Here is a 72089-nt window from a genome sequence, read left to right on the forward strand (position 1 = left end):
AAATTTGATGAATTTAGGGAGTTTCCATGAATTGAAGGAGTTTTCATGAGTTCAGGGAAGCAAAAAATATTAAAATAATAAAAACAAGGGTGTATGGGACCGTGGAAGGCATGGCCGTCCGTCTAGGGGCCGCTCCCACGATTTTCCCTAATTTTATAATATTTTTTAGGTATTTTTGATGATTTGAAGGGATTTTTCCTAATTTGAGAGAAATACCATGAAATCAAGGAATTTGATGAATTCAAGGAAAACTAATAATAAAATAATAAAACAAAGGGGCGTGTGGGACCGGCTAGGGGATGGCCGGCCGGCCAAGGCCCGGTCCCACAAGTTTTCATAATTTATTTTATTTTATTATTATTATTTGATGATTTGTGCAAAATACCATGAAATCAAGGAGTTTTTCATGAAATTAGAGAAATAATAATAAAAATAATAAAATAATAAGGAACCGTGGGTGTGGGGCCGGTTGGGACTAAGGCATGACCGGTTGGCCAATGGTCAAGCCCCACACTCCTTTCCTTAATTTTATATTATTTTTTATGGATTTATGGAAGTACCATGAAACCGAGGAGTTTCCTCGAGACGAAGGAGATTTGATAAAATGAGAGAATTTTCATCAAATCATGGAAAATAATAAAAATGCATTAAAAATATAAAACTGGCGTGGGATTGACCACGACACGGTCGGTCGGTCGTGTGTCCGTGCTCCCAGCACCCTGGTCAATATTTTTAATTATTTATTATTTTCCTCCCTATTTTGCATAGGTTCATCGTTTCGTTGTATTTTGAAATACTCGTTCGTGCGGTGACTGTTAGTGTATCGTCGTTGAATACACTTTCACCATTTGAATCGGGGCTTACTTAAAGGTAGCTCAGACGCCAGGTTGTTGATTATTTATTACTAATTGTGGAATTCAGTGGAGAATAATTCACAAAACTGAGTAATAAGATGTTTATTATTAATTCATCGGATCAGCTGAGGATTCGACTACGAATTCATAATAATAAAGTAAGCATTACCATTCCATGAGATCGTAGATTCGACCATAGAATCGGAGTAATTAAGATTTATCTATTACCATTTATGAGACCAGTTGTGGATTCGACCATACAATCGGAGTAATGAGATAATACAGTTATTGTTATTCTATGAGATCAAGCTGTGGATTCGATCATAGAATCAGAACAATTGTTTATTGCCATTCCATGGGACCAGTCATGGATTCGACCATGGAATAGGAGCAATTAGGAATAATTAACTTTGTAGCTCTATACTAGCAGAGAAAGCTGTCTAGGAGCATTAATTATCCCGATATGACCTTGTCGGTAAGTCATATCCTTTATATAGTCAGGGTAAACTCGTTGTTTGTTCCTGAAGACGGTATCGCTCTATACTAGCAGAGCAAGCTGTCTAGGAGCCGTCCATCTCGTGATACTATATAGAAATAATTACTGAAAGTATTCAGTATTCATGAGATATGTTGTTGTCCAGTCGTGAGACTACATATCTACATGTACTCTGAGAGAAAGTACTCTCGGTTGAGAATTCGATGAGAGACCCCTGTCTCGATACTCAAGTCTGATTGCTGAACCAGAGCTTCGTATGATTATGAGTTTATGAATTTAGCCTTTGTCGAAAATACACCATCTTCATTAAGTCCCCTGCTTACGAATTTATGATAATGTTGATGCTGATGATTCAATCATTATTCAGAGACTTATTTATATTGCTGGAATTGTAGACACAATGATTCCATGAAGTGTGACAGTTGATGGAATCAAGGAGTGGGGAAGTGGATATCGTGTTTGAAACCAGTTGCTCAACGTGTGGAGACTTGGTCGATTTTCCACCCACTACCTCGTGAATTCCTTCAACTGATTGCACGACTTGCTCACATTCCATCATGTGTTTGAACACACATGCCGTAGACCGCCAGACCAAAACCCTAAGTGATATCCCCCAAGTGACACGATTGACGTCTCGTGGTTTGTTAGTCAATTGATGACTTCGTGGTTTGATGGGACGATGAGTCCATGTAGTCGTTGAGTTGAACATGATGTTCTGAAACTCTTGAATTGAACATGTCATGAGACAGGGGTGTGGTTCTTATGATGGAGTGAGAAAGTATTGCTCATTCGATGGATCGTTGAATATTGATTGTTGAACCAATATTGAGCGAATATTCCTCATCTGAGCAAGTGTTGCTCATGTGATGGATTGTTGAATATTTGATCGTCTGAGCATGTGTTGCTCGTCTGATGGATTATTGGCAGCGTACCAAAAATATTAATTAGAATACTGGTCGTTGAACCGAGCATAATTAATAAAATTAATGACCATGAGGTCGTCGTAAAATTATTAAGGTTGGAATCTGGAATGATGATCCTTGGATTCAGAAACCCTAATTTGATCAATTGATGATCAATTCATGGTTCGTCAGAATTTTAACCATGGGATGAAGGAGGGAGCGACTACATGGGACCGTGGATCAACCATGTAGAGTCCGTATGCTCACGTGAGCAAATACAAAGAACTTCTGAAGAGTTGACGACTTGTTGGTGGAAGAATGATTAAATGTTGGCTTAATCATTTATTCAAAAATGATCATCTGAGCCTTAGGTGAGAAAACCTAATTAATTATGACGAGTCGAGGGACCGACCATGGAGTCATGAAACCGGACCTGGGTTGTCACGTGACCGCTTGAAGATCACTTCATGAAAATCCAAAGTGTTTGGAAGAGTTTTGGACCTAATACGAGCAATTGTGCAAATTAGGTCAAAACTGTGAAAATTGATGGGACCGGCTTCCGTGAGACAAAGAGCCAATCTTGGTCGGTAAAGATAGCGTGCTCGTGTCCCCAAGGCGTCCGCGTCTCAGTCCTGAGATTTTTAATATTTTATGGGGTGCAATTGAGCACCCATTCGAGATAATATGCCAAAATTAGGGTTTCGACGAAACTGAGGAAAACACCATGAGATGATGAAAAATAATTATAAAATAAGGGATGAGGAGGCGTGGGACCGTCGTGGTCAAGGCATGGTCGGCCGGTCGTGACCACGGTCCCGTGTGCGTTTTCCTTAATTTTATAATATTTTGATGATTTTATGAAAAATTCATGAATTTTTAGAAATTTGATGAATTTAGGGAGTTTCCATGAATTGAAGGAGTTTTCATGAGTTCAGGGAAGCAAAAAATATTAAAATAATAAAAAAAAGGGTGTATGGGACCGTGGAAGGCATGGCCGTCCGTCTAGGGGCCGCTCCCACGAGTTTCCCTAATTTTATAATATTTTTTAGGTATTTTTGATGATTTGAAGGAATTTTTCCTAATTTGAGAGAAATACCATGAAATCAAGTAATTTGATGAATTCAAGGAAAACTAATAACAAAATAATAAAACAAAGGGGCGTGTGGGACCGGCTAGGGGATGGCCGGCCGGCCAAGGCCCGGTCCCACAAGTTTTCATAATTTATTTTATTTTATTATTATTATTTGATGATTTGTGCAAAATACCATGAAATCAAGGAGTTTTTCATGAAATTAGAGAAATAATAATAAAAATAATAAAATAATAAGGAACCGTGGGTGTGGGGCCGGTTGGGACTAAGGCATGGCCGGTTGGCCAATGGTCAAGCCCCACACTCCTTTCCTTAATTTTTATATTATTTTTTATGGATTTATGGAAGTACCATGAAACCGAGGAGTTTCCTCGAGACGAAGGAGATTTGATAAAATGAGAGAATTTTCATCAAATCATGGAAAATAATAAAAATGCATTAAAAATATAAAACTGGCGTGGGATTGACCACGACACGGTGGTCGGTCGTGTGTCCGTGCTCCCAGCACCCTGGTCAATATTTTTAATTATTTATTATTTTCCTCCCTATTTTGCATAGGTTCATCGTTTCGTTGTATTTTGAAATACTCGTTCGTGCGGTGACTGTTAGTGTATCGTCGTTGAATACAATTTCACCATTTGAATCGGGGCTTACTTATAGGTAGCTCAGACGCCCGGTTGTTGATTATTTATTACTAATTGTGGAATTCAGTGGAGAATAATTCACAAAACTGAGTAATAAGATGTTTATTATTAATTCATCGGATCAGCTGAGGATTCGACTACGAATTCATAATAATAAAGTGAGCATTACCATTCCATGAGATCGTAGATTCGACCATAGAATCGGAGTAATTAAGATTTATCTATTACCATTTATGAGACCAGTTGTGGATTCGACCATAAAATCGGAGTAATGAGATAATATAGTTATTGTTATTCTATGAGATCAAGATGTGGATTCGATCATAGAATCAAAACAATTGTTTATTGCCATTCCATGGGACCAGTCATGGATTCGACCATGGAATAGAAGCAATTAGGAATAATTAACTTTGTGGCTCTATACTAGCAGAGCAAGCTGTCTAGGAGCATTAATTATCCCGATATGACCTTGTCGGTAAGTCATATCCTTTATATAGTCAGGGTAAACTCGTTGTTTGTTCCTGAAGACGGTATCGCTCTATACTAGCAGAGCAAGCTGTCTAGGAGCCGTCCATCTCGTGATACTATATAGAAATAATTACTGAAAGTATTCAGTATTCATGAGATATGTTGTTGTCCAGTCGTGAGACTACATATCTACATGTACTCTGAGAGAAAGTACTCTCGGTTGAGAATTCGATGAGAGACCCCTGTCTCGATACTCAAGTCTGATTGCTGAACCAGAGCTTCGTATGATTATGAGTTTACGAATTTAGCCTTTGTCGAAAATACACCATCTTCATTAAGTCCCCTACTTACGAATTTATGATAATGTTGATGCTGATGATTCAATCATTATTCAGAGACTTATTTATATTGCTGGAGTTGTAGACACAATGATTCCATGAAGTGTGACAGTTGATGGAATCAAGGAGTGGGGAAGTGGATATCGTGTTTGAAACCAGTTGCTCAACGTGTGGAGACTTGGTCGATTTTCCACCCACTACCTCGTGAATTCCTTCAACTGATTGCACGAATTGCTCACATTCCATCATGTGTTTGAACACACATGTCGTAGACCGCCAGACCAAAACCGTAAGTGATATCCCCCAAGTGACACGATTGACGTCTCGTGGTTTGTTAGTCAATTGATGACTTCGTGGTTTGATGGGACGATGAGTCCATGTAGTCGTTGAGTTGAACATGATGTTCTGAAACTCATGAATTGAACATGTCATGAGACAGGGGTGTAGTTCTTATGATGGAGTGAGAAAGTATTGCTCATTCGATGGATCGTTGAATATTGATTGTTGAACCAATATTGAGCGAATATTCCTCATCTGAGCAAGTGTTGCTCATGTGATGGATTGTTGAATATTTGATCGTCTGAGCATGTGTTGCTCGTCTGATGGATTATTGGCAGCGTACCAAAAATATTAATTAGAATACTGGTCTTTGAACCGAGAATAATTAATAAAATTAATGACCATGAGGTCGTCGTAAAATTATTAAGGTTGGAATCTGGAATGATGATCCTTGGATTCAGAAACCCTAATTTGATCAATTGATGATCAATTCATGGTTCGTCAGAATTTTAACCATGGGATGAAGGAGGGAGCGACTACATGGGACCGTGGATCAACCATGTAGTGTCCATATGCTCACGTGAGCAAATACAAAGAACTTCTGAAGAGTTGACGACTTGTTGGTGGAAGAATGATTAAATGTTGGCTTAATCATTTATTCAAAAATGATCATCTGAGCCTTAGGTGAGAAAACCTAATTAATTATGACGAGGCGAGGGACCGACCATGGAGTCATGAAACCGGACCTGGGTTGTCACGTGACCGCTTGAAGATCACTTCATGAAAATCCAAAGTGTTTGGAAGAGTTTTGGACCTAATACGAGCAATTGTGCAAATTAGGTCAAAACTGTGAAAATTGATGGGACCGGCTTCCGTGAGCCAAAGAGCCAATCTTGGTCGGTAAAGATAGCGTGCTCGTGTCCCCAAGGCGTCCGTGTCTCAGTCCTGAGAATTTTGATATTTTCTGGGGTGCAATTGAGCACCCATTCGAGATAATATGCCAAAATTAGGGTTTCGACGAAACTGAGGAAAACACCATGAGATGATGAAAAATAATTATAAAATAAGGGATGAGGAGGCGTGGGACCGTCGTGGTCAAGGCATGGTCGGCCGGTCGTGACCACGGTCCTGTGTGCGTTTTCCTTAATTTTATAATATTTTGATGATTTTATGAAAAATTCATGAATTTTTAGAAATTTGATGAATTTAGGGAGTTTCCATGAATTGAAGGAGTTTTCATGAGTTCAGGGAAGCAAAAAATATTAAAATAATAATAAAAAAGGGTGTATGGGACCGTGGAAGGCATGGCCGTCCGTCTAGGGGCCGCTCCCACGAGTTTCCCTAATTCTATAATATTTTTTAGGTATTTTTGATGATTTGAGGGAATTTTTCCTAATTTGAGAGAAATACCATGAAATCAAGGAATTTGATGAATTCAAGGATAACTAATAATAAAATAATAAAACAAAGGGGCGTGTGGGACCGGCTAGGGGATGGCCGGCCGGCCAAGGCCCGGTCCCACAAGTTTTCATAATTTATTTTATTTTATTATTATTATTTGATGATTTGTGCAAAATACCATGAAATCAAGGAGTTTTTCATGAAATTAGAGAAATAATAATAAAATAATAAGGAACCGTGGGTGTGGGGCCGGTTGGGACTAAGGCATGGCCGGTTGGCCAATGGTCAAGCCCCACACTCCTTTCCTTAATTTTATATTATTTTTTATGGATTTATGGAAGTACCATGAAACCGAGGAGTTTCCTCGAGACGAAGGAGATTTGATAAAATGAGAGAATTTTCATCAAATCATGGAAAATAATAAAAATGCATTAAAAATATAAAACTGGCATGGGATTGACCACGACACGGTCGGTCGGTCGTGTGTCCGTGCTCCCAGCACCCTGGTCAATATTTTTAATTATTTATTATTTTCCTCCCTATTTTGCATAGGTTCATCGTTTCGTTGTATTTTGAAATACTCGTTCGTGCGGTGACTGTTAGTGTATCGTCGTTGAATACACTTTCACCATTTGAATCGGGGCTTACTTAGAGGTATCTCAGACGCCCGGTTGTTGATTATTTATTACTAATTGTGGAATTCAGTGGAGAATAATTCACAAAACTGAGTAATAAGATGTTTATTATTAATTCATCGGATCAGCTGAGGATTCGACTACGAATTCATAATAATAAAGTGAGCATTACCATTCCATGAGATCGTAGATTCGACCATAGAATCGGAGTAATTAAGATTTATCTATTACCATTTATGAGACCAGTTGTGGATTCGACCATAAAATCGGAGTAATGAGATAATATAGTTATTGCTATTCTATGAGATCAAGCTGTGGATTCGATCATAGAATCAAAACAATTGTTTATTTCCATTCCATGGGACCAGTCATGGATTCGACTATGGAATAGGAGCAATTAGGAATAATTAACTTTATGGCTCTATACTAGCAGAGCAAGCTGTCTAGGAGCATTAATTATCCCGATATGACCTTGTCGGTAAGTCATATCCTTTATATAGTCAGGGTAAACTCGTTGTTTGTTCCTGAAGACGTTATCGCTCTATACTAGCAGAGCAAGCTGTCTAGGAGCCGTCCATCTCGTGATACTATATAGAAATAATTACTGAAAGTATTCAGTATTCATGAGATATGCCGTTGTCCAGTCGTGAGACTACATATCTACATGTACTCTGAGAGAAAGTATTCTCGGTTGAGAATTCGATGAGAGACCCCTGTCTCGATACTCAAGTCTGATTGCTGAACCAGAGCTTCGTATGATTATGAGTTTACGAATTTAGCCTTTGTCGAAAATACACCATCTTCATTAAGTCCCCTGCTTACGAATTTATGATAATGTTGATGCTGATGATTCAATCATTATTCAGAGACTTATTTATATTGCTGGAATTGTAGACACAATGATTCCATGAAGTGTGACAGTTGATGGAATCAAGGAGTGGGGAAGTGGATATCGTGTTTGAAACCAGTTGCTCAACGTGTGGAGACTTGGTCGATTTTCCACCCACTACCTCGTGAATTCCTTCAACTGATTGCACGACTTGCTCACATTCCATCATGTGTTTGAACACACATGCCGTAGACCGCCAGACCAAAACCCTAAGTGATATCCCCCAAGTGACACGATTGACGTCTCGTGGTTTGTTAGTCAATTGATGACTTCGTGGTTTGATGGGACGATGAGTCCATGTAGTCGTTGAGTTGAACATGATGTTCTGAAACTCATGAATTGAACATGTCATGAGACAGGGGTGTAGTTCTTATGATGGAGTGAGAAAGTATTGCTCATTCGATGGATCGTTGAATATTAATTGTTGAACCAATATTGAGCGAATATTCCTCATCTGAGCAAGTGTTGCTCATGTGATGGATTGTTGAATATTTGATCGTCTGAGCATGTGTTGCTCGTCTGATGGATTATTGGCAGCGTACCAAAAATATTAATTAGAATACTGGTCGTTGAACCGAGCATAATTAATAAAATTAATGACCATGAGGTCGTCGTAAAATTATTAAGGTTGGAATCTGGAATGATGATCCTTGGATTCAGAAACCCTAATTTGATCAATTGATGATCAATTCATGGTTCGTCAGAATTTTAACCATGGGATGAAGGAGGGAGCGACTACATGGGACCGTGGATCAACCATGTAGTGTCCATATGCTCACGTGAGCAAATACAAAGAACTTCTGAAGAGTTGACGACTTGTTGGTGGAAGAATGATTAAATGTTGGCTTAATCATTTATTCAAAAATGATCATCTGAGCCTTAGGTGAGAAAACCTAATTAATTATGACGAGGCGAGGGACCGACCATGGAGTCATGAAACCGGACCTGGGTTGTCACGTGACCGCTTGAAGATCACTTCATGAAAATCCAAAGTGTTTGGAAGAGTTTTGGACCTAATACGAGCAATTGTGCAAATTAGGTCAAAACTGTGAAAATTGATGGGACCGGCTTCCGTGAGCCAAAGAGCCAATCTTGGTCGGTAAAGATAGCGTGCTCGTGTCCCCAAGGCGTATTCAGTATTCATGAGATATGCCGTTGTCCAGTCGTGAGACTACATATCTACATGTACTCTGGGAGAAAGTACTCTCGGTTGAGAATTCGATGAGAGACCCGTGTCTCGATCCTCAAGTCTGATTGTTGAACCAGAGCTTCGTATGATTATGAGTTTACGAATTTAGCCTTTGTCGAAAATACACCATCTACATTAAGTCCCCTGCTTACTGGGGAAGGCTGTGTTCCTCAGTCAGCATTAAATGGTGATTTTCCGGCCATACATGATAATACCAGTAATTGAACTTAGTCGTAAGTTGAGACATGAGCAAACCACGACTTGATGAAGGCTTCAATGTCATGATTGGAGCGTCGTCTGATGAAAATAAATTGGTGTTGAACCGCTGGTTTGGACGACGAGTCCGTGGTCGGTTAAGATTCGCGGGTCGGGCCCAATAAGGAAATCCTTAGAAAATTAGGTTTTGGAAATAAAAATTGATATAAAAGGGATTAATCCCTCTTTTTTTTATTCCTCCTTCACACGACCAGCACCTTGATCAACTCTTCATCTTCATCACGCCAGCAGCAGGAAGTTTTTGCCGGAGCTCCGATCGCCGCCGACCGTCGCCGCCACCGTCCAGCCAGTTTCCGACCGGCGCCGACCAGGTGAGCGAATTTTTTTTTTTTGCTGTTGTTTACATGAATTTCATGAAGTTATCATGTTGAGATCATATACATGTGTATACAATTGGTGTGAGTTTTATGAAAAACCCTAGTTTTTGTAAACGTATGTTCGTTCGATCGTTAGTTTTGTAAACTAACTATAATCCCTGATTTAGGAGAGATTTTTTTTTTAGTATATGAACCTAGGTTCAGTGATAAAACTTAGTTTATGAGATTTCATGTGTACCAAGGTTTTATCATAAAAGAAGTGAATTTTCATGAAATTGGAAAAATCCTTCGTTTTAAAGACAAATAATGATGACACGAAGGAACATATGTATGATGAACTTGTGTCCAGTGATAAAATTTTGCTTATGAGCTTTCATGTGAATACAAAACTTTATCATATGTATGAGATGTGAGCTTTCACAATATTTTTTGAAATAAACCTTCGTTTTAAAGACAAATAATGACGACACGAAGGAAAAATAGTTTATATATATATATATGCAGCCGTGACATATATTTTGCAAAATATGATGATATATTTTATTTGCATGAGTTTGTTTTCGTTAGATAAAATCCTTGAGAATTTATGTAAGCAATGTTGCATTAATTGTTGTTTTTTCGAAAAATCAGAATCGTGGGTTTTGAGGAACCTTCGAAGATAGACAATATATTTATGATGAAACATTTTATTGTTATGAACTTCATAGGTCATTTGTGTGAATGTTCACATTATGAAAATTGTGTCTGTGATTTCAAGAAAAATCAGTTTCTGAAATTAAATAAAGTTTCGTTCGTTTTTGCAGTTTTCGAAGAGACGAACGATTTTGGGGTGTTAACTCTAGCATTATTATCACTATTGTTAGTGGAAGTATAACAAGTAAGAGTTAAGAGTTACCATTTTTGCTTGTATTTCCTTGATTTATATCTGAACGGCATACTGAAGTAGAATGTAGTGTGAACCTTTTCAGCTACTTAGCAAAGATGTCCAATTCCCAAGCTGACGACGCCTCGAGGGAAGAGATGTGAGTTGATGATGGTATCTCCAGAGATGAGACATGCATGGATGAAACTTCCGTTGGGGGAGACGAAGACGAAATCCCTGGGATTAAGAATGTCCCGAACATAGATGATGCATTCTTTGAAAAAGATATTCAAGAGAAGATTTAGAAGTACCTGGGTTAACAAAATTCCAATGTTTCTTGATATTCCGTCTAAGTCTGTTTATGTGAATCTTTAGATCAGAGACACGATTGTTGACATGTAAGAAGTTTGAATTGGAAGTCTTGGATTCACAGTCCTTTTTGAGAGAATTTGAGGAACCTGACCTTTTCTTCTTTCTGTTCCTTTTTCTCTTTTCAGACTGATTTAACAGATCCGTTAGACTTTTGCCATTCTTTTTCCTTCCTTTGTAGAAATCCTTCGAAGGAACATGGTAAGGATCAACTTTATCACACTTCATCCCTTGATAGCGAGAGTCCTTGATTCTTCCAATTTGTGATACAGGTTTAACAACTTCTTTAGACATCCACGCAAGAATGTTACGAAGTTTTTCATTCCTTTTCCGAATACGACATCTTTTCTCAGAGTGTCCTTTGTTCCCGCAGAAATAACAGTGAAGGATTTATATTCAGTGGTTCTCTTACTAGCAGACTTTGTTGGAGTAGAATCCTTGTTCTTGCAAGCTGACACAGGTCTTTCACATGAAGTATTATTAACGGCTCTAACAAAGTTGATCTTACCTGTGCTTGGAATGTTTGTACCTTTATAGCCCAGACCACGTGTATCACGATGTTCTTTACATTCTCCAAGCATAGATGATAGATTTGTAGAGCTAATATTGAATCTCTTCAGATTTTACTTTCTCAAGCGCAGCCGCAAGTTCAGTTTTCAAGGATTTTTCTTTGGTAAGAAACTGATGTTCTTTGTCCTTGAACCATTTACGCTGAGATTCATATCTTGCTTCAGTTTCGTCAAGCCTTTCTTTTAACACACCGAGGTTACGAAGAAGATTATCGCACTTAGTTTTTTTTTTGAGCGTACCTCTTCTTCATGATCTTTAACGGTAGATTGTAATAGTTTGTATCCACCATCATAACCCTTGAAGAGTTTTCTCAATTTTCTGTTTTCTTGACAGAGAGGACCCATGAATTTTCTCAGGGAAGCAGTTGTCTTGGTTTCTTTTAATTCACGATTAAACAACATGATGTATTGAGAAACTTCCTCATCAATACTGTGTTCTTCTTCTGAATCACTGTCATCTAAAAGATCATCCAACTGTTCATCAAGAGATTTTTTCCAGTTGAATGCAGATTCGGCAGAAGGAGACGAGAAGGAGTTTTTCTCAAAGGTTTCAGATCTCTAAAGATTATCTAAATAACCCTGACCTGATGTTGCGTTATAAGAGATAGTACTCTTGTCCATAGAGTCAGATCGCTACAAACACAGACTGATGAGGTCTTAAACGTGTTTGCCTGCTCTGATACCAATTGAAAAAGCGGGGGTCTAACAACACCACCCAATATTTCGATTAGCAATCTGTATGGACTAACTCCGAAATACTTTGCTAGAGAATCAACTAGACAGTCAGACTCAATCTAGATAAAAGTATCTCAAGGAGTTAATATCTCTCTCTTGATTTGAATTTTACTCAAGCTAAAAACAATAGTGAGTCTTTATCAAATACAAGGAATACTTGGACGGTACCAATGACCAATGTCCAAGGATCAATCAACAACCAAAGGTTGGATTTCCAATTGATGATCACGAACACACAACCTGTATTATTTCAATTTTATAAAATATAATGCGAAAAAGAAATAACACAGACACCAGAAATTTTGTTAACGAGGAAACCTCAAATGCAGAAAAACCACGGGACTCTAGTCCAGATTGAATACACATTGTATTAAGCCGCTACAGACACTAGCCTACTGCAAACTAACTTCGGACTGGACTATAGTTGAACCCCAATCAGTCTCCCACCGATCCAAGGTACATTTGTACTCCTACGCCTCTGATCCCAGCAGGATACTGCTCACTTGATTCCCTTAGCTGATCTCACCCACAACCAAGAGTTGTTGTAACCCAAAATCACAGACTTGATAATAAACAGATCTGTCTCACACAAAAAATTCTATAAGAGGATAAATCTTTCTCCCACAGATAAACCCTAAGTTTTGTTCCGTTTTTAGATATAAAATCAAGGTAACAGGAACCAATTGATAATCCGGTCTTATATTCTCGAAGAACATCCTAGATTAATCAATCACCTCTCTACAATCCTTCCTGACTACACAAGCGGATTGTCGAGGAATCACAAACAGTGAGACGAAGATATTTGTGACTTCTTTATCTTGCCTATCGGAGAACTCTCACGATCTCAAGTCAATCAATCGATTGTACTCGTACGATAGAAGATGCAAGATCAAATCACACAACTATGATAAAGTAGTATCGGTCTGGCTTCATAATCCCAATGAAGTCTTTATGTCGTTAACCTGATTTTAGAGAAGAAAATCAAAGGTTAATGGAGATCGACTCTAGCGGGCGCACTAGTAGCACACAGACGTGTGGGGATTAGTTTTGCACAATGCTAGATGTCTCCTTTATATAGCCTTCAAATCAGGGTTTTGCCTTAGTTACAAAGCAATCTGTATTCACCGTTAGATGAAAACCTGATTTAGATTCAAGCTAATATTTCTCAACCGTTAGATCGAAAAATTATCTTGTCACACACACTCGGGTAGACGTTTACTGGGTTCGTGAAAACCATGCCCAAACGTGTACGTGTATGTTGGTTCAACATAATAACCCAAAGAGGTTAACCATATGAGCATTTCATATTAACCTTGTTCTTCTTCACCATAACTAGTTCAATTGCCTCAAATGAACTAGTTAAAGAGTTGTTCAATTGCTATGAGATCTTATGTAACTACACAAGACACAATTGAAACAAAGATGATTCGATTCGATTGAATCGGCTCATGAACATTATAGCCACGGTTTGCATAAAGCATTCCTTAGTAATTTAATGTTTCATGTTCAAAGCACATCTTTAGATCATAACCTCTTAAGTTCACAAACAATTTCGCGGACATAAGTTAATCGGTTGATTTTTCCAAACTCAGCAGAAATTCTCGGAAAGAGAACTTCCGCCAGTTCGCGGACTTAGCACACAAACGAGTTTTGGAAAATCCCAGCAGAAATTCTCGGTCGAGAACTTCCGTCAGTTCGCGGACTTGGCAAGCCAATTCCACAATGCTCTCGATTTCTCTTGATCAACAAAGTTCGAAAACTTCGGTTCAAGGAATACATAGTTATGTAATATAAACTCTCATTTCAATCATTGAGACATTCTCAGAGGACGCTATGTAGGTGTTATTCAGAGACCGATTCACGTCAAAGCAATTCTCAAAGTGATTGAAACTTTTCATGACTTTCGTCACTAGGTGAAGAAAAACTTGATCAAAGCGAAACGCTTTAACAACACACGATTTCGAGATAAAAGATAAGCAATGAATGCTCAGCTCAAATGTCAAATGTGTATGATCTAGTCTATATAGCATACGACTTTTGTCTCATAAGAAGTAGGAGATAGAAGAGATATACTTTTGAGTGATAGATAAGTTCAAGTCTTCACATACCTTTTTGTTGATGAAGTTCCACGGTTTCTTGTATAGATCTTCGTCGTTGGATGATGAATCGCCATGAAGTCCTTGAGCTCAACTACACTTTTCTATCCTAGTCCGAGACTTAGCTATGTAGGCTATAAGTTAAGACTTATAGTTTTGATCACTAACATTGACAAACATGCTTGAGATAGCAACGCATGCGAGGTTGACCGAGCTATGCTCTAACACTCTGTATATTTGAAACCTGTTTATCACAACGCTCAGGTTTGACTGATCCAAAGATGGTTGGAATAACCGAGTTTGTTGTGCTTACAGTCTTTCCTTTGAACCCTAAACCTTGTGTGTTTCCGAAAGCCTTTTGACCAAATAACATTGCTGAAATTTTTTCTGAGCTTCCTGACAACCTTTGCAGGTCACACTTGAGAGAATTGATCTCTTTTTCTTTTAGTAATAGGGTTCTGGTGAATTCATCATTAAGACAGTCATTCTCAAGAGATTTCACCTGTAGTGATGACTCAAGTTTATTCAACCATTATTTTAGTTGAATATCTTCCTGGTGAATTTCTTCAATCTTATCCAGAAATTCTAGGATCTCAGTCTCATATTCGCATTCCAAACTGGGGTTTGAATCACAAGAAACTTCTGCCTAAAAGGCTGAACTTTCCGTACACACTGCAGTAGTATGTAACTCATTGTGACACTGAGATTTTTCTTGACTTGAATCATCAGAAGCAATAGAGAGAGAAGAAAATCTCTTGCATCTTTTGCTTTTCATTACCATATCCTTGATCTTTTTCGTTATCAGTGATTTATTACAATCAACATGACTGGAACAACATTCATCAGCCCATGAAAAATTAGAGGCTTTACTTGGAACTATTACAGCATTGAATGCAGAAGTTCTGACTGCACTCTGATTAATATCAAGTAATTTAATCTTTCCCACAAGAGTACTTCTGGAAAGAATATCAAGGTTATTTTCCTCAACGATGGCATGATTCTTAGAATCGTATCTAGATGGCAACGACATGAGAATTTTCATCACAATGTCCTTTTCAGGAATAGTCTTACCCAATGCAAAGGATGCATTAACAATTTTAGACACTTTGTGATTAAGCTCATCAAATGAATCTTCATCTACCATACGAAGGTTTACCTAATCGGAATTAAGGTTTTGAATCCTAGCTTCCTTCTCACTGGTATTTCCTTCAAATACAATTTCTAAGATATCCCACGCATCTTTAGACCGAGTGCACGTAGTCACATGGTGTTGAAGATCTGGGGTAATAGCATGTATGATGGCATTCAAATCGTTGGAGTTTTGCTTTGCAGAAAGTATCTCGACAACATTGTATTCACCAATGTTCTTTGGAATGGTTGCATTCCCTATTTCCATAACGGGAGCATCATAGCCATTAACTACATAAACCCATGATTAAAAATCATGCGCTTGAAGAAAGGCACGCATAGCAATTTTCCACCACAAGTAATTAGAGCCATCGAAGACTGGTGGTACGTTTATAGAGATAACACCTTTGTCCATATCAGATCGCTACAAACACAGAATTATGAGGTCTTTAATGTGTTTGCCTGCTATGATACCAATTGAAAATGCGAGGGTCTAACAACCACACCCAACAATTCGTTTGGCAATCTACTCTAATACACTTTCTAGAGAATCAACTAGACAATCAGACTCAATCTAGAATAAATTATATCAAAGAGTTTAATATCTCTAACTCTTAATTCAATCCGCAATCAGCAAATAGAAATCCGCGAGCCCGATTGAATAAGATGAGTAACTTGAGCGGTACCAAAGCCCAATGTTCAAGTGTCAATCAATGTAAATCAACAACCCAAGGTTGGATATTCTAATTGATTGATCTTAACGCACAATCTGTGATATTTCAATTATATAACAAAATATAATGCGGAAAAGAAATAACACAGACACCAGAATTTTCTTAACGAGGAAACCGCAAACGCAGAAAAACCCCGGGACCTAGTCCAGATTGAACACCACACTTTATTAACCCGCTATAGACACTAGCCTACTACCAATTAACTTCGGACTGAACTGTAGTTGAACCCTAATCAATATCACACTGATTCAAGGTACAATTGCGCTCTTTACGTCTCTGATCCCAGCAGGATACTACGCACTTGATTCCCTTAGCTGATATCACCCACAACTAAGAGTTTCTACGACCCAAAGTCGAAGACTTGATAGACAAATTTGTCTCACACATAAAAGTCTATAGGATTGAATAAATCCGTCTCCCACGGAAATACCCAAGAGTTTTTGTTCTGTCTTTTGATAAATCCAGGTGAACAGGAACCAATTGATAACCCAGACTTATATTCCCGAATAACATCCTATAATTATCAATCACCTCACAATAAACTTAATCGACTAGCGAAATAAGTTATTGCAGAATGACAAACGATGAGACTAAGTTTGTGATTACTTTTCTATCTTGCCTATCGGAGATATAAAATCTCGAGCCAATTATTTCAATTGCACTCAACACGATAGAAACAGCAAGATCAGATCACGCAACTACAAAGATAATAGTTGGGTCTGGCTTCACAATCCCAATGAAGTCTTCAAGTCATTAACCTACAGGGTCTCGAGAAGAAACCTAAGGTTAAAGGAGAATCGATTATAGTTATGCAACTAGTAACACACAGGAGGTGTGGTGATTAGTTTTCCCAGTTGCTAGAGTTCTCCTTTATATAGTTTTCAAATCAGGGTTTGCAATCCAAGTTACCTTGGTAACAAAGCATTCAATAATCATCGTTAGATAAAAAAACTGATTCAACCAAGCTAATATCTTTCAACCGTTAGATCGAACTTAGATTGTTACACACAAATGAAATGTACCCTCATTCAGGTTTATGTAACCGTACCTAAACGTGTACACCAGGTTGGTTCACAAATAGTTAAACGAGGTTATCCATATGATTACTCTCATATCAACCTTATTCATCTTAACCATAACTAGTTCAAATGACTCAAATGAGACTAGTTAAAGAGTTTTTCAATTGTTTAGAAAACACAATTGAAACCAAATCGGTTTGATTCACTTGAATCAATCATGGACATTATAGACACGGTTTGCAAAGATTGCATTCCTTATGATTTAAATGTTTAAGTCCATGAACTGGTCGATTTGACAAAGTAACCAGCTTAAGTATGAGTACGGGTATGCGTACTTAAGCAACCGTATTTTGAGTTTGTTAAGTTTCCAAACTCAACAAAAAATTTCGGTTCGAAAACTTCCGCGAGTATACATACGGGTACGCGTACTTAAGGTGACTAGTTTAGGAGTTTGTAATTCCCAAACTCAACAGATATTCTCGGTTCGAAAACTTCCGCCAGTATGCGTACGGGTACGCATACTTATCTTGTCTCCTTCACCAATTTCGTATACACACATATGCATACTCTTGGTTTTTGGTTTATGGATTTATATACTAATGTACGAACATACTATATATGATTATATCCAAAGATGGATACTTCATCAACTCTTTATTTCAATCATTGAAACATTCTTCTATAGTGACAATAGCCGTTTTCACACACTATTAGCATCAAAGCAATTTTCAAGATATTGAAATAATCATTTTCGAAACATTCCAAGCCTACATCAAATGATTGTATCACACAAACCATGTAATATGTTACTCGGCAATTTTCTCATGATATAAGATGAACTTGGTCGAAGCGAAAGCTTACCAACACATATTCCGAGAAATATGTAAGCGAGATATACTCAACTTGAAATCTCAAATGTGTATAGAAAAAACTATATCTTAACACAACTTATGTCTCGATATAGGAGATAGTAGAAATAGACTTTCTAAGTGATAGATGAGTTCAAGTCTCCACATACCTTTTGTCGAAGAAGTTCCACAAGCTCCCCTTAGTAGTTCTTCATCTTCAAGAGATGAACACCGAGAGATCTAAGCTCAACTATGCTATCTATGTCCTAGTCTGAGACATCTATAAATAGGCTAGAAATCAGGACTTATAGTTTTGATCACTAACATTGACAACCAAACTTGGCATAGAAACGCTTGGTGGGTTTAACCGATCTATGCTCTAACAATCTCCCCCTTTGTCTTAGTGACAACTTAATACATATGGAGCTAAACGAGATACAAAATAACTCATTCTTCATACGCTTGATTCCAAGTTTTAACAGCACAATAACCTGCATATATTCAATAAATAAATGTCGTTGTTGACATTTGAATAAAAAAATCTTTTACTCCCCATAAAGGCAAGCTATGTAAATATTCAATCCAAATATCTTTGTTATTCCCTTTTTGTATTATGAAATACTACACAACATGATGATATGTTTCTCCCCCTTAGTCTATGCTTTACTCTTTCGTTACAAATCACTTGTTTACTCCATATATTTCTCCCCCTTTTTGTCACAAAAATGACAAAGGTTCGAGCAAATAAAGGACAAACCGAAAGGATCTTACAAATCTATAAGACTTGTACAACCTATAAGAGTTAAGCACGAAGGTTTCACATACCAATTTAGATAACCAATTGTTTGTGGGTGAAAACGGTTTATGCTGTTTTCGGTAATTTCGTGTGTGTGGATGAGAAACGAGTCTAAACCCAAAACAATGTAGCACGGGAAATACTTTTGATTCGAGAGATCAATCTGTACAATCCTGGCCTAAACCAAGAAATGGCTGTTCCAGGCTTGCTTCGGTCACAAAGTGAAGGAGAAGGGTTGGTCTTAGGGAGGAAAGCGAAGAAAGTGTTGAGACCAGAATAGTTGATTCTGGAAGCGTAGGGTGTTTTGTGACTTGTATCAGAAAGTTGAACTGGCTATCTGGATGAAAAGATATCAGATGATTTCTGGATGTTGTATTGTTCTCCTGACCAAAACTTGTTGTTTGGTGGAAATAGGTGAGACCTATTTATACAAGTCGTAACAAAACTTCCCTGGTCTCGTAGGAAGTGGAAACATTTGAGTGGTGGAAGAAAAGAGTAACGTGTAACCGTAAGGCGTTATGCTTCCATGATGAGGGAAGTGAATTCGTGTAACCGTCAGTCATTATGCTTCCATGATGAAGGAAATGAATTGGTTACACCGTTACTTTTACCACCACTAATTGCCCTACTTCATGACACTTTCTTGTAACGGGCGCATTTCACGTCGCATGTTGTAAACCACCAGACCAATACCCTGATGAGTATTCCCCAGTTTGTGACATGTTTTGATATCTCGAGTCTTTTTGTGGAAAACGTGTAGCAGGTTGCTATGTGTGGCATGGTGGCATGCCAGTGGTCGTGGCATAGAGACGTGCTAGTAGCTGTGGCATAGTGGCATGCCAGTAGCCGTGGCATAGCGACGTGCTAGTAGCTATGGCATGGTGGCATGCCAGTAGCCGTGGCATAGCGACGTGCTAGTAGTTGTGGCATGGTGGCGCGCCAGTATCCGTGGCATAGTGGCGTGCCAGTATCCGTGGCATAGCGTCGTGCTAGTGGTTGTGGCATGGTAGCATGCCAATAGTTGTGGCATAGCGTGATCACAAGATATTCAAGTTGATTGTGTGCAGGTGTTTATTGAAGATCTAAGAAGATTTGAAGACAAAGAAGATTTGTTATTTGATTTCATAATCTTTGGTGTACACAAAACTTGATTGGCTGGGGATCCAACTATAATCGGTTTATTTTTGTGATAACCTTGATTGATTAGTTCAGTAGATCAACATCAATACGTTTCTTTGTGATTAAGAGTATTGATTGCATAGTCTAAACAATTAGTTTGGTAGTTGTTAAATAGATTTATCTAAGAACCTGACAAAGGAGTTTATTGGGATAAACGGAAGAGCCTTTTGCCAAACTCATATTACTTATTTGAAAAGAGTTGTTACCGAATAGATTTGTTGTTCCTTTACTGTTTGGAATACGAACCAAAGGAATTGTTCCAAGTGCGTGACTAATTGCAAGTTGGGGGCGCAGGGATACAGACGGAACTAGGTGAACTATAGGTTTAGTTGCTTGGTCTCAACTATACGAAGTTGGTTTAGATTTTATATAGCGGCTTAATCCTGAGAGTATTCAATTCGGGACAAGGTCCCGGGGTTTATCTGCATTTGCGGTTTCCTCGTTAACAAAATCTTGATGTGTCTTTTACTTTTCTATTTCGGCAATTATAATTGTTTTTATTATAATTAGAAGTAAAATACACAAACGTTAATTCCTAATTACTTGATAGCAATCCTATTGTGTTTAGTTAAGTCTGAACCTATTATCAAGTAATCATACTTCGTTATTGTATTGTCTCGATCTTGTATCTGTAGTCAATCACACAAGTTATATTGTTGTCGTACTGTCTCGATCTCGTATCCATAGACGATCACACGAAGTGTGAACCGATTAGTTTTATTGTCTCGACTCAGTCCATAGACAATCACTTTCGGAGAAAGGACTTATAGGTGGAAAATTTTTAGATTGAGGTATATTTGGGTACCCTCGTCTTTTCAGGAGCGGATTCCCTGGATGGAAACAACCGCTTGCCTGATACAACACGGTTGAGAGCTGCAAATATGTCTTGACGTTGCACCTTGGAGAAATACAGAATCTCGCATAAATGCTCCATCATAGACTGTACGGTTTTGTGGATGGAGTCCCCAGAAATCATGCAGCTCCTGACGGGAAGAGGGTCTCTGTCAACTCCTTCGATCATAATTGAAGTTCTCTTGCATATACCTTCTCCTTGAAAATGCGTTTCAATTTGTTGCAGTCACTGGTTGGGTGATTTACGAACCTATGGTAATGACAATATTTGGGATTTGTCATTTCTCTCTCGGTTGGTGGACGTCTGAGATGAGGTAACTTAATGGCGTCATCCAGAATCCACGTTTCCAGGAGTTCAATTACTTCTTCAATCGGAAACGGGAAGGTTAGAGCAGCCTCTCCAGTTTCTTGTTGCTGTGCAGGCGTCTTAGCCGCATCTTTCCGGGCCTGATGTGTTGGTGCCGCACGTTTGGGTTGTTGTTCTGCTTCTGGAGCTTTCCTATTTCCTCCCTCACTCACCACACTTACAGAGGGTTAAGTGTTGTTTTGTTTGTTGATGAGACGTCTGTTCCCGCGAGTCTCACGTGCATCTTCATTCCTGGCGGGCCTGGTTTTTTCCAGCAAGGCTGGTGCTGTTGTGGCCGACCGCTTAACAGCTTCATGAAGTTCATAGAATGTCTGGAAACACATATTCTCCAGTAAAGCGTGACAGACAGGTACCATGTTGTTAGAGCATTTCTAGGTCAAACTCGCATGCATTGCGATCTCAAGCATGTTTGTCAACGTTAGTGATCAAAACTATAAGTCTTGATTTCTAGTCTACTATAGCTAAGTCTTGGACTAGGATAGAAAGTGTAGTTGAGCTCAAGAACTCCATGGCGATCATCATACAAGATGAAGGACTGCTCAAGGAACTGGTGGATCTTCATCGACTAAAAGGTATGTGGAGACTTGAACTTATCTATCACTCAAAATTCTATCTACTCTATCTCCTATTTTGAGACAAAAGTCGTTTTTCTATATAGACTTTGATTATATACATTTGCTATTTCGAGTCGAGTTTATCTCGCCTATCTATTTCTCGAAATATGTGTTGGTAATCTTTTGCTTTGTCCAAGTTCATCTTTACCTAGTGACGAAGGTCATGACACGTTTCAACCACCTTGAAAATTGCTTACTTTGACGAAATGTCCTATAAGAATGTTTCAACGGTTGAAATGAGAGTTTAGATTAAATAACCAATGATGGATATAAGCATTTTGTGGAAACACATATATGTATAAGTCCTTTTTCCTTGAACCGAAGTTTGCGAACTTTGTTGATCAAGAGAACCGGAACAAGAGCCGTGAGCTCAGTCCGCGAACCCAGTCCGCGAACTGGCGGAAGTTCTCGGCCCAAGAAAATCTGTTGGAGTTTGAGAACTCCTTCCGGGAACTTAAGTCCGTGAACTAAGTCTTGCGAACTTAAGATGGTTATATCTAAAGACGATTGTTTGTGAACTTATTTATATTATCTAAGGAATGCTAAATGCAAACCGTGGTTATATAGTTCATGAACCGATTCGAGTGAATCAAATCGTTTTTGGTTCAATTGTGTCTTGTGTAGTTACATAAGATTTCCTTGCAATTGAACAACTCTCTAACTAGTTCATTTGAGTCATTTGAACTAGTTATGGTGAAGAAGAACATGGTTGATATGAAAGTGCTCATATGGCTAACCAATTGGTCAACTATTGTTGAACCAACAAATGTTCATGTTTGGGTACAGTTACATAAACCCAAAATAGTACATTTCATTTGTGTATAACAAGCTAAGTTTTCGATCCAACGGTTGAAAGATATTAGCTTGAATCTATTTAGGTTTTCATCTAACGGTGAATATTGAATGCTTTGATACCAAGCTAACATTGATTGCAAACCCTGATTTGAAAGACTATATAAGGGAGAACTCTTGCAACTGGGAAACCTAATCCCCACACCTCCTGTGTGATACTAGTTGTATTATCTAGAGTCGATTCTCCTTTAACCTTTGGTTTCTTCTTAAAAACCAGTTAACAACTTAAAGACTTGATTGGGATTGTGAAGCCAGACCGATACTACTTTCTCGTAGTTGTGTGATCTAATCTTGCTGATTCTATCGTTTTGAGTACAATCGTAACGATTGGATTGAGATCTTTATCTCCGATAGGCAAGATAGAAAAGTAGTCACAAACATCTTCGTCTCATCGTTTGTGATTCCATAATATCTTCTTTCGCCGCGTTGATTAAGATTATTGTGAGGTGATTGATAATACTAGGTTGTTCTTCGGGAATATAAGTCCGGGATATCAATTGGTTCCTATTCACCTTGATTTATCAAAAGACGTAACAAAACTTGTAGGTTTATCTGTGGGAGACAGATTTATCTATTCTGTAGACTTTACTATGTGATACAGATTTGTTTATCGAAGTCTTCGACTTTGGGTCGTAGTAACTCTTAGTTGTGGGTGAGATCAGCTAAGGGAATAAAGTGCGTAGTATCCTGCTGGGATCAGAGACGTAAGGAGCGCAACTGTACCTTAGATCAGTGTGAGATTGATTGGGGTTCAACTACAGTCCAGACCGAAGTTAGTTTTTAGTAGGCTAGTGTCTGTAGCGGCTTAATACAATGTGGTGTTCAATCTGGACTAGGTCCCGGGGTTTTTCTGCATTTGCGGTTTCCTCGTTAACAAAATTTCTGGTGTCTGTGTTATTTCTATTTCGCATTATATTTTTATGTAATTGAAATATCACAGGTTGTGCGTTTGAATCAATCAATTGGAAATCCGACCTTTGGTTATTGATTGAAATTGATTGATCCTTGAACATTGGTCTTTGGTACCGTTCAAGTGATTTCTCTTGTATTCAATTAGACTCGCAGATTTATATTTGCTTGAGAAAGAATTGAATCGAGAAAGAGAGATAAAACTCTTTGATATACTTTTTGTAGATTGAATCTTGTTGATTCTCTTAAAAGTATATTGGAGTTTGTCCATACAGATTGCTAAGCGAAATATTGGGTGTGGTTGTTGTACCCCCGCTTTTTCAATTGGTATCAGAGCAGGCAAACACGTTCAAGACCTCACAAGTCTGTGTTTGTAGCGATCTGACTCTATGGACAGTAAAGTCTCTAGAAACGCTTCACCAGGATTAAAAACCAATCGTAGAAGAAATTCTAATAAACTGGTTATTCTCCAGAAAAAGTTGGATGAACAAATCCGGATCAACTCTGATCTCATAGCAGAAATTGCAATGCTTAAGGATTTGAAATCTGTCAAAATCCCTTTAATGGATCTGAATAACTCCAGTTGTTCTTCTCTGAAGAAGAGTCGTAAGTCAGATAATAAACAACGTTCGCATGTTGTGAAAACTGATATGACTCAGAACTTTTCTGATAAATTTAAAGGTGTTGGCCCATGTCTGTTTTGTGATTCCTCTAATCACTTTCAACATACTTGTATGTCCTTTCAAAAGAGCCTGAAAGTTTCAATTAATCTTCACACGAAGACTAAAAAACTTAGTGCTTCTCTAAAAGGACGTACAAAACTATCAGGAAACCCTAAACAGGAAAGTACTAATAGTATGGGAGCTTTTGCTTTAACATCAACATCACCCTTTCAATGGTTTCTTGACAGTGGATGTAGCAGACATATGACAGGTGATCTCACATGGTTTGTTTCTTCAAACGACTATGAAGGAGGACCAGTAACATTTGGAGATGGGAGTTTTTGCTACATAAGCAAGAAGGGGACGATCAAACTACCCGGCGTACCTGAAAACCATGATGTAGTATACGTCAAAGGTATGACTGCAAATCTTCTTTCTATTAGTCAAATTTGTGACAAAGTCCATCGAGTTGTCTTCAATGCAAATGGATGTGACATTGTAGACAAAACTGGGAAAGTAATTTTTCAGGGAATTCGTGGTAAAAACAACTGTTATCTTCTGGATACTCAGTTCAGCAATTGTTGCAATTTGACTAAGGTGGAATTCACACATCTTTGGCATGAGAGTTTTGGTCACATCAACTATCGTCATCTAACTAAGATCATCAATAAAGAACTTGTTAGAGGCGTTCCCAAAATCAATGTAAAGATTGAAGGTGTATGTGGTGCCTGTCAAAAGGGTAAACAAATGAAAGTTCACCATAAATCATCTCGAGATATTCTCACTAAAGATCCACTTGATTTAATTTATATGGATATCTTCGGACCTATTCAACAACCCACGGTTGCTGGTAAGAAGTATGCTTTGGTTATGGTAGATGATTACACCAGATTCACTTGGGTTGCATTTTTATCTCATAAAAATGAAACCCTTGATGAATTCAAGATTATTGTTAATAGAATCCAGAACGAACAAGGTCGCAAACTAAAGAAAAATAGGAGTGACCGTGGAACTGAATTCAAGGACATTAAGGTGTTTGAATTTTGTGACGAACTGGGAATTATTCAACAATATTCTCCACCCATTACTCCTCCAGCTAATGGAGTTGCAGAAATAAAAAACAGGAACATTCAGGAAATGGCCAGGGTAATGCTCCATAACAAAAACTTACCTTTAAGGTTTTGGGGAGAAGTTGTCTTTACAACATGTTATTTGATCAACCGTGTCTACCTACGGTCTAAAACCCTAAACACCCCTTATGAGTTGTGGTACGGTAGAAAACCCAACTTGCACTATCTCAGAGTGTTTGGAAGTAAGTGATACATTCTAAAAGATCGAGAACATAGAGGGAAATTTGATGCCGAAAGTGATGAAGGTATCTTCCTTGGCTGTGCTTCTGATAGTCGTGGTTTTCGAGTGTTTAATATCAGAACCCAGGTCATGATGGAATCTGCTAATGTTATTATCGATGATATTCATCATGATAATCCTCCTGCTGAATTTCCTCCAAACGAGACAATTGAGAAAGTAAAAAAAATACCAAAATCAGTTGAAATTATCCCAACAGTTGTTGATCCTGATATTTCTACTGACGAGGAGAAGAACACTGATCAGGCCACTCCTGACGAACAAGAACGTGTCCCTCCACGACACCTATGGGTTCAAAGGAATCATGATCCCAACAGTATTATCGGGGGAAGATATTCTACAACTAAGACTAGAGAACAACTTCAAAATATTTGCAATTTTGGTTGTTATCTTTCACAAGTGGAACCAAGAAATATTGATGAAGCTATGAGCGATCCCTTTTGGGTGAATGCAATGCATGAAGAGTTAAATCAATTTCAAAGACAAGACGTATGGGAACTCGTACCTTGTCCCTCCAATGTTAATATTGTTGGCACAAAATGGATATTCAAGAACAAGTCTGATGAATTTCGCACAATTGTCAGAAATAAAGACAGACTTGTCGCTCAAGGATATTCACAAATTGAAGGTATCGACTTTGACAAAACCTTTGCTCCTGTGGCACGCCTTGAATCCATTAGACTTTTATTATCTCATGCTTGTTTCCTCAAGGTTATGCTTTTCCAAATGGATATAAAATCCACATTTCTAAACAGAATTCTAAAGGAGGAAGTCTATGTTGCTCAACCTAAAGGATTTGAAAACCTTGATTTCCCAGATCATGTTCTTAAGCTCAAAAAGGCATTATATGGGTTAAAACAAGCACCTAGAGCCTAGTTTGAAAAACTTACCACTTCTCTTATTAGGAAAGGTTTTTCAAGAGGCGGAGCTGATAAAACCTTGTTTACCAAATGGAGTGGAAAAGATATTGTCATTGCTCAAGTCTATGTAGATGATATATCTATGGTTCAACTTCTGAGAAGCTTGCAAAAGATTTCCAAGTTTCACTTGCTAAAGAATTTGAAATGAGCAATGTTGGTGAAAGTTCTTTTTAGGATTACAAATTCAACAACATAAGGATGGAATTTACTTGTCTCAAGAAAAATATGCAAAGGATCTTGTTTCAAGATTCGGTCTGGATAAGTCAACTCCAAAACTGACACCTATGCCCACTACTAGTAAACTGCATAGGGTCGTCTTGGAAATGCCATCTCCGGTGACGATAAAAGGCGTGCAACGGTTGAAAGGAAATTTGGCAGCGTTAGGACGATTCATTTCACGATCGTCGGACAAATGTAAAGACTTCTTTGGGACGCTAAGAAAAGGAGAAAAGTTCAAATGGAGCGAGGAGTGTGAGGAAGCATTCCAAAAGATTAAACAACATCTCGCGAGTCTACTTGCATTGCAAAGACCCGATCCTGATGAAGTGCATACCCTATATCTCGGGGCAACTAGCTATGCTATAAGTGCAGTTTTAGTCAAAAATGTCGGAGCAGAAGAAAAACCCGTGTACTTCATAAGCAAAACCATGAACCCGGCGGAGAAGAACTACACCAGAATCGAACAATTGATACTCGCCCTAGTGTTTGCAACACAAAAACTGTGGACGTACTTCCAAACTCACAAGATTCGAGTGCTTACGAAGTCTTCTATAGAATCAGTACTTGATAATGCAGCAAGGTCGGGACGGATCTCTAAATGGATTGCTCAAATTAAGCAATTCTATATCTTCTACGAGATGAGAATGGCAGTGAAGGAACAGGCGGTGGCTGATTTTCTGGCAGATTTTCCCTTAGACGATGATGGTGAATCGAGGATATTCCGGGCATGGAAGAAGACCGAGAAGATCCATCTGATCTCCTTGAGACATGTAACTCGACACGATGGGGAGTGTTCGTAGATGGGTCGTCCAATAAAGACGGATCGGGATTAGGGTTAGTCTTCACTACACCAAAAGGGAAAAAGATGGTCCATTCGTTTAGGCTGGAGTTCAAGGCAACAAACAGTCACCGAGTACGAGGCCGTAATGCATGCCTTATGGTTGATCGTAGAAATGGGGATTCATGAGATTAACTAGTGACTCTCAGTTAGTGATTCGTCAGATTAGTGGACAATACACTATTCACGATCCGGTATTGCAAAAATATTGGGAGCTCGCCCAATTTTACATCAATCAGATTCCCAACATTAAGTTCCGGCACATCTGTAGAAAAGATAATCGGCACTCGGACGCATTATCCTACATCGCCTCAATGTTAACAGACTCGACTATTGAAGGCATCCGAGTCATGAGGATCCTGATGCCATCCATACCTGAAACCGTAGACACTAAAGCATACATAGTTGTAACCACGTCCGATAAGTATGAAATTGGCGATTGGAGCAAACACATTCATCAATATTTGGAGACGGGAGAACTACCAAAGGGACAACCCGAGATCAACAAAATCAAAAGCAAAGCAGTAGCATACGAATTACGAGACAGTGTCTTATATAGAAAATCCTACCTAGGACCGCTCTTGAGGTGCTTAAGAAAAGAGGAAGGGCACTCAATCTTGATTGAGCTACATTATGGCGCCGCGGGCAATCACAACTTGGGCCGAAGTCTAGCAACCCGAGCTAAGACCATGGGATACTTCTGGCCATACATGAACGAGGATCCGAAACATATGGCGTTAATTTGCGACGAGTTCCAAAAGTTTGGCAAGAAGATACAAGCACCTGCAGTGACCCTAAACTCAGTGATAGCCCTTTGACCTTCGCCAAGTGGGGGATCGAAATCGTGGGACCACTGCATGTCGGGTCGAGACAAAGAAAATATTTGATCGTGGCTACTGATTATTTCACCAAATGGGTGGAAGCTGCACCACTGAGGCACATTCGGGATAAGGACGTATTTCTTTTCATTTGGGAACACATCATCTGTCGTTTCGGCGTACCGGCATCAATCGTCTCGGACAACGGAAAACAACTACAAGGCAAGAATACCGACATGTTATTTAACACCTACAACATTCAAAAGAGCAAGGCGACGCCCCTTTACCCACAAAGTAATGGGCAAGCCGAGATCACGAACAAAACAATAGCAGACAATCTGAAAAAGAAGCTGGATGGGGAATATGGTGAATGGTTTGAGGAGCTCTATAATGTTCTGTGAGCTTACAGAACTACCCGAAGGTACGCGACCGGCTTGTCACCCTTTATGTTAACATACGGAACCGAGGACATCCTTCCAACTGAGGCAATGATACCCACCACGAGGACTGAGGCAATGATACCCACCACGAGGACTGAGGCATGGAGGCAGAACATCTCAGCAGATATAATTCTGGCCAAGCTCGATGACTTGGAAGAAACTAGAGAAATGGCTCTACAAAAAATGGAAAACTACCAAACGCGACTACAACGTGAATACAACAAATGAGTCCGACCAAGGGAGTTCCAACCAGGACAGTTGGTATTGAAGGAACTACCTAGTTATGAACGTGACAAAAAAGGCGGAAAATTGGCGGCAAGATGGGGCGGACCATACACTATTGTGGAAAAAGTGGGAGAAGGAGCGTATAAGATATTGAAACCGGATGGAACACCATAACCGCGGCCGTGGAATGCTCGACGCCTGAAGCTATATCACCCCCTGAAAGGTGTATGAGCAGGTATGATATTCTGTCATTTATTTCCTTAAAAATCCACGTGGGGTAGGGAATGTGAAAATTGCGTCTAATGGTCATTCGTACTCGGGGCGACGACAGTGTGCAAGTGCCGAGGTGACTTACACTCGAATGGACATTCGTACTCGGGGCGATGGCAGTGTGCAAGTGCCGAGGTGTCTTACACTCGAATGGACATTCGTACTCGGGGCGACGGCAATGTGCAAGTGCCGAGGTGTCTTACACTCGACGAGCTATTCGAAATCGGGGCAGTGGCAGTGTGTAAGTGCCGAGGTAGCTCAAGGGTCCTGGTGGTTGGAAACCAGTAACCGATTGTCAAGGCATGAGTACTTGACAATTGAGCATACTACATTGCTCCCATCGCAAGTGGACGAAATCACTTGCCCAGTCTAGTTGATCAATAACTACCCTGGGATGTCGAGACATAGAATCTAGGAATGACTAAATACATTACCACTAGATCAAAACGACAGTGATGAGATACCTCAATCGGGACATGGAATTGGGCCCGATGACCCTCCCTGTTGAGTGTGTTCGACAGAAATGGAATTTATGCTAACTAATTAAACATTTTAATGCAGGGAATAATTCTACCATAAACAAATAACGAAGCGTGATCCAAATAACACGACCAAGAATGTCAAGAAATAATAAAACAACCGACTGGCGGCGCAGCACCCCATGAAATAAAGATGTTCGAAAAAATGAAGGTGTTCAAGCGGATTACAACCCAGTGCAAGGGGAAAACTAGTGACGCAGCACTACAAAAAAGTCTAATTATTCGCTCGGCGGAATTCATCCCGAGCCAGCCTTCTTAGCAGCGACATCGGTTCGCCTCTTCTCGACGTACACCCTCACGCCCTCCTTGACCTTTGTAACAAGCTCAGTCTTGAACTTCTCTTTCTCAGCAGCAAGTTGAACAGTCAATTGGGGCGACGTAGCTTCAGCAGTGGAAACCTTCCCAAGCAATTCAGCCTCATTCGCCTTTAGTCGGGCAGCTTCCTTCTCCAAGGACTCCACCTTTCCTTGCTCAACTGCAAATACAAAGAAGTGGTCAGTAACAGAACAAAAATATCATAACATTAGAAGAGGCATAAGAGCAATATAACACATGGAGAAACACCTTCAAGCAAGGGTAAAACTACTTTAACAATTTCCTCGGATTTAAGCAAGCTACATTCAAGAGCTGAAATCTTCGAAGTTAACTCGTTATAACGTTGCTCGTTGAATTCATTGATGGGGCCATATTTCTTATGATCACTCCAACTAGCCTTCTGTCGATCATGGGATATTTGAAGACCCGATAACTGAACTCGGGTCCACTCCAACTTTTGGAATACCTGATCGAATCGTCGAAGACTCTCTCTCTTAACTCTTGGTTAGACCCCTCAGCGATATCTTTTTCCTTCAAGATCCGCTTGCGATCAACGTGCAAATCTCTAATCTGGAGTCTCAACCTGTCACAGTGACTCTCTAAGTTATCGGCTAGTAACGTTTTTTCGGCGACAATTCCCTAAACCCGAGAGAGGCTTGCCCGAAGATTGTCTATCTCCTCGGGCACATACTCAAATCTATGATAACGAAGTAGTTCGTCTAGAGATCCTCGATTTCGACATCCTGACGATCTATCTTATCATCCTTATTGAAAATTCTTTGACGAAGATTATCAACATGATCTAACTCAATATCTAACTTTCTCTTTATCAGACGATACTCCGAAGCAGCGCCTGCATCTATACTAGACATTTCGGCTAGGAAGACAATACTAAACTCAGGATATTAGCACTACAGGATCAATCATAGGCATTAAATTTTTGAAAAGGTACCTTGGGCTTCGGCCAGCTGCTTCTCCAATCCTCGGGCTCGTTTTTGATCCTGCTGCAATTGGGCGCGAAGATTCTCCACTTCCGTTAACTCCTTCTGCTGCCTAGAAGCCTCCAACAACTTTCTATTGGTAGCCTGAGGACATTAACTTTCACAACATCAACAACCAATATCCATCAAAATCTATAATTTAATAAAGACGACTCACTATAAGGTTGAGGGTATCCTTTAAACCGGCCTCATAAAGGGGCACAACTTTGATCATCTCCTCGGCGGTTAAGGTACTAGAATCGGGAGAAGTAAGAGCCCCCGATGAATTACACACTGGGACCGAGAAGGTGAAGAAGGTAGTTCCACCCGAACTCGGCGTAAGGGAAACATGGGGCAGATTCTCCAACAATTCATTCCCAGGAACATCATTCTTTCCACCAGAAGATTCGTCCACCTGTTTCGGCTCCTCTCCCCCGCCCGAAATCTCAACTTCATCCTCCATTCCAAATATTTCCTCATCATCGTCATCGTCGGACATGACAAAAACAATGTTATCGGATATGGAAACACCTTTGCCAGCGGAGGATCCAGTAGATTGTTGGGGCATGTTCTTCCTTGGGGCAGACTCGTCACCCCTTGACTCTTTACCCTTCCCATCAGGATTACCACCTATAATGGTAGACGAAATATCAGAAGGTTTCTGAGGCGACTTCCTCAGGAAATTGGATAAGGGTAGCTGATCATCGGGATCCTCACCATCTTTCGCCGAAGAACCTCCAACCTCTCCTTTATCAGCTTTTGACTTCTGCACATGAGTCATCGTCAGAACCATTCAAGGCAACAAATAGGGGCAAGTACATGTACTGTGTATAGAGAAACATATTTGTTACCTTCCCTGTCTCCTCCTCGACTCCTGTGCCAGGACCTCTATTCCTCTTCCGAAGGTTTGGGACCTTGGGCTGGTTACTCTGGGACTTAGGCTGGAAAAATATGAACAGATCAAAATATTACCATATTGGTTACTCGGGTTGGCCGGAAAAGCAAATAAAACAACTTACCCGATCAGCATTAACTACCCAGAATGGATAAGGCTCGGCAGGAGGTGGAAATTTGCCACTTAAAAGAGGACCATAAATAGCAAGAGGAACCCGATCCCAGGCAGTATCACTAGTATGACGGGCATGCTTATTAGTATTGGTACCACCCTCAGGATCTTCGTCCAACATCAACTTGGGAAAGCCGCCAGTAGGGACTTGTTACGATGAGGGCTAGCAGCAAAGCCAGCAAGATCGCCATTTAGTAGTAGTCCTGCTTCGATAGTTGCCGACAAAGCTGGCAGAAGTGTAGTCGCCCGCTTGAGAAGGATCATAAGTCGACCAAGGAGTATAAGAGTACTCGCCCCGTCCTCGCCTCTCCAACTCAGCCATGAGGTGAAAGGTGTTACCATTCCATTGAGTTAGGGCACGAGATGGACGAATCTTGGATAAGACTTCATATATGAAAGGACGTCTAGGATCATACAGAGGAAAGCGTAACCTAAGCTCTAACTGGCCTTTGGTGATAATGGTCGCCTCGGCCGAGTGAGGAAACTTTGCAACTTCCTCCTTCTTCAGAGTACCCTTTTGGCCCGACAAGAGTCTGAGGTCATAACCATGGAGGTTATAATCATCCTTCAATTGTTTGATGAATTGTTCATCTATCAAGTCTTTGGAGACTTTCTTGTCATTCCTACATGAAAACGGAGGAGAATCATCATAAAAGATAGAGTTAAGAGTGCGATGATCATGGTGCGAAGGGCTGTCAACAATAAAGAAAGAATCAAGAGGAACATCATCATCATCATAAAAAGTATAACTCACACACCTCTTCTCAGTCATGGAGGGAGTTGAATATGCCATTGAAAATTTGAAGGAGAGGCGTGAACTGGGAAATGTAGAAGAAAATGAAGAACGGACGGAATCCCAGCAGCAACAGGAGAGAAACAATGGTAGGATAAAAGGAAGAATAGGGTTTTTAAAGAAAAGGAAGAAGGAAAGCGGAAGACAGAGGTTACTCAAACAACAGTTGAAGGAAAAAATGGTAAAAAAAAAGCATAGAGCGCGGTTCCGTGAAAGGAGAAAGTGAGATACCAAGGGTTTGATTTTCGAATTTATAGTCCCAATAGTTGCGACTGGGAGAAGAGATAACAAGTCATAAAGACGGAGATAATGGGGAATAGCATGGAGGAAAACACGGCATGCTCAGAGACGTGGGAGACGAAGCGATTTCTTTCCCTCGTGTCGAACACACGAGTGAAAGAAGGGGCATAAATGTAGGTGTAAATAATCCACAGATCCAGTGGAACAATCCTAGGCGATGTTGCACCAATAGTAAGGAAGATTCGAGGCACCGAATCATCCTTTCCAGGCTCGGCGCTAGGAAAGAGACATTATAAGAACCCGTGAAGCCAGCACGTGTAAAGGTGAAGCTCGGATGTGATGGAAGAGACGTATGTCGGACGCTAGGTTAATAAATACTCTGACAAAGTAGTTGGAAGGATAAGAAGAATCTGGTCAAAGTAGGACTCGGGAGTAACAACATCGGGTCGTAATAAAGGACGACATCGACATCGGGTCATATTAAGCAATCAACATCGGACAGAAGAACGTCGGGAGCTGATCTCACCCAACCTAGGCCGATATGTCGGGATAAGCATCACATGGTACCCAGAGAAGAGCAGCAAGAAAGATGTACCATGACTCACAGTGTAATATGGATGTATCATCTTGAGAGCTTATAAATAGAGAGCTTTGTAAAGAGTAGGGATCAAGTAATTCAGTAAGGGAGAGAGAACACTAAAGAGCTTTGTAGAGTGACTAGAGATCTTGTTAGTAAGAAACATCATCTTGTAACCTTGAATCAAGTAATAAGATCATCCTTTCACCCCAGTGGACGTAGGTAATCATGTCGAACCACGTATATCTTATGTTTCATGTTCATCTCTTGCTTATTTACTTAAGTTGTGTGTTCTTGAGATTCATTGGATGTAGTAGTAGGATTTTCCACATCTACAAGTAGATTGCAAAAGAATATAAATGTGAACCAAGCAAATAAAAGTATATGACGATGGTGCAGCATAACTAACTAAACTTGGCAAGTTATAACCATCAGCAATTAGATAACATGAAAAGCAGCAAGTTTATTAAGTTCGCCCCACCCACCGATAGAAACAAAATAAGGATTCATCAGAATACAATAGTAACGATTGCTGAAAGGAGCATTAGTCAAAGAATTAGGGTATTATGTATAATTAGGTCTTGTTTTACTTCTTTTTTTTTTTTACTAAATTCGCGGTTAATCGGCATCCGGCCCGTATCACCCGTTAATCCGTGGGTGATTGGGTCGGACACGGTCGGATTTTCCAAATCTACAACTTTGACGGATTGAACGCGGGTGATCCCTAATCCGTATTCGTCCGTCAGTTGCACACCCCTAATTTTAGCTTACCAACCATTACATGTCCAATAAGACTTTTCGGATCATCGTGGTTGTGACAACTATTAGCAACTTTAAACATTTTACATTCTTTACCTTCCTCACCGTAGGTCTTATAGTAGGCAATCTTAAATGGGCATCCTATCTTCTTTGTATTAATTCGGTATTTCCTCTTCGTCTTCCTTACGTACTTACGATTCTTTCCTTCATGACTCTTTTGCTTCCCACCTCGCTCACAAATCATTTCAAACCGAATCTCCTTCACGCAATTGTTCTGAACTATCATGCACATCTTCTGTTTTTCCTTGCTAATAAGCCATTCCTTTGCCTCATCCTTACTTGTAAATAACTAAATGCGCATATACCAAAACAAACCTCATAAGCATAAGCATTTAATATACATTATTTGAAAAAAAAAAAAAAAGTCATGAACATACCAAATTGTTTGCACAGTGTAGGGAAGTATCATGCCTCAAATAAAAATCATCATCAATCGCTATAATAGCCTACGTATGATAACAACAAGTTAGCCAATAATAATCCGAAGAAAGTGATAGAATATGTAGACATAATCGGTAATAAAATACAATCTTAGACTACTGATTTTTTATATAGAAAAGTTTTTAGCTTCTGTACAAAAAAACTTGAATAATCGGAGGAATGATTCGTTTCCCAACACCCGATTACAAAAAATCGGTAGATAAATGTAAACACATTAGAACCGACTATATGTTGTTAAATTCGAAAATTTTAAGTAATTTTTTTTCTGGGGCGACAACCATAATCGGGAGATAAATGAATTCATCAACTACCGATTATGAAATCTGAAGAATTACAAATTTTTCAATTTTGGATAACGTTGTTTTTGGGGCGACCACCATAATCGGAGGTTAAAATTTTTACTTATCTACCGATTGTAAAAGATAACAAACCAAGTATTATAAGTTTGGAGAAATTCGTGTTTGGGGCGATTTTGACAATCGGTAGTAAAGTAAATTTGGAAAACTACCGATTATGAAAAATTGAAACTTTCAATTTGAGGGTTTTTCATAATCGGTAGTATTATACGTCCACAAAACTACCGATTGTAGATATTTGATGTCTCAGTAACTTATAATCGGTGGATATAATATTTCATTATCTACTGATTTTGGGTAGTTCATGGCATTCAATACATGCAAAAATCATTTTTTTGTTTACAACCGCATACAAACACACACAAAATGGGTATTAGAGTTTCTTAACACAATATATGTATGTTTGATCCATTATTAACTTTGATCTCGTGTGATTCTTCGTTTTCTTCTATGAACTCGTCGTCTAGGGCTTCCTCTCCACAAAAATTTGGATCATTCAACAAATACCCCAAATCATCTTCTCTAAACGGTAGTGAGCCTTCAACATTATGTTCTTCACCTTCTTCTTCATACCCATCCATGTTTGTTGTTGATTTAAGAAAAATGGTTTTCTCCCACTTCTTCTTCTTTTTCTTCTTCTTCTCCTCCAACTAAAAACTTTGAAACTAAATAAATCAAAAAGATTTTCTAACACCAACTATATACACCTTATCTTCTGATTTAAAAATTAATTACCGATTTTTATACACCTTAACTACCAATTATAATTTCGTAACACTAACTAAAGTACATCAAATTTAACTACCGATTGGAGTATTATCTACCGATTATGGAGGGCATATTAGCCATTTCAAAAAATGTGAGATAAAGGGTGGCTTGTTTTAGGTCTGGGTGACCCGTTTTTGTCTTACTAGTCGCCTCTAAAAATGCCAGGAAAAAATAATGACAATATAAAAATAATAATGAGAAAACATAAATGATAATGGTGATTTTGCCGTTAACAGAAATATACTGGTAGAAAGTTTTTGGTTTATTACTAACTAATAATCAGACCAGGATACCAGATAGCACTAAGCTTATCTTTGGAAAACTCGTGTTCGCTAATCAGAACTTTGTAGGATGTACCCATCTGGATGACTGGATCTGAAGATTAATCTGAGTTGCGGCGGAATAATATTCTAGAAGAAACTATTTACATAACTCCCAATTCTGTAAAGGAAAAATTAGGCTAAGGCCCGACTCATGGGTTACCCATAATATCAAGCCCTTAATTAAAATAAGTTTAAATCTAGACCCCGAAATATTAAAATACGTGCATACCATTATGCATACTATCAAGCCCCTAATTAAATAAAATTTAAAACTAATCCCCTAATTAAATAAAATTTAAAACTAAGCCCCTAATTAAATAAAATTTAAAACCACCACCAACAACCGACCGCCACCCACTGCCATCTGTCGCCACCATTGGGATGTATATCTAAAAGTTACACATGCATATAACTTGTGTAATCATAGGTTACACATGCATATTGGCATGTGTAATCAAAAGTTATACATGAATATGGCTTGTGTATTTAGCCTGTTAGACATCAAAAAATACGCAAAAAAAATAAAAGTTATACTTTATTATTTATTTCACTAACAATAATTTCCCCATTAATCAATTACAATATGTAAATCATTTAGGAGTTGCACGGATTTTCGGAAAGAAAAACACTGATAAGAAAATAATATTTAATTCATAGTTTGATAACCAGAAAATAAAAAAAACCTAGATCTAGTATTCAAACTCTTAAACATTAATATATCAAAATACTTGTGATGTCTGCAGAACAAAAACAAAGATCAACTGCATTATTAAACCCTGCTGGATTTCTTAGAAAGTCTGTCAATTCCTTTTTTTAACAACAGACTCATGTGCACAGTGCTCGACCTTGCAAAAGTTGCACTCTTCAAGTCCCTTATGTAGAAGTTATCGGCAACCTGAAGCAACAAGCAGCCGACTTTAATGAGATTGAAAGAACGATACACTTAGCAATGCAGAATCAGTTTCACATGCATCTGACTAATGCAATTAGGAGTTACATATGTATCTGACTAGTGTAATTAGGAGTTACAGATGCATTTTGGCATGTGTAATTGAGAGTTACATATGCATATACCATATGTAATTAGCAGTTACACATGCATTTTGGCATGTGTATCCAGTAGTTACAAAGATGAAACATACAATGGCTTATACAGTAGTTAAAAATAATTGATCAAATATCAAAAGACAAGTAAGATTTAAACATACAGTTGCTTATTCTTAATCATACAATTTTAAGTTTTTGATCAATTAAACAGAAACATGCAAATTTTCCTAATTGATTCCTAAGTGAAGTACCGGTTCTCGTCAAATTAAATCATTCCCCATATGTACAAATTCAACAACATAAAAACTGGTTACAAAAAACTATCCTCGACTATCAGTCACCAACTCTCATGCTCCTGCTAACTAAATTTGTTTATTGAGTACTCTATAACATTTGGATATGGTAGAGTGTAAACAAGTGAAAATGGAGCAGAAGATACACAATAGATTTAAAACAAGTTTAAAGATGCAGTCCACTCAGATTTCAGTCGATTTTCAACAAAATTCGTTAATTTCTTCTCATAAAGTTCACAAGATTTAAAATGTTTCAATCAAAGATAAGCATATTGGATCAGTTTTGACCTAAGAGTATTTCATGGAAGATATATAATAGCTAAGATAATTTAAAGAGATAATGGACACTTATATCAATGTAATTCATTATGTAAATATAGATGATGATTACAGAGTACTTAGCAGGTACACATGCAACGGCTTGTGTAAACGTCAGTTACACATCCATATGGTATGTGTAATAAAAAGTTACACATTCATATGGCTTGTGTAATAAGCAGTTACATACCTTTGTGAAGATATGACCATATAGTGAATGTCGTCATATTTGTTAATGTAGGATCCTTGTATTGCTTAGATTTTCCATCCACCTTGCATGGTCTGAATCATTACAGAAGCCAGCTGGTTATTTGATTTCATCGTTGTGAAACTCCTGGAGAATTTGCTTTTATATTGATTGATAGCTACACAATTTTTCAGTAAATTTAAGTGACAACAAGAATCAAATTGGTGCATGTGTAAACTGTTGTTACACATCCAATTAGCATGTGTAACTAGCATCCAATAATTACTTTGGGGGAACAATCATTAGAAAGTTAAGACACTCACATTTCATCCGAGAGATGCAACATCCTTATTGGTGTGATTAATGTCACCCTTAGTACTCCAACACATGCCTATAGCTTGTGTGCGCAGTAGCAAGTAAATATCAACTAACCTGAAAAAAAATAAACATCAATAAGATTAGATTGGATGAACAAAAAGAAAGAAACAAAATTAAAAAACAATGGCAAGGAAAATTTAAAAAACAATGGCAAGGCAAATAACAAAGATCATAGAAAGGCACTAGATAATTTATCTTAGCATGTGTAATTAAAAGTTACACATGCATATGTCTAGTGTAAATGGGAGTTACACATGCATTTTTCATGTGTACCCAGAAATTACACATCCACATGGCATGTATACCCAAAAGTTACACATAAAAAAAAACGTACAAAAATACATGTATTACTTCATCTACTACAGTCACAATTAGTTCATACTTTCATGGAAGCACTAGACAATAGCTTCAAACAATAATGATGGATCAACTAACATAAACTACCAATTTAAAATTCAGGAGCTTGATCATCAACCGACAAGTAAGCCCAAGTGGGTAGAATCGCTTTTCACTATCTACATTTGAATTTGAATGGATTTTATTTCCCAGGAAAGGAAAAGGAACGGTAAGAAAAAATAGAACATCCCTCACAACTCGTGTTGGATATCATTTTCGGAAACTAACACGCATTGATTCATTATATTTCTCAAACTTTTAATCAAATGACTGCTCTTTGTTTGTGCGTTTATTGCCACTGAGGTCCCTTCCCCCATTGTTTTCCAGGCAAAGGATTTCATTATATTAACCATTAGAATCAATGCAATAAAAGATTAAAATGAGATTCAGATGAGCAAAAACAACCTAGACAGAGACATAATGCATTAATATACAATATCATAACAAGAGTTTATAAGTTTAACCTTCATGTATAAAGGAACCACTCTCCCTGGTCCTCGTCATCTTGGTAACCTCCTGACAGAGCCACAGACTGCGCACCACAGTTAGACTGCCCAACCATCCCCGCGACATGATGAAAGTGAGATCCCCATTGTTTGCATTACAGCCTATACCCCGTTACTCCCCAACCAACACTCCCTGATTCCTCCTAGGATCATTCTCGACAAGTATCGGTCCAAAGTGGTCAACCGAGATAGTGACAAAGATCTTCCCACTGCAAGCATTAGCCTTCCTTGTTTTCTTTTCCCGATCTGTTGTAAAATCTTCATATGGTCTACTCTGGTTCTGAACAAAGTGATAGACTTTCATTGGACCTGCCATTGAACCATTATTCATTGTTGTCATACGAATTGCAACAGCAAGAGCAGAGTTAATCCTTGGATTAGTTAGCATACTCTTAGGAACCTCAGTGCGACACGGGGGAAACTTTGGTTTTCCTGGTTTCTTCGCCTTCACCCATTTCTCAAAACATTTTAAACAGAATTTGTGACTGCAAAGAGTCTGAAACAAGTAACAACCAAATTTCAACCAAAAACAATCCATCATTATTATTCCCTTCTTTTTCTCAAATACAAAAAAATAATAATAATAATAATTATCATATTATATGAAGGTCACTTAAACTTTTACACATCCTTATAGCTAGTGTACTCATAAAATTCAAAGGCATCCACTTAGCAGTTACACAATATTTTGAACAAAATTATTTTATGCTAGTCTTCACATTTAAATCAACTAAGTCTAGCAGCAACCATGTTAAGTTAGGTATTCATCAAACCAATTAATTTTTTATGATGCCTCCATATGATTTCAAACAGGGATATGGACATATAGTTATATCAGACCTGCTTGCACCTTTGCACATAAGAAGAATCTGCACATCCTCATCTTGCACAATTAGCTTTCTTTTGTTATTAAACTCCAATATGTTCAGGATTTTGTATTCCCTGCAAATGATTTATTTAATAACAAATACAATGAATCAATACAACAAACACACACATGAACCAATGCCAAAAGAAAATTGGAAACGAATATTGTTCATTATTATTGAGGAATATCTTTCTCTGATATCAACAGTTGATTGGGTTCTTTTACAGTGTCATCCAACTTAATGTGTAATTATGAGTTACAGATGCAACTGAATAGTGTAACTAGTGTTTACACACACATCTGGGTTGTGTATTGGAGTTACACATACATGTAATTAGTGAATTGTAATGAACGAAACTCATCATATATTATTTAAGTTTCAAACCAAATAAACACAACCTAATTTTGAATGGGAAAAAACAGATTAGATTGCAGTACCATTTGATATGGCTTGTGCTCCATAAAGGGGTAAGCGGTGTCCAAGCAATCCTTGTACATCATGAGCTTCAGAAGTGCTTTCATCTGATAATCTCAAACATCTCGATCTTGTCTCTAACAGCTGGACCGCCTACACGAAATCACTTTCTATCATCTTAAAGAAACTGTTTTTCTTAATGATTCAGTACAGACCACAAGCATCAACTGCAAAAAAAACATATGTAAAGAACAATATGGACCTGTCACCTCCAACAGGAGGTAGAACTTGTTCCAAAATAGCTATTGCCTTTTGAATGCCCACCAAGTAATCTGCAATAGTACGATGTAAGCTGGTATGAGCGAGTAAGAGATAAATTCCATATCATATGACACATATCCAATACAGAAGGCTCAAATCGTTATATAAAACTTACTATACAACCTATCACACCCATCTGATACATATTCCTCCGTCAGTTACACTAACTGCAATACCACCACCATCACCACCACCGGCTCCATAATCCCCCTCTAAAACCTGCACCTCCACCACCACCACCACCTCTTTCTACTATGTAAAATGACCTATTCAGCAATCAAACAACTACAGTTTTATAAGTTTCATTAGCATTGCCTTAAAAAACAAGTTAAGCAAACAAATACCATGGCTAGTAGCCAACAAAAACCATTTTCTTTCAAGGTTTCTGCCAACATAATGAAACTACAGTAGAAGATTGAACTGATAATCAAATCGAAGGCATAGTTTTAATAGAGGTACATAGTTCAGTGTCACCAAATTGCTTATGTTGTTACTATTTAAACAACTTAAAACAAACTCCATGAAATCTATCAAGAGTAGATGAAATAAAAAAAACTAATGACCGATGAAATTCAAATCAAATACAAGGGTAATAGAGATGATGACTCGCTGATACCGAATCTCAAATCAGTTTTGGATCTCAGCTAGAAATCGACAGTTAGGACGATCTAGACGAAGAACAGATCTGAAATTTTTATTCATAATTCTTTTCTTTCTTTTTTGAAAATCAATCAAATAAAATCTCTCAATTAAAGCATCATGACAAAGAGAAGATGATACTTATCTGTATACTTAGATCGCTGATGAATTAATGTTGAATCTGCAGATCAGTTAATTGAAGATTGTTTCTAGGATTGTAATTTCTACTGCAACTGATGCTCCTCCTTCCCTGGTGGCTTTATCATCGCCATCGATGACAACACTTGTTCAAACTTTTGGATCTTTCCTATTTCCGAGAATAAACCAGGAACAAATGTTTACAACAGCAGATGCAAAATCATGTGATGAAAAATTGAATAACCGTTGAAATTAATCGACTCAAACCTCAATTTAATCAAACCGGAAAAGCAAAATCGATTCTCTCTGCTCAAAATCAATTGATTTTTCTCTGCTCAAATAAATTTAAAACCCTATATTGTGTTTATGTAAGAATTGGAGAGAGAAATTTGAAAATATTTAATGGTTTCCTGTGATATAAATAGGAAAGGGTGGAGTTGTCATTATTAAAATTCATAATATAAAATTATGGGCCAGATCTGAAGACAAATTTACATTTTGGGCCTAGTAATAGCATTTTCCTAAAGTATGGAGTTGATAATGAATGATCCATTTAGTAGGACTTCTATATGTTGAACCCATATAGAAGGGGGATTATAGTATTTTTCACTTCTCTGTAAATACAAAATAATTACGGAAAATATTTTACTCGCGTTACAAGAGTATTTTTTTTAGTAGAAAATACCATATGGTCCTAAAAATAATATATTAGAGTGAGTTTGGTCCAGTTGACCTAGTCAACTATCTGTTTGGTCCTTTTTTAAAATATATATTACTATTTGGTCAAAATTATTGTTTGGTCCTAGGGTGGACAATACCCACGTGGGATGAGGTTATGGATGATGTAATTTTCTTTTTACAGTGACAAAAATAACCTTTCGGTGGACCATATATATACTAAATTATTAAGAGAAAGAGAATCATTTTCTTTTTTTTGTTTCTCTCTCCTGTTTCTAGGAGCGAAGGTCAAGAAAATTTGACATTTCATGAAAAAGAGCGTTCCCCGTCCGAATCTTTAAAAAGGGGCAAATATGTGCGAGTCTAACTCAGTTCAACTCACCCAGTTACCAGAACCAGTTCATACCTAATATACCCTCCCTAGTTAGTACTCTGGTTAAGTTAGATTATATGGGTTGGCTTTAACCGCGCTTATAACATTCTCCTGTTAATAAGTGCACAATTTCAGATCCATGATGACCCATTTCATACTAATTATAATTTTCAAGCCTTGAAGTTGTCTTGACACAAACTGTAAGCACACTGCTTGTTCCTTGACATTATGTAAAACTTATATCTCTTCCTAGACCATATCCATGCTTCCAACCACAAAACAAAACACCAACAACTGACAACACATATATGGATTCCGTAAGGACATATAAGAAACTCACCTATCCTAACTTAATCTTATAAAATTACACTCAAGAATGACAAACCAGCATGACATTCTCATCGACGGCAGTACCCACACCATGCGACTGGGATGCTACAAATTATTCAGTGTCGTGGTCTAAAACACTTCACATGGACGATATTAAGAATTACCTTATCACCAAACCTTCACTACTGCCCTAGAGGAATAAGACATCCACAATCACGTGTAAGCAGTTCATTAACTCTATAACTTGGAATTAAAATGAAACAAGACGAACTAATTGTTCCTACCCAGCTGCGCAATGGTTTCTCTCATAAAGTATAAATCTCCACAAATAGACCAACATTTTATTCTATTTTTAAATCTTTGTTTATTCTGTTTTGACCAGAGAAAATGAGATAGGAAGACTTCGATCAAATGGCAAAAAATCACTAGTTATTGTAGTGCCAGGTACTTAGTTAAGGATACTATGTACCTGTAGAGGTGTTATCCCCTCCTTCCCTGATTCTTCGCTCTTTGTTTTATTTTTTTTCCAGTTCCATCTTCTTCTCCTCCGTAGCATACGAGACCAGTAAATTATCCAGGTCGTCTTGCAATATCTGGTCTCAGCCTTGTCCCTGTCATCTGCACAATTCACCTTATCAGCAAACAGGTTATGCAATTAACCAACAAAATAAGCGTGACAATGGAATGCACAATCAATACATAACTAATATTTATGATTATTTTTTTTTAACATAGAATGTACTACATAAATGCCATTGTAAAATAATCAGAAATATTAGTTATGTATTAAAGTGAAAGTGAAAATGTAGTCTTAGGAAAATGTAGTTTTATTATATACTCTCTTCGTCCCATTTTAGTTGAGCCAATTGGTTTTAGATTTTCTCCCATAAATAGATGAGCTATTTCACTAATTAAGGGATATTTCTAAAACTATCCTTTTAATTGATTATTGTTTCTATAAGAAATATGTATAATTTGATAGCCATGTTTATATTCGTTACGTAGGTGTTTTAAAATTCTTTTCAACGGTATAAAGTTTACGAAAAATCGTGGTATAGTTTAAGAGATAAATCATTTCAAAGTTTTACAAGTTATTATGCATAAGGGCATACTTGTAAAAATTACTTAAACATACTCCCCTTCTTTCCTTGCCTTAATAATTGTGCAAACTACAAATGGCTCAACTAATGTGGAACGGATGGAGTATATTTTTGTACAAACTTTAGTAAAAATGGAAGGAATGGGTACATGAATTTCTCTTTGTTCTAATTTGAAATACAGGTGCTTGCCATTTTGGATTTTAGTACAAGTTTCAAATTTTATCAAAATAAGAAGGAATCGATATCCAATTTGAAGTACAACTGGTCATACTAATTTAGTTCTTTGATTTGGTCATGCCAATTTGAACGTGTTTGAATTTATGCCCAGTAACATGCTTGTATTTTATTTCTCTAAAAACTCTATCGGCAATTAGGACGCAATGCCATATTTTTCCTTGTTACTGTCAGACATAAACCAAGTGGTTTTTCTTCTTTGTATCCATTTGTTTTAGCTTTAAAGGCTTATTTTGCATTCCCATAAATGTGTCCTGGTAAGATTTTGAGATTTTGCATTTACACGATCAGAAAGCACATATAACGACCAAAATCCTACTAGGACAGGTAGAACATGCGGTAATATTATTTTGCTTGTAAAATATATTCTTACCATAAATTGATATGCAGCGACTACTAATTCTGTGCAGGAAAGGAAACTGGTCCGAAGCTATGACCACACCCAAAAACTTATAGAATGGAGAGGGAAGTTGTCACCGAGGCAGGAAGCATGGTTTGGACAACTATCTAAGCTATGCGTGTTCCAAGCTGATAGGAGTTTGATAACAGCGATGGCGCCATGAAACCAAATTATCTAAGCTATGTGTGTTCCAAGATGAAAAATAAGATGACATTGTAATTTATGGGACCTTGTTAAAGAAGTACCCAATTAATATTATGCACCTGTGTTTGATAGGTACCCAATTTATATTATTTGACCATGCTGAAGAAGTACCCAATAAATAATTTGAGACCTCCTGTAAGAGGTACCCAATTTATATTATGCTACGGTGTTAGAGAGGTACCCTATTTCGGAAGAGTTCAACTATATTTGTACCTTAAACTCCTTTTGCATTTATGTAGTACATTCTGTGTTAAAAAAAATGATCAGAAATATTAGTTATATATTAATTGTGTATTCTACTATGGCGCTTATTTTGTTGGTTAATTGCATAAATCCAAGTTAAAGTACAAGGGAAATAAAATCACATTTTCACTTTAACAATGATTATACAATCAGTACGGAAGAGGCACTAAATAAAACAGTAGGAAAGTTAAGATCATTTTCTTATCACAAATGTGGAAATACTGGCCATAGAGTGAGAATAATTTTCCTAAAGACAAAAGCCATTTGCACGATTATAATCAAAACTAGAGCTTTGTATTACCTGACCTAATTCAGCAGTAAGATTTTCTTCTTGTTTCAGAGAATCATCCTCCATGGCTTCTTCTTCTTTGATAGAGAATTTGTGTATATCTTCAAAAGCATTCCAATCCAAAATCAAGAAATCATCCAGAAAGAGTAATGGAAGATACGTGATATAGTCTTGAGCTATAATCTCATGGGCTATCCTGTCTGGGTAAAGCCAGCCCATACAGTCTAACCTAACCAGAATTCTAACTAGGGAGGGTAGATTAGGTATGAGCCGGTTATGGTAACTGGGTGAGTTGAACTGAGTTAGACCCACACATATTTGCCCCTTTTTAAAGATTCGGACTAGGACCACCCCTTTCCATGAAATGTCAAATTTTCTTGACCTTCGCTCTACTTTTTTTCTCTGTTTTTTTCTTCTTATTTTGTTTTGATGAAGACGCTGATGAAGATTGATTTACAGATATATAAAGCTTGATTTTGACGATTACGAGTTCGATTTTGTTGTTTTTAAAGATGATGAAGATGATGAAAATGATGAAGACGATGAAGATTTGTGTATTTTTGTTCTCTGCTGCTGTTGAATATGATTGAGACGATGAAGATGATGAAGACGACAATGAACACAATGAAGATGAAGATGATGGAGAAGATGAACACGACGAAGACGATACGATGATGATTTCTTGTAGATCTATGTTTGTTTTCATCATTTTCTTTGTTCTCCGATCTGATTTTTGATGATTTAGGTTTTGTACTGTGTTCATTTTTACAAATGAACTCTATTTTTTGTTCATAATAATGAACTTTGATTAGATGTTCATTTGAAAGAATGAACTCTTTTTTTTGTTCATAATAGTGGAATTTTTGTTTTGTGTTCATTTGAAAAAATGAACTCCGTTTTCTTTTAGGTTTTATTAAATGTTCATTTGAAAAATGAACTCTATTTTCTTATAGGTTTTATTAGGTGTTCATTTGAAAGAATGAACTCTTGTTTTTGTTCATAACAGTGGAATTTTTGTTGTATATTCATTTAAAAAAATGAACTTTGTTTTCTTATAAGTTTAATTAGGTGTTTATTTGAGAGAATGAACTCGGTTTTCTTACAGGTTTAATGAGGTGTTCATTCGAAAGAATGAACTCTGTTTTCATATAGGTTTTATTAGTTGTTCATTTGAAAGAATGAACTCTTGTTTTTATTCATAAAAGTGGAGTTTTTGTTGTGTTCAAATGAACTCTTATTTTTTGTTCTTAATAACGAAATTTTTGTAGAATAGAATGAAGTGTAATGAAGTTCATAGAATATAATGAAGTGTATAATTTTCATGAAACAGAATGAACTCAAATCTACAAAAAGCCTGTTAGTTCATCAAATAGAATGAACTGCCACAAGAAATATGTAGGAATTAATACGAAAGGGTATTTTTGTCCATGTAATATTTTCAAATAATTATGGACCAAACAGGAAACGCTTTTTCCCGCTTGACCAAATAGTCTTGGGACCACCGAAAAAAAGACCAAACGATTATTTCCCAATTTTTTTTATCTAATTTTGCATATGATTAGTTGTGATTATACTTACAAAAACATTTATTTAATGAAAAACTTGCCCAAATTAACTACTGGTTGGATGTCATGTATATTTTAAAATGGTTGGGTGCGATAGCAAAATACTTTACGATAACTACACAAGGGCTTTATCCAACAGGACACAGCACACACGCATACACAATTGGCACCTAAGAGCAACTGCAGCGTTGAGTTACTATATTCTCAAATTCTCAAGCCATATATGGCTTTTCTGGCTTAGCAATTTGGTGTGCGACGTAGTGGGAGACCAATCAACGTACTTAATATCACCGTTTCAAGAGAAACGAAATCAAAGAATCTGTCCAACTCAAACGCATTTTACAATAGCGTGTGGTTTCAACGCAATTTATAATTTCGTCTTCTACACCACGGGGTTTAAAAAACCGTTTGTCCATTAAATGTTTTCTATAATTACTTTTAACCAAACAACATCTTAAACCGCGTCTTAGTCTAGTTGGTTTTTATAAACACGTTCAGTTATAAACGTGGTTTATAACTACGTTTTTATTAGATGGTTATCAAATAAGTTTCAGCAAACATTATTAATAGTAACGTTCAGTGGAGGAGGAGTTATAAAATGTAGAGAAGGAGTTATAAAATGAGTCTAGTAGTTGAGAAGAAGTTATAAAATGAGTCTAGTATAAACACTTTTAATATAAACGTGCAGTTGAGCGTCTATTGAAATTACGCTCAAGTTAGCCGCAATTATAAAATGAGTTGGAGGCTACACGCTAACAGTATGTACGTTTATGAAAACGATTTCTTAAATGACGTTTGATCCACACGCTATCTTAGAGAACGTTTTACTAATAAACGTAAACTTCAACATCTTTTTGAAGTTCCACGCAATTTAAGTTAACGTTTATGTCCAACGCATTTTATAACTGCGGGAAGTTGTATTATGAGATTTGCCAAAGAAAGTTCTCATATATAGACACCCCGTTTGAGAATATAGAAATATGGGACTTATAGCAGCTAGGAGTGTGCCTGCTTTTGTTGCCATATATGGCTTATAGCAACAACACTAAAGTTGCTCTAACAAGAGCTATAATGAACAAACTTCGCACTCTAGTCGCCTAGGTAAATCTGTTTCAAAGTCACTGTAGTGAAAGATAAATCTGTTTCCAAGTCGCAAGCAATTGATCTGGTGTTTAAATGTTAATCGTATGGATCCAAATATAGGTCCATGAAAAAACAGATACAACGGCTTTTTAAAATAAAAGAAGAATACAATCCAGTCCTATCCTTCTATCAATGGAAATGAACAGTTTCATCTAGAAACTCATACTTTAGGCACCCAAAGCTCATGTAGAGCTATTGGCCAAAGGAAAAGCTTTACTAGGTATAAATCAACGCTTAGTTAATATGCGACTTTATCAGATGCTAGTGGCGTGCAATGATAGCCAATCTGTGTTTCCATCTTCCGGAGCTTTACATTTTACTTTACAGCCATCCATTCTTTCTCTCCAATTCCAGCTATTTCTTTCCTCCTCTTCCCTTCTTCACTGAATGACCCGTCTTTCGTTTGTGACGGCTAAAATCTGATACAAACCTGAACGACTGATTACAGTCACGACACTGGTAAGGTCTGTCACCTGTGTGTACCCGAATGTGTTCAGTACGAGACCACGGCCACTTAAACGTCATCATGCACCCTCTAACTGGACATTTGAGTGGACGATCGTCGGAGTGGACTCTTCTATGCTGCATGAGGTATTTGTGAGAGAAGAAGCTTTTCCCACACCCCTTCACAGAACACATATTCTTCTTATGCAACGAGAGTTCTTGCTTTGAGCTGAATCCCATAGTGCATCCTTCAACATTACAGTGGTACTCTCCTTCTGCATCTTCCAAGGGTAGTTTGTTCCTACTACTAGCATAAGAAACTTTTCTAGCTCTCCTCATGGGTTGCTTCTCTTCCTCTATCTTCACTTTCCCTTTCACCCTCCTTTTCCCTTTCCCTCTGACCACCACTAAATTGTCGTCTTCTTCCTCTTCTTCAGCAATAACAGGCTTCCAAGATGTTCTTCTTCGAGGCCGTTTGCTGGGTATATTGTATTCTTCCTCCTCCTCCTCTTCAGCAACAACAGGCCTCCATGATGTTTTTCCTCTAAGCCGTTTGCTGGGTGTATTGTCTTCTTCTTCTTCTTCTTCTTCTTCTTCTTCCTCTTCCTCCTCCTCTTCCTCTTCAGCAATAACAGACCTCCACGGTGCTCTTCTTCTAGGCTGTGCACTGGGTATATTGTTTTCTTCTTCTTCTTCTTCTTCTTCTTCTTCTTCTTCTTCTTCTTCTTCTTCTTCTTCTTCTTCTTCTTCTTCTTCTTCTTCTTCTTCTTCTTCTTCTTCTTCCTCCTCCTCTTCCTCTTCTTCAGCAACAACATGCTTCCATGACGTTGTTCTTCTAGGTCGTGCACTGGGTACATTGTTTTCTTCTTCTTCCTCCTCCTCCTCCACCACCACCAACTCCTCCTCTTCTTCTTCCTCTTCTTCAGCAACAAAACGCTTCCGTGGCGTCCTTCCAAGCCGTGAGCTGTATCCACCTTCAATTTCATCTTTTGTACTCATATTTGAATCATATCGTCGATCACCCCTTAAGGTACTACTGAGATGGCGTGGAGTCTCATGTTTCATTCGGCCACCACTTCTGTGTGGCCTCTCTGGTAGAAGAGGGAGATCACTTTCAGGGGAGAACTCTATTGCTGTAGCTTCATCTTCATCTTCATCCTCATCTTCAGTGTCATCTTTCATTCGACCACCATTTCTGAGTAGCCTCTCCTGGAGAAGAGGGTAATCACTCTCAGGGGACGACTCTTCTGCTGCAACTTCATCTTCATCGTCAATGTGGTCTTTTATATACATATTTGAGCTATAATGTCGACCACCCCTTAAGGTACTACTGAGGTGGCGTGCAGCCTCACGTTTTGTTCGACCACCACTTCTGAGTAGCCTCTCCCGTAGAGGAGGGGAGTCACTTTCAGGGGACAACTCTTCTGCTGCAGGTTCATCTTCCTCCTCAATCTCGACTTCAGCCTCAACCAGCCTGTTGTCCAGCTGGGAGCTCTGATGTCTCTTAGTTGCAGGCTTTTCCGATGTATTTTTCCTCTTCCGTGTAGGCTTTCTATTTACAATAGCAGGTGTCCTTGCATGCGGTGAAGAATTCTTCTTCGGAACCAGTAGTTGCTCAGTCAAGTGGGCCATGTTAGGTGTTCCCTCGAGCTTAAACTCACGCACTGTATGACTGTGAAAAGTCATGGGGTAATCTTCTTGGGTCTGCCTATCAACAAGGTAGGGATGAACCTGGTTTGACATCCACACCTTCCCACACCACCTACCTGCAACAAATATTTTCTTCTGCTTACCAGATCCCTTTGTAGAAAACTCAGGGTCTGTTGGGGAGTTAAACGCTGGAGAACTGCGGCCAAATGCCTTATAGATGACTGGATTGTAAGGCATTTGCTTACTATATATAGGCGACTGGCTAAGACTGACGCTATAGTAGAGATTGACACCCAGCTTTACAGACCAATCCCCATTACCAGCAATAGCTTCCTCGTCATACAGAGCTGATTGGGTTCTCTCTATATCATCTTTGCTGGCCTCAATGAACGGAATGGCATTCCAGTGTTTTTTTACTCCCATTTCCTCTGACAGTGATTTTGCCTCAACTTGAATTTGGGAATACTCTAAAATTTTCAGAAAATAGGAATTAGTGAATCAAGGGAGTGAAGATGGCATATCCAATTATAAAGACAAGGTGAGAACGTAAGTCATGGCTTTCTAAGAACTTAAGAAAGTGAGCTTAGGAAGAAAAGCATAAACATATTAGTCTTTACCTGGATTACAAATGAGCAGCATATGAACTCCACCGATTGGTCTCAGCTGGTTTTCCACCTCCACAGCGTGTTCAAGGCAGAATATATGTTTTCTGGTGGAGTCCACATCAGAGCTTTGCACAATCTGCATGTTTGAATTCTTCAATGGTAACTCAGCATTTGTAGACTTGCTTGGTTCACTCAAACAATGACGTGTGGAACTATTTGAAAGAACACCCTGATGGGATTCAACATATCCGGTCAATGTTGTATTTCTACAAGAATCCTTATCACCAATCGATTCCCCGTGCACAAGTTCCCGCGTGTTATTCCCAGAGAAGATATGAGGAGCCTCTACACCTTTAATATCAGCATCATGACTTCTCTGTTTCTGCTTCCTATCAGAAACCTTGGTTCGTTGATAAGTTTTGATAAACCTGTCAGTCCCATAACCTTGTCTCCGTGAAAGATAGGAGCTACTCTCAACTGTTGCATCTACAGAATCATGCTCAAGGGAATGGGATCCGAAACCGTTGGATAAGAACTCGCTATGTTGATGAAATAGTGAACAGTCTCCCCTATCATTTGCGTTATCATCCTCGGAATCTGACGAGTTCCCATATGCAAAAGCTAGTAGATCAAGAGAAGTAACATCCTTGTTGGTTCCGGTATCTAAAGCTGATTTTACCCTTTCTGGAACCAAGTCTACATTATGTAGGCCATCATGGTCACTCTTCTCTGTTTGTCCTGCATCACAAAACATGAATGTACAGGTAACAATTTCTTTGATATAAGAGTGGATTAGAGATGCGGGAAAATATCGTTGTCAAGAGCATACCTGAAGGGTGGTCAGCCTCAGGAGTATCGTCTACTTCCTCAGCAACAGGGTATCTATCTCCAGAACCAACTGCCCACTCATTAAAGAAACCACAGTCAGCAGAACGTAAGTATCTAGCAGCAACATCACTGGGTTGAATTACAGCTGCACATCCAAAGGTCAATACCCCGCATGTGACACACGTAAAAAGTCCTTGTTCTATCAACCTAGACTCTGTGAAGTGCTTGTTTTGTTAGGGTTCCCTATGACTGAAGTGGGAGTGAACAAGTTAGTATTTTCATATGAACCATTTCTGCTTAGTGATGAGGATGAAAGCCTGTTTCCTCCCAATTCCAGATTAGATTTTCCTTTCAGTGAACGACACCATTATAAGGCCTGACCCCCATGTTTCTGTCCATATTGGAAAGAGAAGTTTTTGAGGCTTCAAGTGATTCCTTGTTGGTGCATAAACCAAGTGACAACCTCGGCTTTACCTTAACTTGGGATCCAACACCTAAATTTGAACATTCAAATGTTTCTAAAGAACTTTGTGGCAGAAGAACACAAGAAGCTCCTTGTTCAATAAGAAGATGAATTAGGTTGTTATTCTGTATCATATTCTGCACAAATAACTCTTTAATCATGGTTTGTCCTTCACTCCTCTTCTTATTTTTTAGTCTGGAGCTGCGTGGCTCATCGCTGCTGATGTTCCTAGGTACACTACACAAAGAAAAACAAAGATGTACTCGAGTAAGATTTTCATCATTATAAACAACCAAACTAAAGGTATTCGGGTTGGCATATATATCTGTGATCCCGATAAAAACAAACCTAGGACATAATGACAGTGATAGTGTATATAGAAGCTGTAAATGAGACACCATTGGTGGACAATTAATAGAAGCCCTGCGAATTGCAGCTTCGTTTGCAACTGTCAACCATTCTGGTGTTGCAATATTTGCTGCCTCCCCAAATTGAATCCTACAAGTGTAAAAAATGAATCAAAAAAATCAGCGTTCCAACTTAATAAGCATCTTGTTTTTGCATGTCAAGCATTGCAAGTTCGCACATAACGAGCAGTGAGATTCTCTATTGGCAAGGATAAATCAAGGAACAAAATTATGATGACCATTAAGTATTTGTGATTGATGAAATATGCTATATGAGTTCAACAGCAGAAGCTTTTTTTTTTTTTTTTTTCCGGAAAATCTTAGTGGTTTACCACCTACGAATACAGTAACCAACATGCTATAGATATTCTGTAGTTCTAATATAAAGGAAAGAATGTGGAGTGAAGGACTGACCATGGCTGAATCCTGAATGGTAAGCTCTTGGGAAAGTGACAACAACTCCCCAACATTCTGCACAATCTGATTTTGAAGGTAAATTGTCAAAGAAAGCATAGTACAAATCTAACGCGCACACAAAACTGAGTGCGAAGGAATTGCAGACACCAGCAAGGTTAGCAGTTAAAAAAAGATCACCGCAGCAAGGAATCCCACCAATAAGTACTTCAGGAGACAACACTGTAGTCCTCTCGCAAGGGTAGCAAAAGTGACTGTCACAAACCCACAAAAATTACTAAGAGACTCAAATGTAAGCCTTGATGACCAACTCGATCCCAACTTAAAAGCAACATGAAAGTGGGCAATAGTAACAAGAAGACTTCAATACCTGGTTCCGGTTCGTAAGGTATTCACTAATTTTTAATGATATCTGAAATTCCCAAATACTGATGGAACTATATAAAAACAAAAGTTGCATAATCTGACAAACTAAAAATCTCAACAGTGATGGGGGATAACATGATTTACAAACATAGGGGACATATGTGCTGATCTGAAATATAGTTTGGGAAATATATTTGGATGGGGAAGTAAGAAGAATAACGGGTGGGTAGATCGTGACATTTTTCACAATATTGTATATACAACTTCTTAGGGTCGGAAGCGTTATGTTACTCTGTCAATACTGTCAATCCAAGGGCCCATGTCCCTTATAAACCTTGACCAAATAAGCAACCTTATCTCAAGTGTACATAGTTTTGAGCATTGGGTACATTCACTAAGTGTATCATGTTACCAATTTAACATATACAATTATGCCTTCTACATCGCCTTTACTATTTTGCGACATGATTAGGCTGAGAAAAAGAGCTTTTCCCTATTCACATCAAACCACTTAAATCTACCAGCATTAAATATCTAAAAACCCAAGACTAGCAGCTACGAGCTTGAAACACTAGAGTTCACTATCGAAACAAACAACATCCATACATTACAGAGCTATAACAGTGGAAATTCACTTAACAAACAACAGCAAAACATTACAGCGAAAAAAATACAAAAATAGCAGTAACATAATCAAGAACTATAACAACAATACAACATCAAAAATCACAAAACAGGGGATATCAATCAAATATAATGCCAATTCACTCACCGAGCGGATTAACCTCTCCACCATATCCATGCACTCGAATCACTTCCTCAAATGCCACTGCCGCATCTTTAGGAACTCCATACCAAGTTTTTCCAGCACCCATATGCAAATAATTCAAACTATGCAAATCATGATCCTCTACATGCCAAGCGAACCAACTAAACAACATTGCTAAATACACCATTGGTGAAGTAACACCCGGTATATCTTCCTTCATAAACCTTAACAACGATTCTTTATGCCTTGAAACACCTCTCATATTCCATACAGTCTCCCCAACTGTCGTCGGTATCCCTGATTCTCTCCATTTCTTCTCATTAATCGGTACAAATGCAGACCCTGGCATATCATTGGCATACTCCACAGTGAATGGCTTATCACGACTAGCTTTCCAAAACAAAGCCTCAATCTCCAGTTCACTAAACACCTTCTTCTTCGCACTCTTCTTCAAATAACTCCTCTCGAACGCCTTTGCCTTTGCTTCAAATTGCTGTACAGTGTAAGCCTCTCCACTCTGCCATACTGGTTTCTGTACAGGCCGTGGTTTACGAGGACAGAAACCGATCTGTTGATGTCTAGTAGTAAATGTAGGTAGAGTTTTAGAGACTGAGTTTGGATTTCTTGCAGATAAAGAACGATTGAGTTGCGTAATTGCTGTTTTCTTTGGTGGAGATGATATTGGTGGTATGATCTTACAGATTCCATATTTTGATGCATCTTTTTCAATCTTTAGTATATATGAAATTGGGTCTTGGAATTCTTCTAAAGTTGGGTGATACTCTGGTGCTAATGGTAAGTTTCTTAACCATAGTGGTACCTCTGACTCTGCTGCTACTGATGATGTTGCCATTGAAGAAAAGGGGATACTACGGATTATACTTGAATATTCATTTGGTTAAGAATTAAAAGATCAAAATCGATGAAACTGTGAAAAGAATTGAACGAAGAGTGAGTAGAGAAAGGGGATTGAAATTTCTAGGGTTTTCAGTTTCTAACCTCTGTTTTTCATCTCTCTTTCTCTCCTCTCTCCAACTCTTTGAATGTATAAAAACAGGGGAGAGGTGAGAAAATTGAGGGCAAGTGGGGAAACAGGGGTTACTGGGTAGTATAGTGTGGTTTTATTCTGGTGATTTTTATAAGACATTTTTTTCGAAACTCACATTGTATTTTTAGGTTTATTTCATTTATGCCATCGATAGTTTTTTTTTCCCGGCTTGATCGGGGTATGTCCAAATTAATTGGGGTATACCTAATGAGACAAAATCCAAGACATTTAGAAGTAAAATAGACCACCTTTAACCGTATATTTTCTAAATGGCTAATATACTCTTGTTTAATTAACACTAAAAAAATCTGATTAGGTTAACTAATTGAATTTAGATTAAAATTTTGAAATTATGAGATTAAACCTTTTATCTGTCTTATGAGTTCGATTTCGATCAAAAAATTTGGTTTTGAAAATGTGAAAGGTCGGCAAGGTCTACGTTTGAATAAGGTTCCGACTAAGTATAGCCGGCAAGGTCCGCGGATGAAGAAGACGCCGACCATTAGTAGGCCGTAAGGGTCTTTGAATAAAGAATATGCCGACTATATTGGGCCAGCAATCTTATGGTCGGCATGTAAATATTTCCTACAACGCCGGCTATCTTATAGTCGACATGCAAATAATTTCTAACATTTTCGGCTGACTTATAGTCGGCATGCAAATAATTTCTAATATTGTCGGCTGTTGAAAAGTCTTTGTCGACCTTTAGTTATACCCAACAGAAAACAGAATATGGGAAGATGTAATCCACTTTATTCATGCAATTTTAGTTACTACATTGATTAAAACATAAAAAATAACTCCTTGTCGACGGAAAAACGAATGCACTTAGCATGTGCATCAATCCTTTGAACCCCTAGGCGATCCTAGTGGACGAGTTATAGTCTCGTGAGGGTTTACATAGAGATGTACCCACAAATCCTACACTAAAACCATCAATCTTCGTTGGAGGAATCTCAGTCATCTCTGGCCTGCATGAAGTCCGGGCATACTCCGGGATTTTGGAGACCATGAATTCATAGCTTGCATCGAATGCGAATGCTTCCCCATTTTCCTCCAAGTAGCGCGCTTTGACGACTTCATGCTACAAAAGCAAAACACAAACTTACTTTGTTAGTGGTGTTTAGTAGGAAGATCAAACAACATGGATCACATAAAATAAACCACAAATATACTTACAAATTGTTCAATAGACAAGTTGAAGTTGGTAGTGTTGAAAATCCGGGGTTGGAGAGCTAAAAAAAGCAAGTATCGCATTTTCGATGACTAGGTGCCTATCATGGACTTGTTGAACACTTCTTCCATTAGGATTTCCAAACTCTTGCCTAAATTTATTGTGTACCCTAGCCCAAAATGTTACGGCATCCACCCTTACGGAGGACTGACGTCTAACTCGAATTTCCGTGTACCACGCTTTGGTGATTGTCAAATCTTCATTTGAGTCAAATGATGTCATTGTTGTATGTAGAGGTATTGGGAGAGTTAGATAGAGTATATGATGATATGAGCTTTGGAGAGTATATGCAAATAGGTGTGTGTTGTTTTGTACATAGAACTAGTGTATTTATAGGATAGTGCCCAAATTTGGCCGTTATAGTGCTTAAGTACAAGTCAATCAATGCAATTGTACTTGTAAAAATTTTGAATTTTGAATTCGCCGGCGCGGTTTTTGTTTCCCCAATATGCAGACTAAGTTTGGCCGACATGGTCTTAATTTTCTTACCATGCCGACCTTGTTATGATTTTAGGCATCAGGAGTTCATTTTCTTATGTTTAAACGTCGGAATGGTATTTGGTCATTAGCGTGCCGGCTTGATTATAGTTGGCAAGGTCGTAATTTTACAACCCTACCGACCTTATTCTTTTAAGGCACTAGGAGAAGGTACTTTTTGCAACAGATAGTCGGCAGGGTCGATAATATAACATCTTGCCGGCAGTCAAACAGCTGCCGACCCTGGTAACTACATCATTTCTGTTGTCAGGGCCGGCAGTCTGACAGTTCACAACCTTGTCGGCTCTGGTTTAGTCGGCAATGTAACTTAACAAAAGCATGCCGGCGGAACTGTTGACACTTTACATATCTAAACAAACCATTCATTCAACAACTAGAAATCCAACATATTTTGTCCAAAATACGAAAAAAAATATTTTCCCAACCATTAACCTTAACATTTGTCTAACACAACATAAAGAAATAAACTAGAAATGCATTCATTCACCACCACGACCACGACCCCGTTTAAGAGCACCACCACTACTACTACATTCACCACCACGGGAACGACCCCTCTTTTTGTCAGCATTCATCTTGGCTTGTGCTTCCCTCCTGACTTTTTCTTCCCTCTTTACTTCAGCATCAGCTTGCTTGAACAATTCATAGGCATCCTCATTGTCAACATTGCTAGCATAGTCAATGCGTTTGGTTTGCTCTTCAATCGACAAAGGCTCTCCTCTTTCTCTCGCGCATATGGACGCCACATAATCGACCCACGGTTTCATGACCCCTTGGTTGGTCTCTCACCTGTCCATAATTAATTAGGTTTTATCACCTAAGGCTCGGACGAGCATTTTTCGAATAAATGATTAAACCAACATTTAATCATTCTTTCATCGACAAATCACCAACTTTTCAAGAGATTTTGGTGTTTTGCTCACGCGAGCATATGGACGCCACATAATCGACCCACGGTCTCATGTATCCGGTCCTCCTTCATTCCATGGTTAATTCTCAAATAAACCATCAATTGGTCATCAATTGATCAAATTAGGGTTTCTGAGTCCAAGGATCATAATTCCTGACTCGAACACTAATAACTTTACGACGATCTCATGATCAGTATTCTTAGTTATTATGCTCAATTCAACTACCAGTATACTAATTAATGTTTTATTTTGGTCACGCTACCAATAATTCATCAGACAAGCAACACTTGCTCAGATGAGCAATATTTGCTCAAACCAAGGAATATTGGTTCAACTATCAATATTCAACAATTCATCAAATGAGAAATACTTGATCACCTCAACATGAGAGTTATACCTCTGTCTCGATAGACACGTTCAATTCATGAGTCTCAGAACATTTTACAGAATCATGTTCAACTCAGCAAATACATGGACTCATCGTCCCATAAAGTCATGAAGTCAACAACTGACTAATTAACCACGAGACGTCAATCGTGTCACATGGGGGATATTAACTAGGTTTTTGGTCTGGCGGTCTATGGCACGTGTGTTTATACACGCGATGGAATGTGAGAAAGTCGTGCAATCAGTTAATGGATTTAACAAAGTAGTGGATGGAAAATCGACCAAGTCTCCGCAGGATGAGCAACTGGTTTCAAACACGATTTCCATTTCCCCACTCTTTGATTCCATCAACTGTCACACTTCATGGGATCATGGTGTCTACAATTCCAACAATATAAATAAGTCTATGAAATCATGATTGGATATACAAAGATCTCATGTCTCACAGACAACGCAAGATTAACTCAACATCTGAGTAATTACTCTCAACAGAGATTCAATCATTCAGAACTTATCTTATTCAGAATTCACAACACACCCACAATCTTTGATTACCATTGATTCCACACATTTCTCAGCTTCCCTTCTACAGATCAACCCATCCTCTCTTGTGACCGAATTTACTCTGGAACGGCCATTGTCTTGGTTTAGGCCCGAGTACTACAGATTGATCTCTCGAATTCAAAGCACTCCCTTCTTGCAGTGCATCTGTGTGTGGTTGAACATTTCGATCGGTTCAAGGAGTCTCCTCCATACGATCGTCTCCTCAATCCCGTGAAAAACCAGCAAATCGTTTTGCCCCATCTACAGGCGTAAATCTCTATTATCATCTTACAAAAACCCAAGGTCCACTTCTTTACGAGCAGGCACACCAGCTTTGTAACAGATGTCAGCAATTACATCATGTACGAGGTCATGTTGAAACTTTAGCCTGACATCTTTGGCACAATGGAGTGCATGAACACCAAAAATATCCATAGGTCTATTGCAACTTGAACATAAGCCACCTTCGACAAAAATGGGAATACCAAGGCGGTAGCACAGTACAGCTCTAAATTGTTTCGGCCCAAGGCATTGATTCAGCCCACTGATGGGTACATCCAAAATATGATCTTGTACATGCTTAACTCGATTGCATTGCCACATAATGGAATCTCTTGCAGACATAGAAAATTGGATGGGGATTGGCTTCTTGACTGCGTCAAAATAGGTGACTACCAGGGAGTGCATAGCGGGGGGGGGGGGGGGGGGGGGGGGGGGGTAGGAGGGACAATATCATCAACGCAAGAAGGTGGTCCACATACCTTGATGAAATTATGGAGAGCCAACTGATAAAAACAGATCTGTGTCTGATGAGAATAAGCTACCGAGTATCACCTTTTGGACGGAAACGGTCTGACTTTGTGAGGCAAGATAACAGTACGAACGAGTGTTTGCCATAATATAAATGTCGAGACCTCCCTCCTTGAGAGGTAGTGTAGCTAATCGTTGTTGCAAAGGCCCCAAACCAGCACCATCCCCTGTGATCAAAAGTCTCAAATACTGAAATAAATGATCATCAAAAAGTTCCGTGGCTGGTTGAAGAGATGCAGGATTGGTAGTATGCATAGCAAAATATAATATGGATATACCGGTGCAATTGAGAAGTAATAGCATTTCACTTTGAGGGTCTTTGAGTTTCTTGATGGAGGACATTAGCTGGATGGTCTTGTGAACCCTGCTCAATACCATGTCACTAATAAAATTCATGTTCAGACTCACGGGGACTCCCAAAAGTTAACACCATTGTTAGGTCTACCAATATCCCGAGAGAAAACATCTTCAGAAATACTTCTAGGATCAATGTAAGGCCAAAAGACCTTCGTTTTCTTAATATGGAGATGCAAACCCCTACCTGGGCCTTCGAATTCGATGATGCTCAAAGTTTTGGCCACCTCAAGTGTGTCACCAATAATTGTGCCATCATCAAGATACCATGCGTGTAAATCAATTTTGCAACGAGCCGCAATGGTTTTCATGAGGGGATGAAGAGTCAAGGAAAACAACAATTGACCGAGTGGATCACCTTGTTGAACACCAAGGGCCGACGAAAAAATGTAATGATCATAATACAATCTGGAAGGCCTACTATAGAAAAACTCAACCCAAGGTGAAATACCTGGATAATGCAGACGAACTTCCTTAATAAGATGTGACCGACTTACCATATTGAAAGCGTTAGAGAAGTCAGTAAGTAGCATTAACATCTTGTCTGAATGGCGTTTCATCTCCAGCAAGCTATTTACAGCGTGTAAAATACTCTCACCCCCAACTGGCACACCAACACCAAATCGGTGATCTCCTAGATATGAAGTTATGTTCTTTCTTTTTTTTTTATTTTTTTTTGAGAGAGAGAAAAGTTATTTTATTATATAAAAACTTCTCTGGGGTATAGACGCCACATCGAACCATTCGTTACAATTACATTTAGGAAATTAAGGCAAGTATTATCCCAGATAAAAGTGTCACATATTCCATGTTGTTATAGTTGTTTTCTATTGCAAAGTTCGCTAATCCATCCACACCTTGATTTGCCTCTCGGTATGCATGTGTGATCCTGCATTCTTCTATTGATTGTAGGTGTTGTTGGATTTCCGATATCATGTTGCAAATGATCCATGGCATCTGAGTGTCTTCTATTTCAATCAAACTCAGGAGAGTTATCGAGTGTGTTTCAAACCATACTTTCTTCCAAATTTGGGTCGTAGCCATTTTAGCCGCCAGTAGTATCTCCCATGTTTCTGCCAGTAGTGGTGGAGTCGTTCCAATTGGTGCAGTCATTGCTATCACTACCTCGCTCTGTTCATTTTTTTAGATCCATCCTATCCTTGCCATGTTTTAAATAGTACCATGTATTCCTCTGCTTGCACCGTCGGTGTTTATTTTCAGCCAATGAGTAGGTGGTGGATACCATTTTACCTATATTATTCTTATTGAATGTACTTGTTGTTGATGTGGTTGCCTTTCCGCGACGACCGTATTTGATAAATGTTTGGAGATTAAATGCTTGCGGGCCCACATGTATTCTTGAATCAGCAGGAGTGCTATCTGGAAAGTTTGTGCCGGTGTTTTAATTGTTTATTTGTATACCCTAGCATTCTTTGCCGGCCAAATATTCCATAAAGTAAAGCAAGCCAATGTGAACGTTTGTTTTTTTTTTTGAAAGTTCGATGAACTTGTTGAAGTCCAGCGCCTCGCTGGTTGGATTTGTCGGATATTGTCCTTGTACCCTTCCCACCGGTGGTTGCTGAACTTCGTTGTTTTCCTGGCTTGAAGTGTTTGTTTGTGCTATCCTGTTTGGTAATGGGTGTGGTAGTAATATGATGTTGTTGTAAGGATTGCACTCCCTGGCTACTCCAGCAGATTGTAGATGTTCTCACATTAACTTCCAAGTGTTTCCTGCGTGTTGGCATGCATACATACAGTGTTGTATGGATTCTAGTTCGTTGTTGCAAAGTGGACACATATTATGGTCGATGATTTTCCTTGGATGTAGTGCTTTAAAAGTTGGTAACCCATTGTGGCTGACGTTCCAAAGGAATAATCGAATATTTCGTGGGAAATTAGCTTGCCAAATCCTTTTTATTTTCAGAGCATTTTCTCGGTTTGTTGCCTCCGAAGTCCGAGTTCCTATATTCGGTGCATGAGATGTTCTTGTGCTTTGCTCCTGCCTAATAAGTGTTTCGTACCCGCTTTTGACTGTGTATTGACCAGTTTTTTAATGTGGCCATATTATGAAGCCTTTGATTGGAGGGTTCGGTGTATGTATGCTTCTTATGACATTTGCAATGTTTGGTTCGCAAATCCCATTTAAAAATCTTTGGTTCCAAGAAAATGATAGAGGTTCAATGATTGTACTTACCAGTTGCTCTCCCCATGGGCTCGGTGTGTCAACGCTTCCAATCTTTGGTATACATCTCGCTTTTATTAAAGTGTTATTGCCATCTCCTATCTGCGCTGCATAATGATTCTTCATATATGTCGCCACTTTACATATATTTTTCCATACCGCACTTGCAGAATCTGGTGGTTTGTCTTGGTATGTTAAGAGGTCCTGGTGGCCCAGATATTTAGAAATGTACATATCATTGAAAATTGTTGTTGGTTGTTCCTTAATTCTCCATACTATTTTTCCCAAAAGTGCAATATTTTGGATTTTTCTATCTCGAATTCCAAGTCCCCCTTGTCCAATTGAAAGATTGAGTTTATCACGTCTAATGGTGTGTTTTCTTGAATCTTTGTTATGCCCCAAAAAGATGTTTCGTGCAATTCTGTCCATCTTTTTGTGTACGCGAGCCGGTAGTAATTGTGTCATCATAGTGTGATCGACATTAAAGAGGCGTTGATTAGCAACCATCTTCCATCCTGGTTGACACATTTGGCTATACATTCTTTGGCCTTCATTTCTATCCTTTCTAGAAGTTTTGAGAAGATTTCCTTGTTTGAATTGCATTCCCAGGTAAGTTGGTGGATTGTGGGTAGTCTGAATTTGGAAGGTGTCAGCTAGCCAGGTTTTTGTTTGGGCCGTTGTATTTGGGTAGTATATGAGAACGAAATTTTATTTGTGTTAGAGCACTGCTCGGTCAAACTCGCAATCGTTGCTATCTCAAGCTTGTTTGTCAAGTTTAGTTGTCAAAACTATAAGTCTTGATTTCTAGCCTACTTATAGCTAAATACCGGATTATGATAGAATGTGTAGTTGATCTTTAGACTTCACGGGGTTCATCGATTGAAGATGAAGAACTACTATAGGGAGCTTGTGGAACTTCATCAACAGAAGGTATGTGGAGACTTGAACTCATCTATCACTCAAAAGTCTATTTCTACTCTATCTCCTATTTGAGACAAAAGTCATATAGCTATATAGACTTCGATTATACACATTTGATATTTCGAGATGAGTTTAACTCGCTTACATATTTCTCGAAATATGTGTTGGTAAGCTTTCGCTTTAACCAAGTTCATCTTATATTCTTGACGAAAGTCAAAAGATGATAATATGAAAATTGCCTGGTAACATCTTACATAATTTGTGTGAGACATTCATTGTATGTAGACTCGGAATGTTTCGTATTGATCTATCGATCACTTGAAAATTGCTCTGAAGCTAATAGTTTGTGTGAGACAGCTATTGTCATCTTCTAAAAATGTTTCAATGATTGAAATGGGAGTTCAGAACAATTAAACATTAATTGGATATAGCACAGTATGTGTACTTGTATGCTAACTGTTGCAAGTTATTCCAAGTCCGGGAACCATAGTATGCATATCCGTATGCGTACTGGTTTGTTAGTTGAAGTCCGGGAACTTAGTATTCATACCCGTTGTAGATGGGGCAAAACAAGTTGTTGGTTTTTACGGAATTGAGGAGATGACCGTGCAGAAGAAACTCCTTGAACCGAGCGAACTGTCAAACCTCACACAGATGCACTGCAAGAAGGGAGTGCTTTGAATTCGAGAGATCAATCTGTAGTATTCCGGCCAACCAAGGCAATGGCCGTTCCAGAGTAAATTCGGTCACAAGAGAGGATGGGTCAATATGTAGGAGGGAAGCTGAGAAATATGTGAGATTAATGGTAATCGAGGTTGTAGGTGTGTTGTGTATTCTGCGTAAGAAAGTTCTGAATGATTGAATTTATTCAGTTGAGAGTGATTGCTCAGACGATTAGTTCGTGTAGAAAGAAGATTGTCTGTATGAACTTGTCGAGAAATTCTTGTCTGTCTCAATCATGATTCAGAGACTTATTTATATTGCTAGAATTGTAAACACATTGATCCCATGAAGTGTGACAGTTGCTGGAGTCAAAGAGTGGGGAAGTGGGAAATCGTGTCAAAACCAGTTGCTCATCGTGTGGAGACTTGGTTGATTTTCCATCCATTACTTTGCTAACTCCTCCAACTGATTGCACGACTTGCTCGCATTCTCATCGTGTGTATGAACACACGTGTCGTAGACCTCCAGACCAAAACCCTAGTTAATATCCCCCCATGTGACACGATTGATGTCTCGTGGTTTTAGTTAGTCAGTTGTTGACTTCGTGGGACGATGAGTCCATGTATTACTGAGTTGAACGTGATTTGTAAATGTTCTGAAACTCACAGATTGAACATGTCTGTTGAGACAGAGGTATAATTCTCGAATAAATGTTGATAGCTAAAGTGAACAAATATTGTTCATTTGATGAGTCGTTGAATATTGATAGTTGAACCAATATTCCTTGATGCCAGCAAATGTTGGTCATCTGAGCAAATATTGCTCGTTTGATGAATTACTGAATATTGATAGTTGAACCAATATTCTTTAGTGCGAACAAATATTGTTCATCTGAGCAAATGTTGCTCGTTTGATGAATTGTTGAATATTGATAGTTGAACCAATATTCCTTAATCTGAGCGAATATTGCTCGTCTGAGCAAATGTTGCTCATTTGACGAAGTATTGGTAGCATGACCAAATAAATATTAAATTAAAATACTGGCGACCGAACCAAGTACAATTAATTAGAGTGTTGATCATGGGATCAACATAAAATTTAGTGTTTGAATATGGAATTATGAACCTTGGACTCAAAACCCTAATTTTGATTAATTGCTAAATTAATGATTAATTGATGATTTATTGAAAATCATTTATGAAATGAAGGAGGGACCAGCTACATGGGATGATGAATCGATCATGTAGCGCCCAGATGCTCAAGTGAGCAAAATATCAAAGTCTCTTGAAGACCAGTTGGTGAAAGGATGATTAAATGTTGGTTTAATCATTTGTTAAAATAATGCTCGCCTGAGCCTTAGGTGGTAAAACCTAATTAATTATGAAGAGATGAGGTACCGACCAAGGGGTCATGAAACCGGCCCTGGGTGGTCATGGGATCGACTGATGATCATTTCATGAAATTCCAAATTGTTTGGAAGAGTTTGCAGCTAATATGAACAAATTAGGTCAAATGATGAAAATATATGGGACCGGCCTCTTACAAGCCAAAGAGACAACCTTGGTCGGTCAAGGTAATATGCTCATGTCATCAAAGTGTTTGCGTCTCAGTCCTGAGAATTTTGATATTTTCTGATGTACGTTTGAGCAATCATTTTGAGAAAGTATGAAGAGATCAAGAATTTTTGCTGAAACTGAGAAAACTTCATGAGATGAAGAAAAATAATAATAAAAATGAAGGAATCATGAAGTGTGGGACCGGATATGGCCAAGGCATGGCCGGCCGGCCAAAGAGCCCGGTCCCAAGACACTTTTTCTAATTTTATAATATTTTTCATGATTTTAGGGAAATATCATAAAATCAAGGAGTTTGTTCAAATCAAGGAGTTTTCATGAGATGAGGAAAACATAAAAAATAATAATAATAAATAAGGGGCGTGTGGGACCGGCTAAGGCATGACCGGACGGCTTGGGCCCGGTCCCACGAGTTTCCTTAATTTTATATTATTTTTTCATGAATTGAAGGAAATATCATGGAATTAAGGAATTTTGTTGAAATCAAGGAGTTTCCTTGAATTGAAGGAGTTTCCATGAGATGAAGGAAACATAAAAAATAATAATAATAAAATCAGGACGTGTGGACCGGCTTGGGCATGACCGGCCGGCTAGGGCCCGGTCCCACGAGTTTCCCTAATTTTATATTATTTTTCAAGGGTTGAAGGAAATTTGATGAATTTAAGGAGTTTTCATTAAACCAAGGATATTTGCTCAAATGAAGAGATTTTCATGAAATCAGGGAAAATAATATAAATATGATAAAATATGAAGTTGGGCGTGGGACTGGCCATAGCACGACCGGCCGTCCGGTGGGCCCAGTCTCCCAACGTCATGATTAATATTTTATTGTTTATTATTTTTTTCCTATTTTGCATAGGTTTATCGTTTCCTTCGTATTTTGGAATGCTCGTTCGTGCATTCAGGTGCTCGTTAGTGCATTATTGCTAAGTACACTTGCACCATTTTGGTCGGGGCTTATTCGATAGTGCTCAGATGCCCGTGTGTTGAATATTTATTACTAACCCATGGAATTCTGCTGGGAATAACCATGAATTGAAGTAACGAAATATTACGAAAAACCTAGAATATTTTCCAGGGATTCAGTTAATGAATATAATGATTTAGGAATAATTAATTGAGAGCTCTATACTAGTACGATCGTCTAGGAGCATTAATTATTCAGGAATTGAGTGATATGAGCTTGTTGAAGAATCATATTTCTTTTATATAGTCAGGGAAAACATTGTTACATCCTGAAGACGTTATTGCTCTATACTAGCAGACAAGCTGTATAGGAGCCGTCCAATCTTTCGATTCTATATAGAAATATTTACTGAAATTGCTCAGTATTTATGAGATATGTCGTTGCCTCAGTTGAGACACTACACATCTACATATACTCTGAGAGACAGTATTCTCAGTCAGAGATTCTCGCGGGATGAGCTTTCATGCTTTCGGTAAGAGACATGAGCCTCAATACTCATCTGATTGCTGGATCAGGAGTACGTAGAATTATGGGTTTATGATTTTAGCCTTTGTCGAAAATCCACCATCTACATTAAGTCCCTTGCTTAGTGAGGGACAGTCATGTTCCTCAGTCAGCACTGAATGGTGATTTTCCAGTTCCAAATATAAGTAATTGAATTTAGTCGTAAGATAAGACGTTACCGGATTTTCGATTGCGCGAGTGAACCACGATTTGAACGAAGATCCCAGTGGCATGGTAGAGCATCGTCTAATGAGCATAAATTGGTGTTGAACCGCTGATTTGATGACGGAACCTTGGTCGTTTAGGATTCACGGACCGGGCCCAAAAAGGAAATCCTTGTGGAATTAGGTTTTGGGAATAAAATTTGGTATAAAAGGGAATTGATCCTTTTTTTTTTAATTTCTTATTGACCGACCACCTCCTTCATCACCTCTTCATCTCCTTCACGTCAATAGCAGGAGAAGGAAATAAAAAACTCGCCAGAGCGTCACCGCCGTCCGACCGGAGCTAGCACCGTCCGACCAACTTCCGGCCGGCGCCGACCAGGTTTGCGACCATTTTTTTTTTTGCTGATTTCATGAGTTGTTCATACTTTGATTATGTTGAAGTTATATAATGTGCATATATGAGTGTGAGTTTTGTAGAAAACCCTTGTTTCTAAAAAACGTATGTTTGTTCGATCGATAGTTTAAGAAACTAATAATAATCCCTGACTTAGGAGAGATTTTTTTTTATACATAGACCTGTGTCCAGTGATAAAATTTTGTTTATGAGCTTTCATGAGAACCAAAAATTTATCTTAAAAGGTGTGAGTTTTTCACAAAATCGAAGTAAACCCTCGTTTCGAAGACGTATGATAGTACGAAGGAAAAGATTTTTTTTTATAAAACCATGACCTGTTCATGGATTTTTTTTTATGAGACTGTGGAATATCCACAAATTTTATTTACGTGAGCCTTGCTCACGTCAAATTTTTTTATTTACTTGAATAAATCACGTTTATATATATATATATATATATGAATATATATCAAAATCAAAACTTGAATTTTGTGTAGTCATTAGAAGCAAACAATTATTTATGATGAAATAATGTTTTAGTTTTCATAACTCCATGGTGAATGTTCATACCGTAGAAATGTTCATGATTTTATGAGAATCTGAGTTTTGTTCATTTTGTAGATTTGAAGAAACGAGCGAGTTTTGAAGTGTTAACTCTTGCATCACAATCACTATTGTTAGTGGAATCGTAAAAAGGTAAGAGTTAAGAATTACCATTTTGGTAGATGCTAGTTGAGAATTTTGCCATTTGCATGATTCCATCATCTGGTCGAAGTTTGTATCTGGATGATGTACTGAGGTAGAATGTTATGTGAACTTTTCAGCTACTTCGCAAAGATGTCTGATTCTCAAGCTAATGATGCCTCCAGAGATGATACATGTGTAGATAATGATGCTTCCAGGGACGATACATGCATGGATGAGACTTCTATTGGTGAAGAAGAAGAAGAAACACCTGGGATCAAGAATGTTCCAAATGTAGATGATGCGTTTTTTGAGGTTCAGCAGGAAACTGAAAAACGTCTCAAAACCCCAGCATATCGTCTTCTGATAAATCCCGGGAGTGTTACTCAAAAGAAGTTGGTGACTCCTAAGACAGTAATCCGATTTTGTCTTGAACGAGGACTTTTCCTTGCGTCGATCATAGAGTTTAAGCTTTCTCGACGGCCTTTGGAGAAATTTTCTGGATGGGCGAGGCACATGCTGGGTTTCCCTCGCGTCAGAGCTATGATGGATCAGGCACAAGTAACAAGGGCCATTCAAGCATCTGGAGACTTGTTTATTTTTCATGATGTGCGAGGCATAGTAGATCTTCTTGCTCGCTGGTGCATTCCGACCCATACCTTCATATGCAGATGGGGAGAGTTTACTATCACCTTGGAGGATGTAGCTGCTTTGTTGCATCTTCCAATCACATGTAATCTTCCTGGGGGTCTTTCAACTGAAGAGACGGAAATTTCCAACATCTTGGCAGCAAAAATGGAGCGGATCAACAAGGCGTCTGGCAAATATTGTTATGCTTACTGGTTAACGTGTTGGTGGCCAAGAGATGAGGCTCTTGATTGTCCCGTTGACGGTAGGTTATCAATTGTTGCTTTCTTATGAGTATGGTTGTCTAGAGATGTGTTTGAGGATAGTGGAACTTTGTTGAAGCCGTTTGTGATTCCCTTTGCTATGAAGATGGCTCAAGGTGAGAAACTCCCGATAGGTAGTCTATTTTTGGGTTCTTTGTACCCTAATTTAGATTCTCTGATTATAGACTCCAGTGTATCGAATGGCTTCATGAAGATCGAGTGTTATGCCAATACAATGTTTCTCCAAGCTTTGCTGTGGGAACATTTTAATGCTCTTGTTCCACGTACTATCTTTCCAGGACCGAATGCGGATGCTCGTCATGTCTTCTCTGAGAAAGATAATTCCAGGATTATGCGCTGGTCTACAAAGCATCCTCGGTTCAAAACACGTCTCATTGACGTTTTAGACAATGAATCTGAGTTCGATTTTCGCCCATGGGTGTCAATTCCTTCTTGCATTTCCCAGCCAACAACTTTTAATACTGGAGAGAGTACAGTTTTGGCATCTGGTGCAGGTCTGAGTGACGGCGAGAGATCTTTCATGTTGAATTGCACTCCTGGTCACTTTATATCATCAATGTATGGAGAGATTTCGGTGGAAGATTTTTTTTTTACTCGGTCAACAAAAATAGAATAAAAAAGCGAAACTGTACAGGGATTAGGATATATTAGCGCTAAGCCAAAAGGCTGCACGCCAATAAAACCTATTTAAAACGAAAATAAACCTCTCCAGGCCATTCAACAGAATGAATAAAACCTGTCCTACCCTCATAAAACTCATAATTTTCCTCAGCCTACAAACAAGCTTGTTTGGCCGAGGCATCAGCTGAAAAATTAGCCTCTTTGTAGCTATGAACATAACTAATATTGTTGTAAAAACTCTTCTCCATTCTCCACTTCTGCATTAGCTGACACGGCAACTCTCCTTTTTGGAGAGCAAAAATGCAACTCATCGAATCCGATCTGACGCATAGATTTTTGACATTCCATCTTTGAGCAACAACTGCACCATAGATAACCGCACAAACTTCAGCATAGAAGTTGGTCTGCCAGCCCAGTCCAACGCACAAAAAACCCAAAACTGCCGAGTTAGAATCACGAAAAACTACACCAGAACCAGCTTGGCCCGGGTTGCCAAGTGATGCACCATCACAACAGATCATAAGCTCACCTGGATTAGGCGGCGTCCAAGTAACTTCAATTGGAACAGAGTGTTTGCAAGATCTATGCTTCACTCTAAAGAAATTCAAAATTCGCAAATCATCTAAGGTATTATACATGTGGCCCTTCATTCTAATTGAGTTATCACGAATTACCTGATGAACCCGTCCCTTAAATTCAAGCCATCGAACTCGCATTGACAGGGCAGCTCGACAAATGGGTATGGATCAGTGTGTTCCAACTTTTCGAAGGAGGAAACCATCAGTCGAGCAACTTAGGACCCATTTAGACCGTGCGCACGTGGAAGGAAGTAATTACTGGTTCCCTTGCTTTAAGAGAATTACATATGTAACTCCAGGTTATGTAGACTTTTGGGATCAGCAGCTCGAGCGTCTATATTATTTTGTAACAACTGTCCAACCTCCGGTGAAAGATGCTCCTTCTGTCGAGATGATTTATGCTCGACCAAGATTGAAGTATCTTTCTGGTGATAAACGAAAGACATCTCCAGGATGTTCACAGGTATGAACCCTTTTATATAATCTTCATAAAATTATTATAATTGTATTTTGATCATTGCATCAAATTTTTCCACAGGATGGTCATAATGTAAGACCTCGAATCCGTGTAGATTTCTCAGAAACCGAAGCAGTTATTCATGGCGGAGAAGGCATGAGTAAGAATTATAAACTGTTATCTAATACCATAAAGTCCCCAGTTGCTTCTTTGGTGAGTTATCAATACCTCTTTTGTTGTGACTTCTTCTTCCGTGTAATTAGGATCGTGAAACCAACATTTGTTATTCCGTTACAGAACTTTGCTCCATCAAGTATTGACGGTCTTCGATTCTTTGCTGCTGGGCAGACAGTTTTTGATTCAAGTGTTGAAGAAGAGGCCGAAGTAAGTATTCCTTCATATAACAAATTATGATGCTTTGTAGATAAAATTCTAATATTTGAGAATATATCCAGGAGGATGTCTCCATGGAAGTGGAGAGTGATGGTGATGTTCGTTCATCCTCGGAAAATGGCGATAAAGGAAATTCTCAGAGCTCAAAACCGAATGAAAGCGATGGTGCTCTCGGTGTTGACGCGGATAATTCGGGTTCTTCGAACGCTTCAGAAACCACCCAAGTAAGTATTTCCCTTACATTTAATCCATAAGAGCATCCTGATTTATGAATGGGTGAATGAGAATTCATGTGAATATACGAAAAGGTTTTGCCGAAATACGTCACCAGAAATTTCAGATCTTAGAACTTTAGCAAAAACGCTGTAGAATCTTCATACGATGTCGTGTTTTCGCGATCTGCCCATGTATCCTTATGACCAGGAAATTTCCAAGCTTTACCAGATAAGCTTTTAGAGTTTTGAGCACTTTTAGGAGGTGAAATCAGCGAAATAGTAAACTTCCAGGAGACTTCCAGAAAATTTTCAGCTGTCATGTAGTCCGATGTTTTGGCCACATCCTTTTGCTCGTTCATCCGATTGCTATGAAATTTT

General features: G+C 38.4%; 1 protein-coding gene across 1 annotated transcript; it reads right to left on the reverse strand.

The window, feature by feature from the left end:
• Nucleotides 1-48728: 48728 nt before the first annotated feature.
• LOC113299395 (lysine-specific demethylase REF6-like) lies at nt 48729-55785 on the reverse strand. The gene is given in 10 exon segments (XM_026548416.1): nt 48729-51310; nt 51461-52186; nt 52278-52479; nt 52482-52636; nt 52639-52976; nt 53088-53237; nt 53557-53605; nt 53705-53797; nt 53800-53814; nt 54699-55785. Coding segments are annotated over 10 exon segments (4785 nt in total). The 5' UTR covers nt 55549-55785; the 3' UTR covers nt 48729-49103.
• Nucleotides 55786-72089: the final 16304 nt, after the last annotated feature.

Source organism: Papaver somniferum, chromosome 7 (assembly GCF_003573695.1).
Source record: "Papaver somniferum cultivar HN1 chromosome 7, ASM357369v1, whole genome shotgun sequence".
NCBI classification, from domain to species: Eukaryota; Viridiplantae; Streptophyta; class Magnoliopsida; order Ranunculales; family Papaveraceae; genus Papaver; species Papaver somniferum.